The 72,089-nt window shown below is 42.5% G+C and overlaps 1 protein-coding gene, 1 long non-coding RNA gene and 1 pseudogene across 2 annotated transcripts; 1 reads left to right on the top strand and 2 right to left on the bottom strand.

The window, feature by feature from the left end:
• Positions 1 to 17,435: 17,435 nt before the first annotated feature.
• LOC125622523 (olfactory receptor 6C4-like) lies at positions 17,436 to 18,493 on the bottom strand (annotated as a pseudogene).
• A 4,662-nt stretch (positions 18,494 to 23,155) lies between these two features.
• LOC125622521 (olfactory receptor 6N1-like) lies at positions 23,156 to 24,112 on the bottom strand. Its single transcript, XM_048820607.2, has one exon. The coding sequence runs from the start codon at positions 24,110 to 24,112 to the stop codon at positions 23,156 to 23,158; it is 957 nt and encodes a 318-aa protein (XP_048676564.2).
• Positions 24,113 to 47,141: 23,029 nt separating this feature from the next.
• On the top strand, positions 47,142 to 57,088 carry LOC142068837 (uncharacterized). Its single transcript, XR_012664761.1, has 2 exons — positions 47,142 to 48,158; positions 50,951 to 57,088. It is a non-coding gene; the product is annotated as an uncharacterized LOC142068837 (long non-coding RNA).
• The last annotated feature ends 15,001 nt before the right edge of the window (positions 57,089 to 72,089 follow it).

The raw sequence follows: 72,089 nt of genomic DNA, 5'->3' as shown, positions 1-72,089 counted from the left end.
GATGATCTAGTCTGACCTTGCATCTCATAAGATATATCTACAGTGCACTGTAAACCCAGGTCTCAGTGTTTCCATGCCTGCACTTGAGCATCCAGACTGCACTGCTTACAATGCCTGGGCCTGAAATTATGTGCAGTCTGGACATACAGGCATAGGACTTTCCTGAATTCATTCCTCTTTGAACTAGAGGAGATCTTTTAGAAAACCGAGACAAATATATGTTAGCCCTTTTCTACTTTTTCCCTTTACAGTAACTCCTCGCTTAACTTTGTAGTTTTGTTCTTGAAAAATGCTACTTTAAGCGAAACAATGTTAAGCGAATCCAATTTCCCCATAAGAATTAATGAAAATAGGGGCGATTAGGTTCCAGGGATTTTTTTGTGTGCCTATATATGTACATATTTTTGTGCATATATATATGTACACACACACACACATATATACAGTATAAGTTTTAAACAAACAATTTAATACTGTACACAGCCATGCTGATTGTGAAGCTTGGTTGAGGTGGTGAAGTAAGAGGGTGGAAGAGGGTGGGATATTTCCCAGGGGATGTCTTGCTGCTAAATGATGAACTAGCACTCGGCTGAGCCCTCAAGAGTTAACACTTTGTTGTTAATGTAGCCTCACACTCTACAAGGCAGCAGGAATGGAAGGAGGAGAGTCAGCATGTCAGAGAAAGACAGAGACACACACCCTGTGTGTGAGAGAGAGACGTATTTCCCCTTAAAGTACGCTGACCCCACGCGAAGTACATAGCCTTTTTAAGTAGATAAGCAAATTGAGACAGCAAGCTCCCTCCGTCCTGAGTCCTCCCCTCTCCTCCCCCCCTCCCCCCCGCTGTGTGGAGATAAGGTACAGGAGCTGGGGGAGCAGGAGTGAAGGGAGGGGGACACCCTGACATTAGCACCCCTCTTCCCTCCACCCTCTGCACGGCAGCAGGAGGCTCCGGGGAGCAGCTCCAAGGCAGAGGGCAGGAGCAGCACAGGACAGTGGGGGGTGGGACACCTGAACTGCCGGCAATTGGTAGCCTGCTGGGCGGCTGCCGCGCAGGGAACTTAGGGGAGCTGATAGGGTGGCTGCCGGCCCACCCTGGCTCCGAACCTCCACCACCTCCAATGGCTGCTCTCCCTGCAAGCGGTGGACAATGGAGGCAGCTGCCAAACAATGTTATAAGGGAGCATTGCGCAACTTTAAACCAGCATGTTCCATAATAGATCATCAATGTAACAATGAAACAATGTTAACCAGGAAGACAATAAGTGAGGAGTTACTGTATCTCTTTTTCTTTTTTCTGTAGAAATTCAGGGTTGTGTCTCCATACCATGGTCAAGATATCCAGAAGGGACCAGAGAATTTGGGTGTTCTGCCTGAAATATGTTAAGGGCACCTGGTTTTCAGAATGTGCATCTTCAAGTTGTCTCAGTTCAATCTCCTTAAAACTTAGGTACCACAAAATGGTTAGAAAATTTTGAAATTCTTGGCCACTGCCCTGAGAACGTGATTACTTCCAGTGTGAATGCAAGCAGAAATGAGTCACTCCTGATTCATACTGATTTAAATGAGAGAACCTCACATATTGATTTATATGGGATTACACCAAGTCTGCTATTACAGCTAGAGTTTTCAGCTCAATGTTCTGGATTTAAAATATATATATATATATATATATATATATATATATATATATATATATAGACTCTGCAGGGAGTCTATAGTGATGAGAGAAATAAAGACAGACAGACAGACAGAGAAAAATGGGGGAGGAGAGAGGTGTATGAAAATTGTTAGATAGATAGATAGATAGATAGATAGATAGATAGATAGATAGATAGATAGAGCGGGTGTATGGGGAAAGAAAGAAAGAAAGAAAGAAAGAAAGAAAGAAAGAAAGAAAGAAAGAAAGAAAGAAAGAAAGAAAGAAAGAAAGAAAGAAAGAAAGAAAGAAAGAATCTAGCCCCATACACATCTATCTTTATATCTGTCTATCTATCTATCTCTGAACCCTTCTGTATTTTTTTCTGACCTTCTTGATATGTGTATCTTCTTTTAATTCAATTTCATATAATAATAGAATTATTCCTCATTTTAGTCTGGTCTATGGAATTATTCAGATCAGTCAATTATTCACATTCATCAACATTCCCAGTGATTCTGGAAAAGAAGAAGCATGATAAGACATAGTTTTGACACAGCACATTGAATATACCTAGCCTGTTTAAGATCATTTTCCCCACCACCTCAGTGAAGTGGCTGGAGTAGCGTTTAGGGAAGCCTTAGCTCACATTTGCTACTTCAAAATCCCATGATTTAAATAAAACAGAAATGGTGGAAATGGTTTACCTTTAAATCTGTTTCACGCGAGGCTGATTTTCGGCTGCTGCCCCTTTCCCTAGTGATTCAGAGACCAGGAAACTGGTTCTGCAATTTATCTTCTACCATCATCTGCTTCACGTTCTTTAACAGTGCCAGGAAAGAGATCTACTCTAATTGTTCTGTATGGTGCTGTTTTCCTCGTGCCCAGTTCCTACAAGAGAGACCCTCTCAAGATTTCGCTTTTATCCTGTGGGATAGGCGACATCTCCCTTGATGCTTACATTGATTAATGAGAAGGAAAACTCAATAACATGCTAGCACTGTCGACGGTACAAACACCAGAGAGAATGGAGACAAATTTCTATCCTCCAAGGAAATGGCCTTCCTTACTACATGCAGGTGATGAGGTCACTGGTCACCTCCAATTATGGTGCCACAGTCCAAGAAGAGATGCTTACAAGAAACCTATTGCAGATTTTCCCACCCAATCGCTGTTTAGGAGACTCTTTAAAAAAACAGAGTGGAGTCCCTCACCCATGTCTTCAGGATGGCCAGAGAAAGGGAGGGTGTGACACCTGGTTATGTACTCAGTGTAAGATACCAGTGAATGGTTGGGATTTTGTGAGATGCTGCTGACTTTCAAATGGACCTGTGCTCTTAAATCACGTAGAAACTCATGAAAATCCCACACATTGTATCTTCTGTTCCACCCTGGGAAGGATGAGAGAGGACATTCAGGCTGGAAGTTTTTAGTAAAACCATAGTGTATTTGATTCCATTTACAATTTACCTCTATGACTTTAATTACCCTCTCTTTCAATATTTGTTCTAAGAGCTTACAAACAATTGAGATCAAACTAACAGGCCGGTAGTTTCCTGAATTATCCCCCCCCCCCTTTTCTTAAATATAGGTTCTATATTTACAGTTCTCCAGTCATAGGGTAAGATGCCTGAGTATCTCAAGTCTCACTGTCTTGATTTAAACTGAGAACCATCCACTCTTCATTTTGACTGAGGGTTTCTGCACTCCAGTTTGATCTGAGTTCACAGTATGGTGGTGTGCGGGAGGAATGGAGGGCATCTAGCTGGTTTCATGTGTGATTTTAAGGTCCCTAAAGAACTGCCTTGACCAATGTGGGTCTCACTATCTGCATCCAGTGGGAAAGTTGTAAGTTGACTTCTCAACTTTGTCATGTCTCTCTTACCTCCAGACTGGCCAAGTGCAGTATATTCTTGGTGTGCTAAGAGCCCCTCGGTGCCAACTTGCAGAGGACCCACTGTGCAGCGACTCATATTAGTCATACTCACTACATCTAACACTTTGCTGTCATTATTACCTCTTCGCATAACACGAGACCCAGGGTCACCCAATGAAAATAGTAGGCAGCCAGTTTAAAACAAACATAAGGAAGTAGTTCCTCGCACAATGCAGTCAACCTGTGGAACTCATTGCCAGGGGATGTTGTGAAGGCCAAAAATATAACTGGGATTAGATAAGCAGATGGAGGATAGGTCATCAATGGCTATTAGCCAGGATGGTCTGGAACACAACCCCATGCTCTTTGTGTCTCTAGCCTCCAATTGCCAGAAACTGGGATGGATCACTCGATAATTATCCTGTTCTGTTCATTCCCTCTGAAGCATCTGGCACCAGTCACTGTTGGAAGACAGAATACTGGGCTAGATAGACCATTATTCTCCCCCAGTATGGCTGTTTTTATGTTCTTATGTGATAATATTTATGTATAAAGAAAGTCATGTGAAGTATCAAATGAAAGATGGTGACATGTTGGCCATTAATATCATTGCATTATGGATGGATGGTGTGTAAAGAATAATCAATGTGTGCTGGAAATATGTTCCTGTAATGTGTTTTGGAGGAAGAGTTGGGAAACATGCTTGTCCTGGACAAAGGAATGTTGATTTGCCTGCGTCTCGATCGTAAATCAAGCAGGATGCGCTAGAGACAATGGGCATTTCATTTGTAAACCCCAGTTATCAGGAGGTTAAGGAAACTGCATGGCACTAAAACACCAGAGGACACACCACAGTCAGAACCCAGGGGGTCATCCTAACTCTTGAGACAAAGAAAATTAACTTTGGTGAATATAAGGAGAAACAAAAGGGCATCTTGTTATCCGTCACTGAGGGGGAAAAGAGGTCAGCGCTCTTTGCGTCTAGGAAAAGCCGTTCCTCAGCCATGTGGGTTGGTGACGCTATGAAGCAGCTGTAGGTGAGAAAAATGTCTTTGACAAGCATTATAACCTGTTGAGTTACATTTTAGTCATGAGAAGGCATGATTATATGTTTTGTTTTATTTGTAACCATTTTCTGTGTCTATGATCTCAGGATCCCTGAAATGTCTGTTCTTTGTTAATACACTTAATCTGGTTTTATTATACATTCATCTCAGTGCTGTTCTACTAAAGTGAGGTGGGCATGGTTGAGATACCCTCTGGGCCATAGATGCCAACTTCCTCTCTACCTCGGGGGAGCTCAATTTCTCCCCAAGCCCCCATCCCCTCCCCACCTCTTCTCCTCCTCTTTCCACCCCCTTCCCCAAGCATGCCCCATCCCCGCTCCTCCTCCTACCTCCCAGCACCTCCTGCATGCCATGGAACAGATTGTCATGGTGGACGTCTCCCATTCCCAGCTTCTGCTAAATCTCATTGCATTGATTATAAATTGCATTACACATTTTTGGATTGGCTTGGTTACTTTGCAGGAAAGAATTCCTGTGCAACATATATGAGTAACCCATAGATCAGTGGCTGGAGCACTCTGCAATACTGTGAGCCATCAAAGTTCAAATCCTTTCTCCCCAGGCATAGGGGGTATTGAACCTTGGTCTCCCACATGCCAGGTGAGTGCCCTCACCACTGGGCTAAAAGCTCTAAAGAGTGCAGTGTCACCACTGCCAACTGTATTGTGAAAGGCATCCTTCATTTCCTTTCCTTTGTGTTAAAAAGATCCCAGAAATGAAATGAAACGAAAGACACATTATGTTTGACACAAAACTAAATTACTATTGACATTTTCTATGCAACATTTTCTGGCATTTTTGATGCCCTTTGACCAAAACTGATTTTTAAAAATTATTTCTGAGAAATGAAAAATCAGTTATTCGCCCAGATCTAGTTTTAGCAACATTTCAGAATATCTTTTTGTCACAGTGGCATTCATTCACTGGACAGGTGACTTTTGCTGTGGGGCCCTATGATGGTTTCTATCGTCTTTCATATTATCATTGACCATATGGCCCGTATGATTCTGTGGTCATGCCTGCAAGTTCCTGGTCTCATTTCAGAGGGGTCAAGGGATTAGATAAGTATATGGAAAAGAAGAAGTTTGAAGTGCTGGAGAAAATGCCTAGAAGTGAGAGACTTAAGGAGAATAGTCTGTTTAGCTAATAAAATAGAAGACTGCGAGATGACTTGAATACCATATATAAGTACATTTCTGGGGAGACAACAAGAGTTACTAAGGGGCTCATTAATATAGTGGAGACAGACAGAACAAGACTAATGGTTAGAAGCTGAAGCCAGACAAATTCAAATGAAAAATAAGGCACAATTTCTAGCAATGAAGGACATTAACCATTGCAAAAAGAAAAAAAAAAAAAAAACAAGGAAAGTACTGGATTTTCCATCCCTTAACGTTTTGGATGCATTTTTGGAAGATATGACTTAGTTAAACACAAGTTATGCTTTAGTCAAATGCAAAAAATTTAAAGAAAATTAAAAAATCAGAGAAAATCCATGAGAATGATTAAACATTTTGAAAACCTGCCTTGTCGTGGTAGACTCAAGGAGTTCAATCCATTTAGATGAACAAAGAGAAGGTTAAGGAGACACTTGGTTATAGTCTGTAAGTATCTACATAGGGAACAAATATGTAATAGTTAGCTCTTCAATCTAGCAGAGAAAGTTCTAACACGATCCAATGGCTGGAAGTTGAAGCTAGACAAATTCAGACAGGAAATAAGTTACACATTTTTAACAGTGAGATTAACTAACCATTGGATAAATTTGCCAACCGTGGTTTTGGATTCCCCATCACAATTTTAAATCAAGATTGCATGTTTGTTTGTTTTTCTAAAAGATCTGCTCTAGAAATTATTTTGAGGATGTTCTCTGACCTGGGCTATATAAGAAGTCAGACTAGATGATCGCAACAGTCCTTTCTGGCCTTGGAATCTATAAATTATAAATTATTGGGCTCAACACAGGGGTAACTGGGTGAAATTTAATGGCCTGTTATTTCCCGGTTCTTTAGAAAGTCTTCCTAGTTGCTTTGGAAATCTCAGTCACAGTGGATTGTGGAGCTGTTGTCATTCCAGTGAACACACTGCCGGGGAGGTGCACATCACCTAGGGTAAAGGAGTCAGTAATCTGCATGCACATGGAAGCGTTTGCCTGGCACTGCAGGGGTCCGTATATATATTGGGATGCAGCAGTGCTAAAACACCACTGAGTGGTGGATACTTGCACAGCAGCTTCAGCATCTATAAGAGGAAGGATGATAGAAGTGGATGACGTTAAAGGACGGAGAGTAGAACAGGAACACATGATATAGTTATCCATCTCTATGCAGCAGACCGATGTTGTCATTAGTGTGGTATTATGGGGAGATGGTGCCAGGTATCCAGACAGTCCTACTCCGTACACTGTATTGTTAGTTACGTATCCAATACACTTGAAACAGAAAGAAGAAGGAAACACATGAGTAGGAATAACAGAGGGATACACAAGGAGGAAATTAAAGGAGAAGGGTGAGTCTGGAGGAAGTAAAGAGGCCACAATGAGTTGAGTGGAAATGCTTGCAATGTGGGCAAGGGTAGGGGAAGAAAGGGTATGGGAAGGGGGGAAACCCAGGCATACATCTAGCATGCCTTCTTTTGCAATATTAAATAGGTCATGAGCTAACATATCACAAGCACAGCCTTTAGCTTGTGACTTGGCCAGGATGACTATAGAGTCTGAGGTCTTTTCAATGATTTGGTAAAAATCCTTTATTGCTACATCAATTTCAGTAAGAGCATAGGATAAACCTGTGTTTGTATATCTAAGGGCTTGGGTGGTTTGACTTTTGACCCAAGAATTGTATGACCTTTCAGAGTTTAGGTTAAGTGTATTTAGTATAGAATTGGTGCTTCTAAAGAATCCTCCAATATCACCTAAGATGCTACATTTTTGTCTTTTGGCTGTGTGGGCCCGAATAACATACTGGTGCATTAGAAACTGTAGCTGATCCTGCAGCCATTGCAGGGAGCTGTGGTGCTCTGAGCATACATTTTGCAAGGGTGCCAAAAAATTGGATAAAACATATTTAAACTGAACAGAGACCATAAGGGCATCATCCAAAAGTGTTTTGTTGTGGTGTAAAGGCTGGGACTCACCCGGCGGTGCCTCCTGCTGGTCGTCGTCAGGAATTAGCTCGTCCAGCCACCGGAGCGCCCTCTGTACGTCCATCCAGGAGGAGGTCTCTGGAGGGTCCCGGGCTTCTTGTCGGTCTTGGACAGTTAGTTTTAGGGGGTGCAAGACTTCATTTAGGCCTTTGATATATTCCTGTGCAGTGTCAGAGATCAGGAGAGGGGAGCCGGGACTATACTTCCTTCCCCCAGTGACATAGTCATAACAGTGATGAGGTCAAAGTGAAACTCCTGTACTAGCTGGTTTCAGAGTAACAGCCGTGTTAGTCTGTATTCGCAAAAAGAAAAGGAGTACTTGTGGCACCTTAGAGATTAACCAATTTATTTGAGCATAAGCTTTCGTGAGCTACAGCTCACTTCATCAGAGGCATACTGTGGAAAGGGTAGAAGATCTTTTTATATACACACAAAGCATGAAAAAATACCTCCTCCCACCCCACTCTCCTGCTGGTAATAACAATGTGTATGATAATCAAGTTGGGCCATTTCCAGCACAAATCCAGGTTTTCTCACCCCCACCCCCCCCCACACACAAACCCAGTCTCCTGCTGGTAATAGCTTATCTAAAGTGACCACTCTCCTTACAATGTGTATGATAATCAAGGTGGACGATAAGAATGAGCTTTCAAAAATGGATACTCTCATAAAAAACAACCTTCCACACAAACTTCCTCGTGGCTGGACTTTACTAAAACTAGACAAGCCATTTACAATGCACACTTTGCTTCTCTACAAAAGAAAAAGGACACTAAACTTTCTAAACTACTACATGCCACAAGGGGCCACAGCAATGGTTCCCTCAACCCACCCAGCAATATTGTTAACCTATTCAACTATACTCTCAGCCCAGCAGAAGCAGCTGTCCTATCTCGGGGCCTCTCCTTCCGCCCCTCCACCCCCACGAACATGATACAGTTCTGTGGTGACCTAGAATCGTATTTTCGACCTCTCCAACTCAAGGAATATTTCCAACATACCTCTGAACAACATACTAATCCACAGAAACCTCCCTACCAACACAACAAAAAGAAGGACTTCTAGGTGGACTCCTCCTGAAGGTCGAAACAGCAGACTGGACTTCTACATAGAGTGCTTCCACCGACGTGCATGGGCTGAAATTGTGGAAAAGCAGCATCACTTGCCCCATAACCTCAGCCGTGTGGAACACAATGCCATCCACAGTCTCAGAAACAACTCTGACATCATAATCAAAAAGGCTGACAAAGGAGGTGCTGTTGTCATCATGAATAGGTCAGAATAGAATCATAGAATCATAGAATATAAGGGTTGGAAGGGACCCCAGAAGGTCATCTAGTCCAATCCCCTGCTCGAAGCAGGACCAATTCCCAGTTAAATCATCCCAGCCAGGGCTTTGTCAAGCCTGACCTTAAAAACCTCTAAGGAAGGAGATTCTACCACCTCCCTAGGTAACGCATTCCAGTGTTTCACCACCCTCTTAGTGAAAAAGTTTTTCCTAATATCCAACCTAAACCTCCCCCACTGCAACTTGAGACCATTACTCCTCGTTCTGTCATCTGCTACCATTGAGAACAGTCTAGAGCCATCCTCTTTGGAACCCCCTTTCAGGTAGTTGAAAGCAGCTATCAAATCCCCCCTCATTCTTCTCTTCTGCAGGCTAAACAATCCCAGCTCCCTCAGCCTCTCCTCATAACTCATGTGTTCCAGACCCCTAATCATTTTTGTTGCCCTTTGCTGGACTCTCTCCAATTTATCCACATCCTTCTTGAAGTGTGGGGCCCAAAACTGGACACAGTACTCCAGATGAGGCCTCACCAATGTCGAATAGAGGGGAACGATCACGTCCCTTGATCTGCTCGCTATGGCCCTACTTATACATCCCAAAATGCGATTGGCCTTCTTGGCAACAAGGGCACACTGCTGATTCATATCCAGCTTCTCGTCCACTGTCACCCCTAGGTCCTTTTCCGCAGAACTGCTGCCTAGCCATTCGGTCCCTAGTCTGTAGCTGTGCATTGGGTTCTTCCGTCCTAAGTGCAGGACCCTGCACTTATCCTTATTGAACCTCATCAGATTTCTTTTGGCCCAATCCTCCAATTTGTCTAGGTCCTTCTGTATCCTATCCCTCCCCTCCAGCGTATCTACCACTCCTCCCAGTTTAGTATCATCTGCAAATTTGCTGAGAGTGCAATCCACACCATCCTCCAGATCATTTATGAAGATATTGAACAAAACCGGCCCCAGGACCGACCCTTGGGGCACTCCACTTGATACCGGCTGCCAACTAGACATGGAGTCATTGATAACTACCCGTTGAGCCCGATAACCTAGCCAGGTTTCTACCCACCTTATAGTGCATTCATCCAGCCCATACTTCCTTAACTTGCTGACAAGAATACTGTGGGAGACCGTGTCAAAAGCTTTGCTAAAGTCAAGAAACAATACATCCACTGCTTTCCTTTCATCCACAGAACCAGTAATCTCATCATAAAAGGCGATTAGATTAGTCAGGCATGACCTTCCCTTGGTGAATCCATGCTGGCTGTTCCTGATCATTTTCCTCTCATGCAAGTGCTTCAGGATTGATTCTTTGAGGACCTGCTCCATGATTTTTCCAGGGACTGAGGTGAGGCTGACTGGCCTGTAGTTCCCAGGATCCTCCTTCTTCCCTTTTTTAAAGATTGGCACTACATTAGCCTTTTTCCAGTCATCCGGGACTTCCCCCATTCGCCACGAGTTTTCAAAGATAATGGCCAATGGCTCTGCAATCACAGCCGCCAATTCCTTCAGCACTCTCGGATGCAACTCGTCCGGCCCCATGGACTTGTGCACGTCTAGCTTTTCTAAATAGTCCCTAACCACCTCTATCTCCACAGAGGGCTGGCCATCTCTTCCCCATTTTGCGATGCCCAGCGCAGCAGTCTGGGAGCTGACCTTGTTAGTGAAAACAGAGGCAAAAAAAGCATTGAGTACATTAGCTTTTTCCACATCCTCTGTCACTAGGTTGCCTCCCTCATTCAGTAAGGGGCCCACACTTTCCTTGGCTTTCTTCTTGTTGCCAACATACCTGAAGAAACCCTTCTTGTTACTCTTGACATCTCTGGCTAGCTGCAGCTCTAGGTGCGATTTGGCCCTCCTGATATCATTCCTACATGCCCTAGCAATATTTTTATACTCTTCCCTGGTCATATGTCCAACCTTCCACTTCTTGTAAGCCTCTTTTTTATGTTTAAGGTCTGCTAGGATTTCACCATTAAGCCAAGCTGGTCTCCTGCCATATTTACTATTCTTTCGACTCATCGGGATGGTTTGTCCCTGTAACCTCAACAGGGATTCCTTGAAATACAGCCAGCTCTCCTGGACTCCTTTCCCCTTCAAGTTTGTCCCCCAGGGGATCCTGGCCATCCGTTCCCTGAGGGAGTCGAAGTCTGCTTTCCTGAAGTCCAGGGTTCGTATCCTGCTGCTTACCTTTCTTCCCTGCGTCAGGATCCTGAACTCAACCAACTCATGGTCACTGCCTCCCAGATTCCCATCCGCTTTTGCTTCCCCCACTAATTCTACCCGGATATGAACAAGAAGCTGCTCGGCAGCTCTCCAACACCACTTTCTACAAGCCGTTACCCTCTGATCCCACTGAGAGTTACCAAAAGAAACTACAGCATTTGCTCAAGAAACTCCCTGAAAAAACACAAGATCAAATCCGCACAGACACACCCCTGGAACCCCAACCTGGGATATTCTATCTACTACCATAAACCTGGAAATCCTGGGCGCCCCATCATCTCAGGCATTGGCACCCTGACAGCAGGATTGTCGGCTATGTAGACTCCTTCCTCAGGCCCTACGCTACCAGCACTCCCAGATACCTTCGAGACACCACTGACTTCCTGAGGAAACTACAATCCATCGGTGATCTTCCTGATAACACCATCCTGGCCACTATGGATGTAGAAGCCCTCTACACAAACATTCCACACAAAGATGGACTACAAGCCGTCAAGAACACTATCCCCGACAATGTCACGGCTAACCTGGTGGCTGAACTTTGTGACTTTGTCCTTACCCATAACTATTTTACATTTGGGGACAATGTATACCTTCAAATCAGCGGCACTGCTATGGGATCCCGCATGGCCCCACAGTATGCCAACATTTTTATGGCTGACTTAGAACAACGCTTCCTCAGCTCTCGTCCCCTAACGCCGCTACTCTACTTGTGCTATATTGATGACATCTTCATCATCTGGACCCATGGAAAAGAAGCCCTTGAGGAATTCCACCATGATTTCAACAATTTCCATCCCACCATCAACCTCAGCCTGGTCCAGTCCACACAAGAGATCCACTTCCTGGACACTACAGTGCTAATAAACGATGGTCACATAAACACCACCCTATACCAGAAACCTACTGACCGCTATTCCTACCTACATGCCTCCAGCTTTCACCCTGACCACACCACACGATCCATCGTCTACAGCCAAGCTCTGCGATACAACCGCATTTGCTCCAACCCCTCAGACAGAGACAAACACCTACAAGATCTCTATCAAGCATTCTTACAACTACAATACCCACCTGCGGAAGTGAAGAAACAGATTGATAGAGCCAGAAGAGTTCCCAGAAGTCATCTACTACAGGACAGGCCTAACAAAGAAAATAACAGAACGCCACTAGCCGTCACCTTCAGCCCCCAACTAAAACCCCTCCAACGCATTATTAAGGATCTACAACCTATCCTGAAGGATGACCCAACACTCTCACAAATCTTGGGAGACAGGCCAGTCCTTGCCTTCAGACAGCCCCCCAACCTGAAGCAAATACTCACCAGCAACCACATACCACACAACAGAACCACTAACCCAGGAACCTATCCTTGTAACAAAGCCCATTGCCAACTGTGCCCACATATCTATTCAGGGGACACCATCACAGGGCCTAATAACATCAGCCACACTATCAGAGGCTCGTTCACCTGCACATCCACCAGTGTGATATATGCCATCATGTGCCAGCAATGCCCCTCTGCCATGTACATTGGTCAAACTGGACAGTCTCTACGTAAAAGAATAAATGGACACAAATCAGATGTCAAGAATTATAACATTCATAAACCGGTCGGAGAACACTCAATCTCTCTGGTCACGCAATTACAGACATGAAAGTTGCCATATTACAACAAAAAAACTTCAAATCCAGACTCCAGCGAGAAACTGTTGAATTGGAATTCATTTGCAAATTGGATACAATTAACTTAGGCTTGAATAGAGACTGGGAGTGGCTAAGTCATAATGCAAGGTAACCTATTTCCCCTTGTTTTTTCCTACCCCCGCCCCGTCCTCAGACGTTCTTGTTAAACCCTGGATTTGTGCTGGAAATGGCCCACCTTGATTATCATACACATTTTAAGGAGAGTGATCACTTTAGATAAGCTATTACCAGCAGGAGAGTGGGGTGGGAGGAGGTATTTTTTCATGTTTTGTGTGTATATAAAAAGATCTTCTACACTTTCCACAGTATGCATCCGATGAAGTGAGCTGTAGCTCACGAAAGCTTAAGATCAAATAAATTGGCTAGTCTCTAAGGTGCCACAAGTCCTCCTTTTCTTCTTGTACTAGCGAGAGGGGTTGCCCTTATGGGAAGAAGGGCAGCAGGTGGTTGTGCTACCCAGTTGGTTCCTTAACAATAGTATCCTCAGAAAGAGGGCACTGATGAGGTTCTCCTTAGTCGGCATCAAAGTAGCAGGATTAAGAAGATTAAAGTGTGCAATTGTAATGTGCGGGCTTACGAGGGTGCACTCCCACAAGGAACCAATATACCTTGCTGAAGTAAAGAGTGAACAATGTCACCTACCATGTCCACAGCCTCAGGTTTGAGAGGGTATTGCTTGGTAGGCGGAGGGAGTTGACTGGTAACCTGTATGGGTGGGCAGAGATGAGCTGGCACCAAAATGCAAGACAGTTTAGTCTCTGCCCAAACAGAGGGGAACCTGGAACATAATTCTTGAAAAGCGTTAGAGGTGTCCCAAGTGAGAGCCATGGAATTGGCAGCTGCAACAGAAGTGAGAGAGTTATCATTATGGAGAGGAACCGTATGAGTATGCAGAAGTTTATCAGCAAAGGCACCTGTACTCTGAGAAAGGTTAAGAGTCACTGCATTGCAGAGGGCGTCCGTGCCCAAAATAGTCCCCTCTGCATCTGGAGCTACATAAAAAGACTGAGTCCAGAAGATTAGATTCTACAAGAACAGTCTATAAGACATAAGTTGTGCACCTCCTACCCCTGAAATAGTAAAATACTGTTTAGTAGTGGGGAGGGGGAGGTCAGTAATGGAAACAGATGCTCCCATGTCCACAAGAATTGTGCATGACTGGCCCCTTATCCAGGCTTGTAAGTGTGGCCTCAAGAGATTTATATCTGCATCAGCAGTACTGATGAGCAAGGTGGCTGCTGGATCCTAGCAGGTCATGGAATTTAAAAGCCTGGCCATTTGTTCTTTGCTTAGGTGTTAGTAAGGGTTAGCAGCTGGTTGAGATACCTGTTGGGGCTGGTTGCCCAGGGCTACTCGGCTTGGGCATCCAGCTGCCCAGTGTCTGGTCTCCCCACATACAAAACACTGTAAGGTAGGGGAGGCGGTGGGGGCAGGATCAGGACCAGATTGAAAGGGCAGTGAGGTACTGCGGGGATTCAGCTGACCATGATTCTGTCCTTGACTGGACTTTTGGATCTTGCACCTGCAGTTCTGTTGGGTATGCACGAGAAACCCACAATTATAACAGGATAGTTCACTTTTTGCTGTTACCACAGGAATGCGAGTAGCCTTGCTCTTTATATATTTAGCTTGACTGGCTTCACATTCAGAGGCCCACATACAGATGGATTCATAATCAGAGCCTGGATTCACTCCCAACTTAGGGCTATTTGCAGGTGGGAGTTAAAACCTTCCTTTAACATTTTTAGAAATGCCTGATCAGTTTTCTTTGGATTGCCAGTGCCTGCATTACTTAAATACATTTCCCATTTCCGCTCACAATATTGAGCAGCAGGTTCGTACTTGCCTTGTACGCATCCCACGATTAGTCCCCAATAACTGGCTCCATTCCCCAAGGCATTTTGGATGGCTTCCTTAAAATCAGTGCAGGCACGAGTCATGTCACTTTCTGATACAAATTTGACAGAGGCTCAAGTACCATTCCAGTGCTCTTCTGAGGGGACCTTGACCCATGAAAGGTGAGGGCATTTAGCCTTAGTTAGGATCTGAAGATCCCAGGGATGTAATGTATACGTGGTAACCATCTAACTTTTTTTTTTCCAAAATACTAAATTTGGATCTTTGGGCTTTAAATCAGGGAGATCTTTCAGTAAGCCCCTCATTTTCTCTTTGCTGAGAGGAGTGTACTTATAAGTACTATGAGCTACTCTGTTATCTTCTGGCCCTGACCACCGCGTGGTTACTTGAAGAGGGGCCAGGGGAGTGCTGTCACTTAAGTCTGGGTTAAAAGGAGGCCAATTATCCCAGTTTTTCCCCGTGTGTGCCAGGTTCCAATACTGGATTTGTTTTTCAAGGTGTTTCCAATTGATTTAATTTTGGTCTTTATCAGTCTCACTGCTTGAACCAGGGTCAGTAAAATTACCCTTCTGTTGTATGTTAGCAGCTATCTGGCATGCAGAGGAGCTGCTTTCTTTTATTTTTGCTTTTAGAACGTTGTTCTCTGCTTGAAGCTCACTTAATCTGTGGTTTAAATCTGTCTTTTTGTTCAGCTCTGATGTAAGAGTCTTTTGGAGCGTTTCCAATTCCCGTAACTTTCTTTCATATTCACAGTACAGTATCACAATTCCTTTCTCTAACTTTCCTTTCATCTGACCAGACCACTACAACATGCTATCCTTCACATTCATACCCTCATTCCATCCATCCTTTGCCATAGTCTTTTGAATCGTCCCATGTTTTATAAAATCAAAGATTCTCCCTCCTTTAGAGGGTATCATTGATACACCCTGGGGCCAGTCATACAACATTATTACCCAGCTTCCTGAAACCCACTCAAGCGGCATTTCAGGGGAACTGACTGAGCACACTCTTGTACGCAGCACTACTAAAGAACACTCTGGTGCTCAGTACTTGTATTGCAGCCTTCACTTAAAGTGATCCCTGCAACCCGAAAACCCTGGCCACAAACAAAATCCTGTTCCATCCTCTTCTCTGTGCATCCTATATGTGGTTCATATTAAAAAAAAAAGGTGCTAAGGGGTGTCTCGGGGAGTCCCAAACCAAGGTGTGCACTAGAGGTGATAAGTAAAAGGATACTCACCTCTATCCCTGGTTGTGAGAAACTCTCTGAGGATTCCCGATCACACCCTGCTCGCTATGCCAAACTGTGAAGCAAGGAGATTCTTTTCCCCAGGAATCAGGCAGGCACAGACAATACTGAAGGGGTTTATTCACGGTACCAGGAAGACTGACAGAACAGCTTCAAAAGTGTAGTACCACAGTGACCAATTATATACCTTTTCTTATCACTCCATTTGCACATATCTTATACTTACAGAGACAAACATTGTTTCAGAGAGAAAGAAAACATTTAACATGGCATTGACAGGAGCAGAACATACGCATAAAACTATTTTGATTACATCAATTATCTATGACTACCTTAAAGTGAAGGGATGGGGTGGGGGGGTGAGTGTTTACAGATATCCGGAGGGCTGTGAAGGCAGAGTTTGTTCTGTTCTAAGAGCCAAGTAACTGGGCAGACATTTGACCATACAAGTTTATCAAGTGTTTACAGCTGCCAGTGTCCTTGGGCTTCCAGTTTTCCTGTTTGTTAGTTATGTGGGTTTCTGTCTCAGCTGCTAACTGAATTTGAACTCTTGCCTAACAGGGTCTATCTATAAGCTGCTGGAAAGAATTTCCCCTATCAGAAGGCTTTGATTCTAATGTAAAATAGCATATATAGAGACTAACTAACCCAGTGTTGAATCAGGCCCACAATGTTGAAATATGCCTTAAAAGAAAGAGTCCAGAGCCCCAGTTTCTGTGAATCAGTGTATCTCCATTGGCCAGCTCAGTAAATCTAGGGTAATCAGAGACACTGAAAAGTCCAGATAGAAGGGAGTGGGAAACATAGATGGCGGGTCAAGTTCTTTGGCCTGTGTCATGCAGACTAGATGAGAGTCCCTTCTGACCTTAAAATATGACTCAAAGACCAAAAAAATATTGACACAAACTTTTATGCAGTTGCTCTATTTTATTATTATTTATTATTAGATTTGCAAAGGGAAAAAAAAATATGTAATCTCACAGGCATATACAACAGTTAACATTGCATTTGAATTCAGAGTTATTTTTCTCACTCATGCAATCATTGTTTCCCCCTGCCTGCTCCCCTCTCCCCAAATTATCCTCCATCACCTGGAAAAGAAAAATATCAGCCAAAACATATCACACAAACATTGCTCCCTAAAGGAAGCAGCAGCAAGTATCAGTCCTAAAATTCAGTGAAATCTGTGTCTGCCAAAGTTTTAGGCCAGGATTTTCAAAGAAACGTGAAGGAATTAGGTGACACAACTTCCAGTGAAGTTTAGGTGTTTAACTCACTTCAACTGCTTTGAAATATCACTCTAAGTAACCCTCCAAAGTTTCTGGAAAATTCAAGCATGGAATACAGTGCTCCTAGCCCCTAAAGTCCCTTTTAAAAATCTCAACCTTATTTTACAACTGCAAAGATCAAAATTAGCTGATTGGGGAGAGGTGCCAGTCTTCCAGAATCTCCTGCTGTAGGTGACTGATAGAGATCTGTTAATTTTACAGCCTGAAGTCTTGCAAAAGCCAGAAACTTACTGAGAGCCTTTCTCAGGGCCCCATTGACCTCTGTGTTCCTCAGACTGTAGATGAGGGGGTTGACCGTGGGGGCAGAACAGAGTAGAAGACAGAGAATATCTTGTGTAAGTCCTTTGAACGGTGGGCAGTTGGAACCATGTAGCCAATAATCAGAGTCCCATAAAATGTTGTGACAGTGACAATGTGAGAGGAGCAGGTAGAAAATGCCTTTTGCCTCCCGGTGGTGGAAGGAATTCTCAGGATGGTGTTGAAGATGCAAACGTAGGACGCCAATGTGAATAAAAATGGGACCAGTGACCCGACAGAGGAGAGCGTGAAAATCATGAGTTCTAGAAGCTGGGTATCACTAAAGGACAGTTTTATGGTGGGTGAGGAATCATAAAAGAAATGGTCAATTTCATTGGAGTCACAAAACTTTATTTTAGTCATTAAAATGATTACTATGATGCTGCCCAGAAAGCCACTTGTCCAGGAACAAGCCGCTAGCTGGAAACAAATACTGCCGTTCATCAGAGTGGCATAACGGAGTGGATTGCAGATTGTTAGATACCGATCATAAGACATCACTGCGAGCAGATAGTATTCTGTGGCTGCTAGGATACAAAAACAATAAAATTGTGTCATGCAGCCACTAACAGAAATGGTTCTGTCCCCCGTGAGGAGACTGGCCAGCACCCTGGGCAGGATGGTGGAGGTATAACAGGTCTCCAAGCAGGACAAGTTCACTAGGAAGAAGTACATGGGGGTGTGAAGGTGCTGATCAGCCACATCTAGCACAACAATGAGGATGTTCCCGGCCATGGTCACCATGTAGATTGCTAGAAACAGCAGACAGAGAAGAATCTGAAGTTCAGGGAGATTCCCAAATCCCAGGAGTACAAATTTCTCCATGGACATTTGATTTCTACAGTCAGCATTTGCCATGGGATGTACCTAGGAATGAAGCAAATTCATTAATATATTTTAAAGATAAACTCAGCTATATGCTTTTCACCAAATTTAATCTGAAATCTATAAATCCAAAACTTTTTTTTAAATCAGAACACGTTTTGGTTTTGAGCAGCTTTTGGCTGAAAATATTTAGTGCTTTTAGAAATATGTTTGCATTAAGTTCCTCAAAAAACAAAACACCCACCTCCACCAAAAAACAATTTTCAGGTTGTGACTTTTTCAGTGAAAAGTCAACATTTTCCATGGGGTTATACCAGTCAGCTCTGTTTTTGGGGAACCAGGATGTAGTATGTAGCCTGTCTGACTCATGAAAGACACCCCCCACCACCACCAGTCTCTTGTTAAACCAAAATCGATCAGAGAAAAGGTTTGCAGAGAGCAATGAAGGGTGGATGGGAGACAAACCTAGACCCCTCCTGACAAGGGTGAAAAGATTAAGACATCTCAATTTGCATACAGAATGGAAAACAGAGAACCGCACTGAACTCTGGGATCAGAAAAATTGGGATGCACTGCATCATGGGACTCTCTGCTCCAGATGTTAATGAACCGACACCTGCACACACCCAGCTCAGCAATTATCAGACCAATTCTAGTAATAAATCCTTGACTGATATCCAAAATACTAAAGCAGCCTAATTGCATTGTAAGCTCCCTGGAAGAAAACACCACCCATAGCCAAGACTGATCAGCTTCTATTATCTAGCCTAAAGAAAACCCTTAAGTCATCAGTTTACCCATAAACAAATCTAGTGTTCTCCCTTGAACCATTGTATTTTCTCTACTAAAACCCCTACCTATGCCCAAGTAAGTGTTCTGATGCTTAGATCCAAACTATGCATCACTTCCATGGGACTCCATCTTCTCCTGACTGATCGTGCTGGGGGCTCTGCCTGTCTCCAGTACTCAGGACCCAGAGCTACCACCATCACCTGGAAACCCTGACCAGTTCAAACCTCATGGAATGGGTGAGATCACCCTCTTTCTCTCTGGTTTCAGAGTAGCAGCCATGCTAGTCTATATTCGCAAAAAGAAAAGGAGTACTTGTGGCACCTTAGAGACTAACAAATTTATTTGAGCATAAGCTTTCATGAGCTACAGCTCACATCACTGGATGCATTCAGTGGAAAATACAGTGGGGAGATTTATATACATAGAGAATATGAAACAATGGGTGTTACCATACACACTGTAACGAGGGTGATCACTTAAGGTGAGCTACTACCAGCAGGAGAGGGAGGGGGGGAAACCCTTTTGTAGTGATAATCAAGGTGGGCCATTTCCAGCAGCTGACAAGAACGTCTGAGGAACAGTGTGTGTGTGGGGAGGGGGGGCGGGGGGAATAAACATGGGGAAATAGTTTTACTTTGTGTAATGACCCATTCACTCCCAGTCTCTGTTCAAGCCGAAGTTAATTGTATCCAGGTTGCAAATTAATTCCAATTCAGCAGTCTCTCCTTGGAGTCTGTTTTTGAAGTTTTTTTGTTGAAGAATTGCAACTTTTAGGTCTGTAATCGAGTGACCAAAGATACTGAGGTATTCTCCGACTGGTTTTTGAATGTTATAATTCTTGATATCTGATTTGTGTCCATTTATTCTTTTACGTAGAGACTGTCCAGTCTGACCACTGTACATGGCAGAAGGGCATTGCTGGCACATGATGGCATATATCACATTGGTAGATGTGCAGGTGAATGAGCCTCTGATAGTGTGGCTGATGTTATTAGGCCCTATGATGGTGTCCCCTGTGTAGATATGTGGACACAGTTGGCAACGGGCTTTGTTGCAAGGATAGGTTCCTAGGTTAGTGGTTCTGTTGTGTGGTGTGTGGTTGCTGGTGAGTATTTGCTTCAGGTTGGGGGGCTGTCTGTAAGCAAGGACTCGCCTGTCTCCCAAGATCTGTGAGAGTGATGGGTCGTCCTTCAGGATTGGTTGTAGATCCTTGATGATGCTTTGGAGAGGTTTTAGTTGGGGGCTGAAGGTGATGGCTTGTGGCGTTCTGTTCTTTTGTTTGTTGGGCCTGTCCTGTAGCAGGTGACTTCTGGGTACTCTTCTGTCTCTGTCAATCTGTTTCTTCACTTCAGCAGGTGGGTATTGTAGTTGTAAGAATGCTTGATAGAGATCATGTAGGTGTTTGTCTCTGTCTGAGGGGTTGGAGCAAATGCGGTTGTATCGTAGAGCTTGACTGTAGACAATGGATCATGTGGTGTGGTCTGGATGAAAGCTGGAGGCATGTAGGTAGGAATAGCGGTCAGTAGGTTTCTGGTATAAGGTAGTGTTTATGTGACCATCGCTTATTAGCACTGTAGTATCCAGGAAGTGGATCTCTTGTGTGGACTGCTCCAGGCTGAGGTTGATGGTGGGATGGAAATTGTTGAAATCATGGTGGAATTCCCCAAGGGCTTCTTTTCCATGGGTCCAGATGGGTAGAAAGTTGGCTAAATTGTCAGGCTCAACGGGTAGTGATCAATGGCTTCATGTCTAGTTGGCAGCCGGTGTCAAGTGGATTGCCCCAGGGGTCGGTCCTGGGGCTGGTTTTGTTCAATATCTTCATAAATGATCTGGAGGATGGTGTGGATTGCACTCTTAGCAAATTTGCAGATGATACTAAACTGGGAGGAGTGGTAGATACGCTGGAGGGCAGGGATAGGATACAGAGGGACCTAGACAAATCGGAGGATTGGGCCAAAAGAAATCTGATAAGGTTCAATAAGGATAAGTGCAGGGTCCTGCACTTAGGACGGAAGAACCCAATGCACAGCTACAGACTAGGGACCAAATGGCTAGGCAGCAGTTCTGCAGAAAAGGACCTAGGGGTGACAGTGGACGAGAAGCTGGATATGAGCCAGCAGTGTGCCCTTGTTGCCAAGAAGGCCAATGGCATTTTGGGATGTATAAGTAGGGCCATAGCGAGCAGATCGAGGGACGTGATCGTCCCCCTCTATTTGACATTGGTGAGGCCTCATCTGGAGTACTGTGTCCAGTTTTGGGCCCCACACTACAAGAAGGATGTGGATAAATTGGAGAGAGTCCAGCGAAGGGCAACAAAAATGATTAGGGGTCTGGAACACATGAGTTATGAGGAGAGGCTGAGGGAACTGGGATTGTTTAGTCTGCAGAAGAGAAGAATGAGGGGGGATTTGATAGCTGCTTTCAACTACCTGAGAGGTAGTTCCAGAGAGGATGGTTCTAGACTATTCTCAGTGGTGGAAGAGGACAGGACAAGAAGTAATGGTCTCAAGTTGCAGTGGGGGAGGTTTAGGTTGGATATTAGGAAAAACTTTTCACTAGGAGGGTGGTGAAACACTGGAATGCGTTGCCTAGGGAGGTGGTGGAATCTCCTTCCTTAGAAGTTTTTAAGGTCAGGCTTGACAAAGCCCTGGCTGGGATGATTTAATTGGGTATGGGTCCTGCTTTTGAGCAGGGGGTTGGACTAGATGACCTCCTGAGGTCCCTTCCAACCCTGATATTCTATGATTCTATGATTCTATGAAGATGTCATCAATATAGCGCAAGTAGAGTAGGGGCATTAGGGGATGAGAGCTGAGGAAGCGTTGTTCTAAGTCAGCCATAAAAATGTTGGCATACTGTGGGGCCATGCGGGATCCCATAGCAGTGCCGCTGATTTGAAGGTATACATTGTCCCCAAATGTGAAATAGTTATGGGTGAGGACAAAGTCACAAAGTTCAGCCACCAAGTTTGCTGTGACATTATTGGGGATACTGTTCCTGACGGCTTGTAGTCCATCTTTGTGTGGAATGTAGGTGTGGAGGGCTTCTACATCCATAGTGGCCAGGATGATGTTTTCAGGAAGATCACCAATGGATTGTAGTTTCCTCAGGAAGTCAGTGGTGTCTCAAAGATAGCTGGGAGTGCTGGTAGCGTAGGGCCTGAGGAGGGAGTCTACATATCCAGACAATCCTGCTGTCAGGGTGCCAATGCCTGAGATGATGGGGCATCTTAAGTAATCACTCTCGTTACAGTGTGTATGGTAACACCCATTGTTTCATATTCTCTATGTATATAAATCTCCCCACTATATTTTCCACTGAATGCATCCGATGAAGTGAGCTGTAGATCATGAAAGCTTATGCTCAAATAAATTTGTTAGTCTCTAAGGTGCCACAAGTACTCTTTCTCTCTGTTTTCCTTTCTACCTCAGGTATTAACCTTTAATAATGTATGTTATGTTGGTTTAGCCCTCCTTGTGTAGTTATCACTATTGTTCAATAAATAACTTTTATGGTAAAGCTGGTTGCTTCTCTCTCTCTCTCTCTGAACTTTACTCTTTTGTGTTTTTATCTTCCCACACTTACTCTGAGAATACAGACTAACACGGTTGCTACTCTGAAACCTGTCATTATGCAAGGCACTGAATTTAGCCGTATGGAGCGGAAATCTATCAACTTCATGAGAAAACTCGTATAGAAACTACAATCCATCGGTGATCTTCCTGAAAACACCATCCTGAAAGCCGCAGACAGAGATGGTGCTTATTTCAGTGGTTTCTTAAGAGTGAACCAAAATTGCCAAGACTATGATAGGGAACAAGACATTGATTGATTGCCTTTCAGATTCAAAAACACAGCTCAGGGTATCACGTTTTAGTGTTACCTAAATGAGTTAGCTCAGTGTCACCAAATTCTCACAAAAGCCACAAATCGATTGAGAGATTTCCTCAAAGCCTCCTTGACCTCTTTGTTTCTCAGGCTGTAGATGAGGGGGTTGAGCATTGGAGTCAGGACTGTGTAGAAGACAGAGAACACTTTGTTCAGGTTTCTCAGTGTATGTGTTTTTGGTACGACATACACCATGATTAGGGTCCCGTAGAAGGTTGTAACTACAATCAAGTGAGAGGAGCAGGTGGAAAATGCCCTTTGCTTCCCAGTAGTGGATGGGATTCTTACGACAGTGGCTATGATACAGATATAGGATGTCAGGGTTAATAGAAATGGGGGAAAGATATCTATGGAAGCAAAACAGAAAGCAACAAGTTCTATCAAGTAGGTATCACTGCAGGACAGTTGGACCACTGGGGTAAAGTCACAGAAGAAATGGTCAATTTTACTGGGGCCACAAAAAGTTAATTGTGACATCAAACATATGAATATGGTGACAACCACAAAGGCAATGATGCAAGACCCTGCTGCTAACTGGAGGCAAAACTTGCCATTCATAACAGTTCCATAATGCAGTGGTTTACATATAGCTAAATACCGATCATAAGACATCACAGATAAGAGGTAACATTCTGTAGCTGCCAGGCCACCAAAGAAATAATACTGTACAAAACAACCACTAACAGAAATGGTTCTGTCCCCAGTCAGGAGACTGGCCAGCACCCTGGGCAGGATGGTGGAGGTGTAGCAGGTCTCCAAGCAAGACAAAATCCCCAGGAAGAAGTACATGGGGGTGTGAAGGCACTGATTAACCATAACTAATGCTGCAATGAGGATGTTCCCAGCCAGGGTCACAATGTAGATCAGTAGAAAGAGCAGGAAGAGAAAGCTCTTCAGTTCAGAGAGTTTTCCAAATCCCAGGAGGATGAATTCCTTGACAGCCGTTTTGTTTCCTAGTTCTGTGTCTGCCATGGGTTCTACCTTGGAAGAGAAAACAAACTGAACTGGCAGTTGAAGAACATCAGGGTACTTTTCAATGTACTGTTTCTATTTCATTGCACAAATGCTGAGTCCTCTACTTCCCCTTCTGGTGATGTGTCCATATCGCTGGTGCATCTCTGACCTTCTGTTTTGGATCATGCACATTCTAGTTTCCCACCTTCTCCAAGAGATCAACAAATTCTCTACCAATCCATACCCCTGACAGAACTCTGAAAGTTTAATTTTATAAATCCTCAGTGGTACCCTAAACTCCAAATATTTTACAGCAGAAATAATCTCCTAGGCTGAGGCTTCACTACTTATCATGTTTTTTTTTCTTGTTTCATAAGATAGACATTTACCATTATGAACTAATAACCCCTAATGTCACCCATTCTTTAAAGGAGGGTCAGACACAATTCTTCTAAGAGTTGTCCTCTCAATCCTTATTTCTTTCTTTATCTCCCTATCTCTCCCTTTTAATATATTTGTTTTTCTCTTCACCATTTTTGAAGTGTTGAACATCATTATATTTAGGCATTATAAAATGGAACACACTGAAGAAGATCAGAGGAGTGTTTTGTTCAGTGTCCCATCCCTCACAATGTCAACAGACATTTTCTCCCAAGGAAATGCTGGTTTTTAGTTGAAAAAAAAGTTAAAACCTCAAAACATTTTTAAAAAAATATTTGTCAGTTATTTTTGCCTTGGCCACTGAATTGGCTGAAAATTACTGAACATTTTTCAACACCAAACAAAAACATTTCCTGTTTTTGCCTGAAAGTGTTCTCTCTTATTTTGTATTCTTGGCATTTCATGTAAAAATGAAAGAATTTTGCAGGAAAGCAGAGCCTTTTGGTGAAAGCCGTTGTTTTATCAAAATCTCAATTTTACAGAAAACTTTGGATGGAAAGTTTTGGACCAGTCTTAATATCAACACAAGACTTGGATTTTGATTTGAATAATCAGAATATGTCCAGGTACATTACATAATCTATAGTTTCATAAGCAAAATAAATACCTTTGTTTCAGGGCATAAAGCAATGAATATCTGTCTGGGATAATAAAGAAATGTGTTATATAATTCCTTTGCTTCCTCAGAAGCATTTGATACTGACCACTGTCAAACAGAGGCTATTGATTATATGGACCACTGAACTCCTCCATTCTGGATCCATTCCTATATTCCTGTCCAACTATAGGATCTTCCTCTTACTATGGTGGGAGAATTTTAGGATTTTGATTTGGTTGTGTCTCCGTACCATGGTCAAGAAGGGACCATAGATTTTGGATGTTCTGCCTGAAATATGTTCAAGGCATCCGGTTTTCAGAAAGTGCATCTTTGAGTTGTCTCAGTTCAGCCTTCTTAATATTTAGGTACCACAAAATGGTTAGACAATTTTGAAATTCTTGGCCACTGCCCTGAGAATAACTCCATTACTTCCAGTGTGAATGCAAGGAGAAATGAGTCACCCCTGATTCACACTGATTTAAATGAGAGAACCTCATGTATTGATTTAAATGGGATTACACCAAGTCTGCTATGATAGCTACAGTTTTCAGCTCAATGTTCTGGATTAAAAAAAATATTTGGACTCTGCAGTAAGTCTATAGTGACGACAGAAAGAGAGAGAAAAAGGGGGGAGGAGAAAGGTATATGGAAATGGTTAGATAGATAGATAGATAGATAGATAGATAGATAGATAGATAGATAGATAGATAGAGCGGGTGTATGGGGAAAGAAAGAAAGAAAGAAAGACCTGTCCCCATACACATCTATCTATCTATCCATCTATCTATCTATCTATCTATCTATCTATCTTTGAACCCTTCTGTATTTTTTCAGACCTTCTGGACATGTGTATCTTCTTTTAATTCTGTTTAATATAATAATGGAATTACTCCTCATTTTAATCTGGTCTATGGAATTATTCAGATCAGTCAATTATTCACATTCATCAACATTCCCAGTGATTCTGGAGAAGAAGAAGCATGATAAGACATAGTTTTGACACAGCACATTGAATATTCCTAGCCCGTTAAAGACCATTCTTCCCCACCACCCCGGTGAGGTGGCTGGAGTACGGTGCAGAGAAGCTCATGTTTGCCACTTCAAAATCCCATGATTTAATTGAAACAGAAATGGTGGAAATGTTTTACCTTTAAATCTGTTCTAAGTGAGGCTGATTTTCAGATACTGCCCCTTTTCCCAGTGATTCAGAGACCAGGATACTGGTTCTGCAGTTTATCTTCTGCCATCATCTGCTTCACGTTCTTTAACAGAGCCAGGAAAGAGATCTACTCCGAGTGTTCTATATGGTGCTATTTGCCTTGTGCCCAGTTCCTACGAGAGAGACCCTCTCAAGATTTCGCTTTTATCCTTTCCGTGGGAAGGCGACATCTCCCTTGATGCTTACATTGATTAATGAGAAGGAAAACTCAATAACATGCTAGCACTGTCGACGGTACAAACACCAGAGTGAATGGAGGCAAATTTCTATCCTCCAAGGAAATGGCCTTCCTTACTACATGCAGGTGATGAGGTCACTGGTCACCTCCAATTATGGTGCCACAGTCCAAGAAGAGATGCTTACAAGAAACCTTTTGCAGATTTTCCCACCCAATCGCTGTTTAGGAGACTCTTTAAAAAAACAGAGTGGAGTCCCTCACCCATGTCTTCAGGGTGGCCAGAGAAAGGGAGGGTGTGTCACCTGTTCATGTACTCAGTGTACAGTTCATGGTTGGGATTTTCCGAGATGCCGCTGACTTTCAAGTGGACCTGTGCTCTTAAATCATGTAGACACTCGTGAAAAGCCTAGCCTCAGGTCCCAGACTGCTATGGAGACACAAATGTCTACACACACACATCTTAGTGACTTCACATTTTTCGTTACCTAGGCTCTAATATGCCCATCAATGTGGCATCAGGGAGTGTCACACACATTCATGGATTTATTCTCCCAGCTTCCAAGTGCATCATTATGCACAAGGGAAACTGAGGCAAGGGGAGATTCAACAGCATCTCCAAGACACACAGTGAATGTGTGAGAGAGCCAAGTAGAGTCTTAGACTCACAGACTTTAAGGCCAGAAGAGATCATCATGATCATCTAGTCTGACCTCCTGCACATCACAGACCAGAGAAGCTCAGCAGCCCACTCCTGTAAGAGGCCCATAACCTCTGGCTAAGTTACTAAAGTCTTCAAATCATGATTTAAAGATTTCAAGTTACACAGAATCCACCATTTACTCCAGTTAAAACCAGCAAGTGACTGACAAAAAGTCAGAGTAGATGATCACAACCGTCCTTCCTAGCGCCGGAATCTATAAATTTATAAGTATCAGAGGGGTGGGCTGTGTTAGTCTGGATCTGTAAAAGCAGCAAAGAGTCCTGTGACACCTTATAGACTAACAGATGTATTGGAGCATAAGCTTTCGTGGGTGAATACCCACTTCATCGGTAAATTTATACATTTATAAATTGGTAAGTTATAAATCTATAAGTTATTGGTCTCAACACAGGGGTAAGTGGGTGAAATTTAGTGGCCTGTTATTTACCGGTTCTTTAGAAAGTCTTCCTAGTTTCTTTGGAAATCTATCTATAAACTGCTGGAAAGAATTTCCCCTACCAGAAGGCTTTGATTCAAATGAAAAGTAGCATATATAGAGACTAAGTAAGCCAGTGTTGAATCAGGCCCACAATGTTGAAATATGCCTTAAAAGAAAGAGTCCAGAGTTTCTGCGAATCAGTGCATCTCCATTGGCCAGCTCAGTAAATCTAGGGTAATCAGAGACTCTGAAAAGTCCAGATAGGAGGGAGTGGGAAACATAGATGGCTGGTCACGTTCTTTGGCCTGTGTCATGAAGACTAGATCAGAGTCCCTTCTGACCTTAAAATATGACTCAAAGACCAAAAAAATATTGACCCAAACTTTTATGCAGTTGCCCTGTTTTATTATTAGATTTGCAAAGGGAAGCATGATGTAATTCCACAGGCATCGACAACAGTTAACATTGCATTTGAATTCAGATTTATTTTTCTCACTCATGCAATCATTGTTTCCCCCTTCCTTCTCCCCTCTCCCCAAATTATCCTCCATCACCTGGAAAAGAAAAATATCAGCCAAAGCATACCATACGAATACTGCTCCCTAAAGGCGGCAGCAGCAAGTATCAGTCCTAAAATTCAGTGAAATCCATGTCTGCCAAAGTTTTAGGGCAGGATTTCCAAAGAAATGTGAAGGAATTAGGTGACTCAACTTCCAATTTAGGTGATTAAATCCCTTTGGTGATTAACTCCAATGTAGGTGTTTAACTCCCTTCAACTCCTTTGAGATATCACCCTAAGTAACCCTCCAAAAGTTTCTGGAAAATCAAAGCATGGAATACAGTGCTCCTAGCCCCTAAAGTCCCTTTTAAAAATCTCAATCTTATTTTACAACTGCAAAGATCAAAATTAGCTGATTGGGGAGAGGTGCCAGTCTTCCAGAATCTCCTGCTGTAGGTGACTGATAGAGATCTGTTAATTTTACAGCCTGAAGTCTTGCAAAAGCCAGAAACTTACTGACAGCCCTTCTCGGGGCCTCTTTGACCTCTTTGTTCCTCAGAGGGTAGATGAGGGGGTTGACCATGTGGGTCAGGACTGTTTAGAAGACAGAAAATACCTTGTATAAGTCCTTTGAATGGTGGGCAATTGGAACCATGCAGCCAATAATCAGAGTCCCATAAAATGTTGTGACAGTGACAATGTGAGAGGAGCAGGTAGAAAATGCCTTTTGCCTCCCGGTGGTGGAAGGAATTCTTAGGATGGTGTTGATGATGCAAACTTAGGATGCCAATGTGAATAGAAATGGGACTAGTCACCTGACGGAGGAGACCATGAAAATCGTGAGTTCTAGAAACTGGGTAACAGTAGAGGGTAGTTTTATGATGGGTGAGGAATCACAAAAGAAATAGTCAATTTCATTGGAGCCACAAAACTTTATTTTAGTCATTAAAATGATTACTATGGTACTGCTCAGAAAGCCACTTGTCCAGGAACAAGCCGCTAGCTGGAAACAAACACTGCCGTTCATCAGAGTGGCATAACAGAGTGGATTGCAGATCACTAGATACCAATCGTAAGACATCACTGCTAGCAGATAGTATTCTGTGGCTGCTAGGATACCAAAACAATAAAATTGTGTCATGCAGCCACTAACAGAAATGGTTCTGTCCCCCGTGAGGAGACTGGCCAGCACCCAGGGCAGGATGCTGGAGGTGTAGCAGATCTCCAAGCAGGACAAGTTCCCCAGGAGGAAGTACATAGGGGTGTGAAGGTGCTGATCAGCCACATCTAGCACAACAATGAGGATATTTCCAGCCATGGTCACCATGTAGATCACTAGAAACAGGAAGCAGAGAAGAATCTGAAGTTCAGGGAGATTCCCAAATCCCAGGAGGACAAATTCCTCAATGGACGTTTGATTTCTACAGTTAGCATTTGCCCTGGGATGTATCTAGGGGAAATTAAGCAAATTTGTTAATATATTTTAAAGATAAACTCAACTTTTAAGTCAATTCATCATCGAACTAGATGAAAACTAACAATATAAGTTGAATATCGCAGTGAACTGAAATGTCATCAGTTTAATTGCAGAAATGTTCAAAAATCTATGCCCTCTCTTCATAGAATCCCCATCATTAGAGATGGTTAAGAAAAGGTTAGACAAATAGCTCTCAGGGATGGTCCAGGTTTCCTTGGTTTCCAGGTGGCCCGGACTTGAAAACTTCTTGAGCTCCCTTCCAGCCCTACAATTCTATAATTTTCTGTTACTTGATCAAGCCTCCAGGAAATTGTCCAGGTTGCTTGCTATCAGGACTACTGTGATATGTTATTTAAGATGTGAGTACCTATCTTCTTCACTAACAGAGCAAAGAAAAACTGTGTGTCTCTGGAAACTCCACTACACTTCAAAAAATCAGAAAACGGCTTCATTTCCCTTTGGATTAGGACTGATTAAGATTTTGTAATGGAATACTGGGGTTTGGAGTAACTGAAAGTCTTCATGGAAAGTATATGATTTTCACCAAATTTCGTCTGAAATCTGTAAACCCCAAACGTTTTGTTTTTTTTAAATATGAACATGTTTCAGTTTTGAGCAGCCTTTGGCTGAAACTATTTAGTACATTGACAAATATGCTTGCATTCAGTTGCTGAAAATCCCAGAACATCCACCCTCCACCAAAGAAACAATTTTCAGGTTTTGGCTTTTTCAATGAAAAATCAAAAATTTCCATGGGGATGGAGGATTAAACCCATCCAATGGGAGTCCTGATATATTAGAGAACAAAGGGGCTGCTAAAATGAGATTACACTTCTGATGCCAGGAATTAATATCACAGCACAGCCCAAGTAAAATAAAATAAAATACAGTCTAATCTGGTTCGCTGATGTTTCACTTTTTAACCTGACAAGGAAGTGTTCTTCAAATGCAGGGTTTCCACAGGATACATCGCTATCAGAGGCACAGCTGGAATTGCAGAAAATATTATAACAGATCATACAAATGTTCTGTTCTTTCTAAAATTCAGCCACAGAATTAGCTCTGATGGGGATACCTGATGTGAACACCATGAAACACAAATATATGTTTGGTTGCACTGGTGGGAAAAATATTGTTGTTTATTTTATTCATTGTCCAGATCATCTTGTGTTTACAAAAATTTCTTAAAGCAGCTGATCTCTCTCTCTCTCTCTCTCTCTCTCTCTCTCTCTCAGTTTCAATACGCACAACATTTTATTAGCCCAGCACAAATGCATATTAGTAAAAATAATATCAATGGCATCTAATTTGCTTTCAAGACTGAAATTGTATCAGTCTAAAATAATATTTTGACAGTCCTTCCAGTCAAAACATCCAGACGGAAAGCACTGAATGGGTATATGAGCCTTGCTCTCTCCTTCCTTTGCAAAGGGATTTAAAAGTTGTGGGGGGAAATTCCAGACTGGATGTTTCTATTCTCCAGCAGCAATGGTAATATTTTTGCATCTACTTTACACTCAAATTTTTAAATAGCCCAATGGACTTAGGAACCTTAGTACTATTGACTGTCAATAAGACTTAGGCTAAGGGCCAGAGTTTTAAAGGTATTGAGGTATTATAAAGGTATTTTAAATCAATAGATGTTAGGGATATAGGTGCTTTTGAAAACCACACTAGGCACCCTACATACCCTTAAAATGTGTGTCTAAGTGCCTAGGTGACTTTTGAAAATGGGATTTAGAATGTTAAGCTGCTTAGGGGTGCTTTTGAAAATTTTACCCCTAATTCCCATTTAATTTCTGTAGCAGTAGTGAGCCTAAATTTTTTAGGGCCCCATTTGAGAATCCCATTTTACGGCTTATAATGAAATTTCCTCTGCATCTTAATAATTATAAATGATTCCGTAACGAGCAATCACTAATAAAATAAATAAAAAGCCCCTGAACATTTAAACTAAAAGCCTAGAGATAACACTAGTAAAGTTTCTCTTAAAAAACAAAACTCTAAAAGCCTATAGAATTCAATAGAGAACAAAATAATTGCTTTAAAGTTTTTAAACCAACCTAAACAATATAAAATCTTTGCTAGGCTGGTTTAAAAATTACTCAGAGAAGTTATCAATGTCTATTCAGTGTCTTTAGCATTATCCCGTTAGGAGAAGAAAATAAGATAATTAGCATAAAGTACATAGATCCTGATTTAAAAAAAAGTCATGATTACATTCAAGACACAACTTACTGTGGACTTGACTTTAATCATGTTCTGAAGTCCTGTTGGAGTTAATGGGTGAAATCTTAGCAAAACTCCTCTTGATTTAAATAGTCACTGAATTTGCTTAGAAAGGACTTAAAGCACATATTTAAAGTTAAGCACATCCTTAAAGTCTATCCTGAGTTGGAGCCATAAAACATTCCTTTTTCCCTCAAAATGATTTATTAAAATCAACAATTAATTCATTTTCTCAGCAATCATATATGACAGACATTTTACTGTAGCAAGCACTGGATGAAAAATGTTGAAAGGGAAACATCAAAATTGTCCATGAAAATATGGAATTTTGGAAAACTGGATAACCAAAATGTTTTCATTTTTGGGTATTCAGTGAAAGAATGAAAGAAAACCCCAAACTTAAACACACTGAAAAATACTTTTTGTTAAACAAATTTGGGGGGAAAATTAAAAAAAAAAACAATTTTAGTGAAATTTTCATTTTTGAAAAAAAGTAATTTGAAATGAAACAAATGTTGAGCAAGGATATAATGTATTCAAAACACTGAGTGAAGGCCATGTAAAAGTGGTGATATTTTATTTTGGTTTATTTTATCATATTATGTATACATATTATTATACATTAATTTTTATTTTATACCAATTATTTTTATTTAAAAAGTTAAACTGACATATATACACACATAGCAAAGTTCTGATTTCAGTTAACAAAAAATAGCCATTTTTAAAGGTATTTATCTGTATAGAGGGATTTTCAGAAACACCCTAAGGCACCAAAAACTAAAGAAAAACTAGAGAATGCTGTTGAAAAATCCAACTAGGCTCCCGATACCTTTTTAAAATCACTCCCAAAATGACCTCAAAAGTAATCACATCGGTTTCCATCTCCAGATCTGATGAACAGACATTAACAGACATTAAACTTTAGAAAATGACAAAGGAAGTTTTCCACCTCTAAGATGAGGCACCAGTCGGGGGGATGAGGGGGGCAGCTTGAATTTCAGACATCAACCTTTGGACTCTGGATTCTTGCATCAGGATATGGTCCAACGAGACTATTTTCTATCCTGATTCCTTTAACCTCCCTAACTCAGAATCTATATATGGAAGGAGACCCTACCCATAATGCCTGGTTTTACTGCCTTAATTGTATCATTTTGTCCTGCATCCATTCCCACACAATGTTAATGTCTCTTTTGATGCATTGTCCATCCCCCATACGAGAAGGGTAGCAAGTACCATTGGCCCGCGTTGGGCACTTGAGATGAGAGGGAAGGGAAAGGGACTAGCTCATTTATGATCCCAGACGGAATAACACCCGTGTTCCTTCCATGTGACGAAACTGCTGCTACTTCCCTCCGTGGTCGTTCCACCCCCCCATGGAGCAGCAATCGACAACGCAACACATGTCGCCCTCAGAGGAAAACTAGACACCTATTCTGAATCTCAAAGGAAAAGAAATGAAGAGAGGTAAATAAATAAATAAATAAAAAGATGTGAACTTTGAAACTGAAATGTGGTGGGTGAGAGACCATGGGACCTGACCCGTGCGCCCAATCACAGCTGAGGAGCTTCTCAGCAGTCCTTTCAGCAGTCCTTTCCAGATGCCTGACTGGGCCTTGTTCACCTGCTGAGGGTGAGACTGATCACCAGGTTTAGGTTCAGGAAGGAATTTTCCAGAGGCCAGACTTTCTCAGGACCCCCTGCTGTTATCATATGGGCATGTCTCAGCTGCTCCTCCTATATGAGGGATGTATGATCGCTATAAGGGTGACCAGATAGCAAGTGTGAAAAATCGGGAGGGGTGGGGGGTAATAGGAGCCTCTATATAAGAAAAAGACACAAAAATCGGGACTGTCCCTATAAAATCAGGCCATCTGGTCAACCCCAATCACAGGGGCAGGGGCTTCTTCAGCAAACCCCCCTCTCTCTGTGCCCCATGCGGACGGGGCTGGACAGCAGTCTCAACTCCGGCCATGCGGCCACCCCAGTCTGGGAGTGAGGGGCGGCGCCCACCCGTGGCTTCTGGACCCACAGACAAAGCTCGGGGGGAACCAGTCCCATTTATACTTGCTGGACACAAGGCTCTTGCTCTTGTTGTACAGGAGGCTATATGCGACCCCCCTGTTATACACTGAGCAATGAGGGCTCCCCTCCGTGTGGGCAGAGGCGAGACCCTGCGCTCCAGGGACGAGGTAGCTGGTGTACAGACCCCGCCGGAGCGGGGAGTGTCGGCAGGCGCCACTCTGCCTTGGACGGGGGTCATCTCCGCTTGAGCAAGCGAGACTCCCCGCAACCTCCAGGCACCTCTTCCGTCAGTGGACGGTGACCCTGACTCCGGGAGAGACCCCCGGGAGAGCGAGAGAGAGACGGGGTGTCCCTCGGCTGGGCCCCCTGGGGCGAGATTCAGCCCAGCCGCAGCGGGGTACACAAGGTAATAGGTGGAGAGGGGAGGGAGGGAGCGAGCCAGGCTGGAGGGCCTCCGGGCTCCGCTCCCCTCTCTGCACCTGCCTGAGTCCCCCCACTCAGGGCTTTTCCCAGCGTGTACCCAGCTCACACAACCTTGTGTCACGGCTCCGGGCCAAGCCTTCGGAATGAGCCAAGTGAAAAGGGCAACGCGGCCCCTGGCCGGGCTGGGCGGGGAATCGCCCCGCCCTCCTGGAACTGCCTCCGGGGACGCCGCGCGGATCGCAGCTCATGGAGACTTCCAGAGCCGGGCCCCGTTGCGCTCGCAGCAGGAAGGGGACAGAAACACCTGCCTTTAACGTTCCGTTTCATCTGACTGGTGACCACAGAGACTGAAACACCATCGCCACACGGGGCTGGTTACCGGAGGGCCTCTGACACCGACGCTATGCTCGCACTTCTGTCCGCAAAACCTGGCTACGGGAGCGCTCCGCTCAGCGGCGGGCTCCGCTACGCTGCTGTCAACTCGTCAGTGCGGACACGGCCTCAGGTTTGTTTCAGAGAGACAAGGCGGGTCCGGGCATATCTGTTACTGGTCCCACTGCCCTTGGTGAGAGAGACAAACTTCCAGCTTACACAGAGCCCTTCAAGTTTTATTTCGACATTTTAAAAACTACGCCTTTCAAAAACCTTATTTATAAACCTTAACTATCCTCTGTGCACCTATCGCTAAAAATCGCTAAAAATCCACCCAAAATATTTCTTTTTTTCAGATTGTATTAAACTGTTTTTCATTTCAGTAAGAAAACATACGTAATTGTTGTTTTGAGTCAATCCTGATTAGATTTAAGGATCGTTTCGTTTAGATTTAACGCTGGTCGGTTGCCTAACTGGACATTTCTTACTGGAACAAACGTGGCTTTCTTTTCAATGTAATCTTAGCTCAGCTTTTCAGTGTCTGCAGTGCTTGGTTTTAGGTTAATTACAATGTCCCTCTACTGTTTTCGACTCTTATGAACTGCCCGAGAAATTACAAGTAAATACAGTAATGTGTTACAGTTGATTTTTAATGAGTACTTTAAAGAAATGTAGCATCTGTATCAGAGAACCTCCGATACCCATCCGAGTGTGATGATGGTGTTTTAGCGTCTGAGGTTCCCGCCGGGCTTTGCCTGTGGGTTCGGAAGCCGGGGCGGGCGCCGCCCCTCACTCCCAGGGCTGGGGTGGCCCCCATGGCCGGAGTCAGACTGCTGTCTAGCCCCGTTCCTGAGGGGTAGAGCGAGATGAATGGGGAGGGGGCCCAGAAGCTCCTAAAGTGTAACTGGGAGCACAGGTCTCATTGACTCATACCAGCACATTTCCTTTCCATTTTTATTTTTAAATCACACTTTTAAACTTCTGTGGTTACATTTTTTAAAAAAAATATTACAAATTCTCTACTTTTACGTTATTTTTGTTTGTATTATTTTATTTTTAATTTTTATTTAAGTAGTTTTTGTTTCATGTTCTTTTGGTTTATTTTGTAATATATGCATACACATTATTCTACATTTTTTATTTTATATCGATTCTTTTTATTTAATAAAATGAAATTGACATATACACATGGCAAGTTCTGATTTCAATCAACATTATTTTCTGTAATAAAAATGTTCCAAATGGAAATTTTTAATCTGCTTTAATTTCCATTAATATCTGAATCAATGTGATTACATAGGTTCTGGATTCAGGGGTGCGTGAGGCAGTGACCTTGTGGTTAGGGTTTAGAGGGATCGATTAGGGGCTGTGGTGTTCTTGGGGGCTGGAGGTTTAGAGGATCAGAGAGCATCCTTTACCTGGACCACCAAATGGGTAGGCCTGAATGCTAGTGAACATCAGGCTTCTGGTAACTTTTTCTGGTAACTAGTACCTCCTCCCCATCTCCCTTCCCAGCCCCTCTCAGACAGTTCTACCCAACACAAACAATAGGGTGTAGCTGTCTAGGGTAAAGGATCTAAGGTAATACAGTGGCAGATAGATTAGATTAGATTAGATTAATGACAAATAATACCTAGCACTGGAGGACCAAATTTCATCAAAAGTTGGGAAAAATTCCAGAGACCAAAACAGTAAGTTTGCTATTTAAATTAAATATGTTAGGGTATTAATATAGAGAGCAAATTTAAGCATATAATTGTTAGGCTATAGATATTCAGGCCTGTCGGTAAAGGCCTGTACTCGAAGAATTTAGGTGTATTCTTATCACTTGGCTAGTTATACAGGTATACAAGAAAGAATCAAAATCACTGTCTGCCGGTGCAAGGTCCTTCTCTTACTGTGACAGTCTGAGGCCCTGTTCTTAGGCCAAGGCCTTTGGCTAAGCAGCAGAGCCAGCCATAAGCTGGGAAGCGAACGGTCACAGCCTCACATTCCAAACTAGTCACACTGAAAGAAGGTGCTTTTGGTCTGTTAGGAATACAATCCTGTCCTGATAGTGCCCATCGCCTCCAGAGAAAGGGAAGTGCCTAGAAAATGTAAAAGGAAACTTAGTTTGATAGCATCCTGTCTGGCAAGAACTCACTTCTCAATAGCTGGGATATGAAATCCTCACTTCTGTATTGTTTTGTCATTATAGTTCCCACTTTGCTATTGTTTGCCTGTATAATCTCTGTCTGGTTCTGTGATTGTTCCTGTCTGCTGTATAATTAATTTTGCTGGGTGTAAACTAATTAAGGTGGTGGGATATAATTGGTTACATAATCATGTTACAATATGTTAGGATTGGTTAGTTAAATTTCAGGAAAATGATTGGTTAAGGTATAGCAAAGCCGAACTCAAGTTTTACTATATAGTCTGCAGTCAATCAGGAAGTGAGGGGGTGGGTGTATGGGTGGGGGAAGATGGGAACAGGGAATGCGGGTAAGGAAATTGGAATCATGTTTTGCTAAAGGGGGAAATGGGAACAGGGAATGGGGGTAAGGAAATTGGAATCATATTTTGCTGAAGGGGGAAATGGGAACAGGGAATGGGGGTGGGGAAATTGAAATCATGTTTGGCTAAGGGTAGGAATGGGAACAGGGACACAGGTGTAAGGCTCTGTGGTGTCAGAGTTGGGAAGGGGGACACTAAGGAAGGAAACTGGATTCATGCTTGCTGGAAGTTCACCCCAATAAACATCGAATTGTTTGCACCTTTGGACTTTGGGTATTGTTGCTCTCTGTTCATGCGAGAAGGACCAGAGAAGTAAGTGGGTGAAGGAATAAGTCCCCTAACAATAATTATGAATTACAATTGCAACATTTGCTATCTATTCAATCAGCATCTAGAGCCTGGCAGGTTTTTTTTTTTTTTTTAGCAGAAAAAATGACTGTACAGAGAAGTCCACAAAAAATCCCATATATTTTGGTTTTGGCAACAAAGAACCAAACATTTTTAGCTAAAAACTGCTGAAAACTTAACATTTTCAGCTGAAATTCTCCACAAAAGAAGGAAACAAACAAACAATAAAACATTTCTCTTTTCCAAGAGAAAGAGAGATGCTAGTGGTGATGATGATGGCCTCCACTACAGCCGGGATTGACGCCGTGGCGATCGATCCACCGGGGGTTGATTTAGCGGGTCTACTGAAGACCCACTGAATCAATTGCCGATCGCTCAGACATCAACTCCGGTACTCCACCGGAATGAGTAAGGGCAGGTCTACACTACGGCAGGGACTGAAGCTCTGAGACTGATCCACTGGTGGTCGATTTAGCGAGTCTAGTAAAGACCTGCCAAATCAAGTGCAGATTGCTCTCCAGTCGATCCCTGTACTCTACCCCCGATGAGAAGAGTAAGGTAAGTCGACTGGAGATTTTCAGTCAGTAGCTGGAGTTGCGTAGCGTAGGTCGACTTACCGCAGTAGTGTAGACATAACCTAAGAGGATTTGATGGGACAGTTTCTCCCATCAACCCAGGGCAGTGTGGATCCTGTGGTAAGTAGATCTAAGCTATGTTGACTTGAGTTATGCTACTAATGTAACTCAAATTGCGTCGCTTGGATCAGCTTTTCCCCCTCGTGCCGATCTGCCCTGAGACTTACTATGAAAAAAGTACCAGGAAAAAGAGTCAGGAAGACTCCGTGAGAATTTATTCTTTAATTCAGTTTTTTGGTCAAACCTTGGTGGTAAATATTTATATGTGTATAGGGTGTTACCGTGTGTGGCAAGGGAGGCCCATGTGACACTATTTAGGCTGAGATTGGTAAAGTTGCCTAGTGCTTTTGGGTGCTCATTTCCCGTTCGTTTTAATTCATTCATTTCTTTTTATTTGGGTGGGGGAGGGAAATCAGGTCTTATGAGCTTTGAAAATTTTGGCCAGACATTTTCTGTTAGCATTTTATATATATGTATCGATGTCTATATTGGTGTCCGTATCAATATAGAAATAGATATGTTAATGTTGCCTTCACCATGCAAAGATGGATGAATAGGCAGGACATTTTACATGACAGGACACTGAGACTCCCAACCCTCCACAGACTTTCATGTTTTGTTTACCCAGCTACAGATCTGCAGAGAATACTACCTAATCAAAGCTCTTAAGTCACAGCAGCGGCAACATTGTTTACCTACTTTTCAGAGGCATAATTGACAAGAGATGATCCTAATCACTGGAGAATTAATGTCATTGGCATCAGTGGTGTGTGGAAGAGACCCAGAAGCACTCAAAAGATATTAAGCTCCTTGCAGAATTTGAGCCCTAGTGTTCTTGTACGGATGACTGAAGCAGAGTGCTCTACTGAAACGTTTGTCTTTTCAAAAAGAATGTCTCTTACAGTATCAAGTTTTGTATAAAGAAACGTGCATTAATTGTATGAAAGATGAATGCTCAAAATGTAGCAGAGTCACAGAAAGAAAGAAAGAAAGAAAGAAAGAAAGAAAGAAAGAAAGAAAGAAAGAAAGAAAGAAAGACCTGTCCCCATACACATCTATCTATCTATCTATCCATCTATCTATCTATCTATCTATCTATCTTTGAACCCTTCTGTATTTTTTCAGACCTTCTGGACATGTGTATCTTCTTTTAATTCTGTTTCATATAATAATGGAATTACTCCTCATTTTAATCTGGTCTATGGAATTATTCAGATCAGTCAATTATTCACATTCATCAACATTCCCAGTGATTCTGGAGAAGAAGAAGCATGATAAGACATAGTTTTGACACAGCACATTGAATATTCCTAGCCCGTTAAAGACCATTCTTCCCCACCACCCCGGTGAGGTGGCTGGAGTACGGTGCAGAGAAGCTCATGTTTGCCACTTCAAAATCCCATGATTTAATTGAAACAGAAATGGTGGAAATGTTTTACCTTTAAATCTGTTCTAAGTGAGGCTGATTTTCAGATACTGCCCCTTTTCCCAGTGATTCAGAGACCAGGATACTGGTTCTGCAGTTTATCTTCTGCCATCATCTGCTTCACGTTCTTTAACAGAGCCAGGAAAGAGATCTACTCCGAGTGTTCTATATGGTGCTATTTGCCTTGTGCCCAGTTCCTACGAGAGAGACCCTCTCAAGATTTCGCTTTTATCCTTTCCGTGGGAAGGCGACATCTCCCTTGATGCTTACATTGATTAATGAGAAGGAAAACTCAATAACATGCTAGCACTGTCGACGGTACAAACACCAGAGTGAATGGAGGCAAATTTCTATCCTCCAAGGAAATGGCCTTCCTTACTACATGCAGGTGATGAGGTCACTGGTCACCTCCAATTATGGTGCCACAGTCCAAGAAGAGATGCTTACAAGAAACCTTTTGCAGATTTTCCCACCCAATCGCTGTTTAGGAGACTCTTTAAAAAAACAGAGTGGAGTCCCTCACCCATGTCTTCAGGGTGGCCAGAGAAAGGGAGGGTGTGTCACCTGTTCATGTACTCAGTGTACAGTTCATGGTTGGGATTTTCCGAGATGCCGCTGACTTTCAAGTGGACCTGTGCTCTTAAATCATGTAGACACTCGTGAAAAGCCTAGCCTCAGGTCCCAGACTGCTATGGAGACACAAATGTCTACACACACACATCTTAGTGACTTCACATTTTTCGTTACCTAGGCTCTAATATGCCCATCAATGTGGCATCAGGGAGTGTCACACACATTCATGGATTTATTCTCCCAGCTTCCAAGTGCATCATTATGCACAAGGGAAACTGAGGCAAGGGGAGATTCAACAGCATCTCCAAGACACACAGTGAATGTGTGAGAGAGCCAAGTAGAGTCTTAGACTCACAGACTTTAAGGCCAGAAGAGATCATCATGATCATCTAGTCTGACCTCCTGCACATCACAGACCAGAGAAGCTCAGCAGCCCACTCCTGTAAGAGGCCCATAACCTCTGGCTAAGTTACTAAAGTCTTCAAATCATGATTTAAAGATTTCAAGTTACACAGAATCCACCATTTACTCCAGTTAAAACCAGCAAGTGACTGACAAAAAGTCAGAGTAGATGATCACAACCGTCCTTCCTAGCGCCGGAATCTATAAATTTATAAGTATCAGAGGGGTGGGCTGTGTTAGTCTGGATCTGTAAAAGCAGCAAAGAGTCCTGTGACACCTTATAGACTAACAGATGTATTGGAGCATAAGCTTTCGTGGGTGAATACCCACTTCATCGGTAAATTTATACATTTATAAATTGGTAAGTTATAAATCTATAAGTTATTGGTCTCAACACAGGGGTAAGTGGGTGAAATTTAGTGGCCTGTTATTTACCGGTTCTTTAGAAAGTCTTCCTAGTTTCTTTGGAAATCTATCTATAAACTGCTGGAAAGAATTTCCCCTACCAGAAGGCTTTGATTCAAATGAAAAGTAGCATATATAGAGACTAAGTAAGCCAGTGTTGAATCAGGCCCACAATGTTGAAATATGCCTTAAAAGAAAGAGTCCAGAGTTTCTGCGAATCAGTGCATCTCCATTGGCCAGCTCAGTAAATCTAGGGTAATCAGAGACTCTGAAAAGTCCAGATAGGAGGGAGTGGGAAACATAGATGGCTGGTCACGTTCTTTGGCCTGTGTCATGAAGACTAGATCAGAGTCCCTTCTGACCTTAAAATATGACTCAAAGACCAAAAAAATATTGACCCAAACTTTTATGCAGTTGCCCTGTTTTATTATTAGATTTGCAAAGGGAAGCATGATGTAATTCCACAGGCATCGACAACAGTTAACATTGCATTTGAATTCAGATTTATTTTTCTCACTCATGCAATCATTGTTTCCCCCTTCCTTCTCCCCTCTCCCCAAATTATCCTCCATCACCTGGAAAAGAAAAATATCAGCCAAAGCATACCATACGAATACTGCTCCCTAAAGGCGGCAGCAGCAAGTATCAGTCCTAAAATTCAGTGAAATCCATGTCTGCCAAAGTTTTAGGGCAGGATTTCCAAAGAAATGTGAAGGAATTAGGTGACTCAACTTCCAATTTAGGTGATTAAATCCCTTTGGTGATTAACTCCAATGTAGGTGTTTAACTCCCTTCAACTCCTTTGAGATATCACCCTAAGTAACCCTCCAAAAGTTTCTGGAAAATCAAAGCATGGAATACAGTGCTCCTAGCCCCTAAAGTCCCTTTTAAAAATCTCAATCTTATTTTACAACTGCAAAGATCAAAATTAGCTGATTGGGGAGAGGTGCCAGTCTTCCAGAATCTCCTGCTGTAGGTGACTGATAGAGATCTGTTAATTTTACAGCCTGAAGTCTTGCAAAAGCCAGAAACTTACTGACAGCCCTTCTCGGGGCCTCTTTGACCTCTTTGTTCCTCAGAGGGTAGATGAGGGGGTTGACCATGTGGGTCAGGACTGTTTAGAAGACAGAAAATACCTTGTATAAGTCCTTTGAATGGTGGGCAATTGGAACCATGCAGCCAATAATCAGAGTCCCATAAAATGTTGTGACAGTGACAATGTGAGAGGAGCAGGTAGAAAATGCCTTTTGCCTCCCGGTGGTGGAAGGAATTCTTAGGATGGTGTTGATGATGCAAACTTAGGATGCCAATGTGAATAGAAATGGGACTAGTCACCTGACGGAGGAGACCATGAAAATCGTGAGTTCTAGAAACTGGGTAACAGTAGAGGGTAGTTTTATGATGGGTGAGGAATCACAAAAGAAATAGTCAATTTCATTGGAGCCACAAAACTTTATTTTAGTCATTAAAATGATTACTATGGTACTGCTCAGAAAGCCACTTGTCCAGGAACAAGCCGCTAGCTGGAAACAAACACTGCCGTTCATCAGAGTGGCATAACAGAGTGGATTGCAGATCACTAGATACCAATCGTAAGACATCACTGCTAGCAGATAGTATTCTGTGGCTGCTAGGATACCAAAACAATAAAATTGTGTCATGCAGCCACTAACAGAAATGGTTCTGTCCCCCGTGAGGAGACTGGCCAGCACCCAGGGCAGGATGCTGGAGGTGTAGCAGATCTCCAAGCAGGACAAGTTCCCCAGGAGGAAGTACATAGGGGTGTGAAGGTGCTGATCAGCCACATCTAGCACAACAATGAGGATATTTCCAGCCATGGTCACCATGTAGATCACTAGAAACAGGAAGCAGAGAAGAATCTGAAGTTCAGGGAGATTCCCAAATCCCAGGAGGACAAATTCCTCAATGGACGTTTGATTTCTACAGTTAGCATTTGCCCTGGGATGTATCTAGGGGAAATTAAGCAAATTTGTTAATATATTTTAAAGATAAACTCAACTTTTAAGTCAATTCATCATCGAACTAGATGAAAACTAACAATATAAGTTGAATATCGCAGTGAACTGAAATGTCATCAGTTTAATTGCAGAAATGTTCAAAAATCTATGCCCTCTCTTCATAGAATCCCCATCATTAGAGATGGTTAAGAAAAGGTTAGACAAATAGCTCTCAGGGATGGTCCAGGTTTCCTTGGTTTCCAGGTGGCCCGGACTTGAAAACTTCTTGAGCTCCCTTCCAGCCCTACAATTCTATAATTTTCTGTTACTTGATCAAGCCTCCAGGAAATTGTCCAGGTTGCTTGCTATCAGGACTACTGTGATATGTTATTTAAGATGTGAGTACCTATCTTCTTCACTAACAGAGCAAAGAAAAACTGTGTGTCTCTGGAAACTCCACTACACTTCAAAAAATCAGAAAACGGCTTCATTTCCCTTTGGATTAGGACTGATTAAGATTTTGTAATGGAATACTGGGGTTTGGAGTAACTGAAAGTCTTCATGGAAAGTATATGATTTTCACCAAATTTCGTCTGAAATCTGTAAACCCCAAACGTTTTGTTTTTTTTAAATATGAACATGTTTCAGTTTTGAGCAGCCTTTGGCTGAAACTATTTAGTACATTGACAAATATGCTTGCATTCAGTTGCTGAAAATCCCAGAACATCCACCCTCCACCAAAGAAACAATTTTCAGGTTTTGGCTTTTTCAATGAAAAATCAAAAATTTCCATGGGGATGGAGGATTAAACCCATCCAATGGGAGTCCTGATATATTAGAGAACAAAGGGGCTGCTAAAATGAGATTACACTTCTGATGCCAGGAATTAATATCACAGCACAGCCCAAGTAAAATAAAATAAAATACAGTCTAATCTGGTTCGCTGATGTTTCACTTTTTAACCTGACAAGGAAGTGTTCTTCAAATGCAGGGTTTCCACAGGATACATCGCTATCAGAGGCACAGCTGGAATTGCAGAAAATATTATAACAGATCATACAAATGTTCTGTTCTTTCTAAAATTCAGCCACAGAATTAGCTCTGATGGGGATACCTGATGTGAACACCATGAAACACAAATATATGTTTGGTTGCACTGGTGGGAAAAATATTGTTGTTTATTTTATTCATTGTCCAGATCATCTTGTGTTTACAAAAATTTCTTAAAGCAGCTGATCTCTCTCTCTCTCTCTCTCTCTCTCTCTCTCTCAGTTTCAATACGCACAACATTTTATTAGCCCAGCACAAATGCATATTAGTAAAAATAATATCAATGGCATCTAATTTGCTTTCAAGACTGAAATTGTATCAGTCTAAAATAATATTTTGACAGTCCTTCCAGTCAAAACATCCAGACGGAAAGCACTGAATGGGTATATGAGCCTTGCTCTCTCCTTCCTTTGCAAAGGGATTTAAAAGTTGTGGGGGGAAATTCCAGACTGGATGTTTCTATTCTCCAGCAGCAATGGTAATATTTTTGCATCTACTTTACACTCAAATTTTTAAATAGCCCAATGGACTTAGGAACCTTAGTACTATTGACTGTCAATAAGACTTAGGCTAAGGGCCAGAGTTTTAAAGGTATTGAGGTATTATAAAGGTATTTTAAATCAATAGATGTTAGGGATATAGGTGCTTTTGAAAACCACACTAGGCACCCTACATACCCTTAAAATGTGTGTCTAAGTGCCTAGGTGACTTTTGAAAATGGGATTTAGAATGTTAAGCTGCTTAGGGGTGCTTTTGAAAATTTTACCCCTAATTCCCATTTAATTTCTGTAGCAGTAGTGAGCCTAAATTTTTTAGGGCCCCATTTGAGAATCCCATTTTACGGCTTATAATGAAATTTCCTCTGCATCTTAATAATTATAAATGATTCCGTAACGAGCAATCACTAATAAAATAAATAAAAAGCCCCTGAACATTTAAACTAAAAGCCTAGAGATAACACTAGTAAAGTTTCTCTTAAAAAACAAAACTCTAAAAGCCTATAGAATTCAATAGAGAACAAAATAATTGCTTTAAAGTTTTTAAACCAACCTAAACAATATAAAATCTTTGCTAGGCTGGTTTAAAAATTACTCAGAGAAGTTATCAATGTCTATTCAGTGTCTTTAGCATTATCCCGTTAGGAGAAGAAAATAAGATAATTAGCATAAAGTACATAGATCCTGATTTAAAAAAAAGTCATGATTACATTCAAGACACAACTTACTGTGGACTTGACTTTAATCATGTTCTGAAGTCCTGTTGGAGTTAATGGGTGAAATCTTAGCAAAACTCCTCTTGATTTAAATAGTCACTGAATTTGCTTAGAAAGGACTTAAAGCACATATTTAAAGTTAAGCACATCCTTAAAGTCTATCCTGAGTTGGAGCCATAAAACATTCCTTTTTCCCTCAAAATGATTTATTAAAATCAACAATTAATTCATTTTCTCAGCAATCATATATGACAGACATTTTACTGTAGCAAGCACTGGATGAAAAATGTTGAAAGGGAAACATCAAAATTGTCCATGAAAATATGGAATTTTGGAAAACTGGATAACCAAAATGTTTTCATTTTTGGGTATTCAGTGAAAGAATGAAAGAAAACCCCAAACTTAAACACACTGAAAAATACTTTTTGTTAAACAAATTTGGGGGGAAAATTAAAAAAAAAAACAATTTTAGTGAAATTTTCATTTTTGAAAAAAAGTAATTTGAAATGAAACAAATGTTGAGCAAGGATATAATGTATTCAAAACACTGAGTGAAGGCCATGTAAAAGTGGTGATATTTTATTTTGGTTTATTTTATCATATTATGTATACATATTATTATACATTAATTTTTATTTTATACCAATTATTTTTATTTAAAAAGTTAAACTGACATATATACACACATAGCAAAGTTCTGATTTCAGTTAACAAAAAATAGCCATTTTTAAAGGTATTTATCTGTATAGAGGGATTTTCAGAAACACCCTAAGGCACCAAAAACTAAAGAAAAACTAGAGAATGCTGTTGAAAAATCCAACTAGGCTCCCGATACCTTTTTAAAATCACTCCCAAAATGACCTCAAAAGTAATCACATCGGTTTCCATCTCCAGATCTGATGAACAGACATTAACAGACATTAAACTTTAGAAAATGACAAAGGAAGTTTTCCACCTCTAAGATGAGGCACCAGTCGGGGGGATGAGGGGGGCAGCTTGAATTTCAGACATCAACCTTTGGACTCTGGATTCTTGCATCAGGATATGGTCCAACGAGACTATTTTCTATCCTGATTCCTTTAACCTCCCTAACTCAGAATCTATATATGGAAGGAGACCCTACCCATAATGCCTGGTTTTACTGCCTTAATTGTATCATTTTGTCCTGCATCCATTCCCACACAATGTTAATGTCTCTTTTGATGCATTGTCCATCCCCCATACGAGAAGGGTAGCAAGTACCATTGGCCCGCGTTGGGCACTTGAGATGAGAGGGAAGGGAAAGGGACTAGCTCATTTATGATCCCAGACGGAATAACACCCGTGTTCCTTCCATGTGACGAAACTGCTGCTACTTCCCTCCGTGGTCGTTCCACCCCCCCATGGAGCAGCAACCGACAACGCAACACATGTCGCCCTCAGAGGAAAACTAGACACCTATTCTGAATCTCAAAGGAAAAGAAATGAAGAGAGGTAAATAAATAAATAAATAAAAAGATGTGAACTTTGAAACTGAAATGTGGTGGGTGAGAGACCATGGGACCTGACCCGTGCGCCCAATCACAGCTGAGGAGCTTCTCAGCAGTCCTTTCAGCAGTCCTTTCCAGATGCCTGACTGGGCCTTGTTCACCTGCTGAGGGTGAGACTGATCACCAGGTTTAGGTTCAGGAAGGAATTTTCCAGAGGCCAGACTTTCTCAGGACCCCCTGCTGTTATCATATGGGCATGTCTCAGCTGCTCCTCCTATATGAGGGATGTATGATCGCTATAAGGGTGACCAGATAGCAAGTGTGAAAAATCGGGAGGGGTGGGGGGTAATAGGAGCCTCTATATAAGAAAAAGACACAAAAATCGGGACTGTCCCTATAAAATCAGGCCATCTGGTCAACCCCAATCACAGGGGCAGGGGCTTCTTCAGCAAACCCCCCTCTCTCTGTGCCCCATGCGGACGGGGCTGGACAGCAGTCTCACTCCGGCCATGCGGCCACCCCAGTCTGGGAGTGAGGGGCGGCGCCCACCCGTGGCTTCTGGACCCACAGACAAAGCTCGGGGGGAACCAGTCCCATTTATACTTGCTGGACACAAGGCTCTTGCTCTTGTTGTACAGGAGGCTATATGCGACCCCCCTGTTATACACTGAGCAATGAGGGCTCCCCTCCGTGTGGGCAGAGGCGAGACCCTGCGCTCCAGGGACGAGGTAGCTGGTGTACAGACCCCGCCGGAGCGGGGAGTGTCGGCAGGCGCCACTCTGCCTTGGACGGGGGTCATCTCCGCTTGAGCAAGCGAGACTCCCCGCAACCTCCAGGCACCTCTTCCGTCAGTGGACGGTGACCCTGACTCCGGGAGAGACCCCCGGGAGAGCGAGAGAGAGACGGGGTGTCCCTCGGCTGGGCCCCCTGGGGCGAGATTCAGCCCAGCCGCAGCGGGGTACACAAGGTAATAGGTGGAGAGGGGAGGGAGGGAGCGAGCCAGGCTGGAGGGCCTCCGGGCTCCGCTCCCCTCTCTGCACCTGCCTGAGTCCCCCCACTCAGGGCTTTTCCCAGCGTGTACCCAGCTCACACAACCTTGTGTCACGGCTCCGGGCCAAGCCTTCGGAATGAGCCAAGTGAAAAGGGCAACGCGGCCCCTGGCCGGGCTGGGCGGGGAATCGCCCCGCCCTCCTGGAACTGCCTCCGGGGACGCCGCGCGGATCGCAGCTCATGGAGACTTCCAGAGCCGGGCCCCGTTGCGCTCGCAGCAGGAAGGGGACAGAAACACCTGCCTTTAACGTTCCGTTTCATCTGACTGGTGACCACAGAGACTGAAACACCATCGCCACACGGGGCTGGTTACCGGAGGGCCTCTGACACCGACGCTATGCTCGCACTTCTGTCCGCAAAACCTGGCTACGGGAGCGCTCCGCTCAGCGGCGGGCTCCGCTACGCTGCTGTCAACTCGTCAGTGCGGACACGGCCTCAGGTTTGTTTCAGAGAGACAAGGCGGGTCCGGGCATATCTGTTACTGGTCCCACTGCCCTTGGTGAGAGAGACAAACTTCCAGCTTACACAGAGCCCTTCAAGTTTTATTTCGACATTTTAAAAACTACGCCTTTCAAAAACCTTATTTATAAACCTTAACTATCCTCTGTGCACCTATCGCTAAAAATCGCTAAAAATCCACCCAAAATATTTCTTTTTTTCAGATTGTATTAAACTGTTTTTCATTTCAGTAAGAAAACATACGTAATTGTTGTTTTGAGTCAATCCTGATTAGATTTAAGGATCGTTTCGTTTAGATTTAACGCTGGTCGGTTGCCTAACTGGACATTTCTTACTGGAACAAACGTGGCTTTCTTTTCAATGTAATCTTAGCTCAGCTTTTCAGTGTCTGCAGTGCTTGGTTTTAGGTTAATTACAATGTCCCTCTACTGTTTTCGACTCTTATGAACTGCCCGAGAAATTACAAGTAAATACAGTAATGTGTTACAGTTGATTTTTAATGAGTACTTTAAAGAAATGTAGCATCTGTATCAGAGAACCTCCGATACCCATCCGAGTGTGATGATGGTGTTTTAGCGTCTGAGGTTCCCGCCGGGCTTTGCCTGTGGGTTCGGAAGCCGGGGCGGGCGCCGCCCCTCACTCCCAGGGCTGGGGTGGCCCCCATGGCCGGAGTCAGACTGCTGTCTAGCCCCGTTCCTGAGGGGTAGAGCGAGATGAATGGGGAGGGGGCCCAGAAGCTCCTAAAGTGTAACTGGGAGCACAGGTCTCATTGACTCATACCAGCACATTTCCTTTCCATTTTTATTTTTAAATCACACTTTTAAACTTCTGTGGTTACATTTTTTAAAAAAAATATTACAAATTCTCTACTTTTACGTTATTTTTGTTTGTATTATTTTATTTTTAATTTTTATTTAAGTAGTTTTTGTTTCATGTTCTTTTGGTTTATTTTGTAATATATGCATACACATTATTCTACATTTTTTATTTTATATCGATTCTTTTTATTTAATAAAATGAAATTGACATATACACATGGCAAGTTCTGATTTCAATCAACATTATTTTCTGTAATAAAAATGTTCCAAATGGAAATTTTTAATCTGCTTTAATTTCCATTAATATCTGAATCAATGTGATTACATAGGTTCTGGATTCAGGGGTGCGTGAGGCAGTGACCGCCATTTTTCACTGCAACTTGAGACCATTGCTCCTTGTTCTGTCAGCTGCCACCACTGAGAACAGCCGAGCTCCATCCACTTTGAAACCCCCTTCAGGTAGTTGAAGGCTGCTATCAAATCCCCCCTCACTCCTCTCTTCTGCAGACTAAACAAGCCCAGTTCCCTCAGCCTCTCCTTGTAAGTCATGTGCCCCAGCCCCCTGATCATTTTCGTTGCCCTCCGCTGGACTCTCCAATTTGTCCACATCCTTTCTGTAGTGGGGGGCCCAAAACTGGACGCAATACTCCAAATGTGGCCTTCTTGGTATATATTAATATATCAATTCTTAATATATCCTAGCTTCTGATCTCTTCATCCACTGATTCATGATGCACCCATATGCACTATGTCTACGGCAATGGTACATTGACCCTGGTACAACATAAGTGCATGACAGAAAAATGGAAATGCAGAGAAACACACATGCACAGAGAAGTGAGACTATATTTTTGTTTCAAAATTTTAACAAGCAAATTTAAAAAAATTTTAACTCATGTGGTGAAAAATACACACAAAAGGAGCCAATAAACTAGAAAAATTCCTGAAGGATAGATCCATCAATGGCTGTTAGCTAGGATGGACAGAGATGGTGTCCCTAGTTTCTGTTTGCCAAAAGCTGGAAATAGGTGAGAGGGATTGGGTCACTTGATGATCAACTGTTCTGTTCATTCCCTGTGAAGCACCTGGCATTGGCCACTGTTGGAAGACATGATATTGGGGTAGATGGACCTTTGGTCTGACCCAGCATGGCCATTTTTCTGTTCTAAATCTGAGAGCCATTCATTGCTCTTTCTTAGGCATGTTTTGCTATGACTCATCTACCTTTATTTACTTCCCTCCTGGATTGAACAAGCAAAATCCTATTCTTCCCTATATGGGGGGGCCTGAGCAGGTATTTTTCTTTTCTAAATCAGATTCTTTCATTTTTACTGTGCTGCTTTACCTGTCACACTGATGATCTATTGCCAGCTGCACCCTGACCCTAACCCTTCCTTCAGATTTTCTGAGATAAGATTGTAGTCTGTGCATTTACTTTTCCACTCTCTTCTACTATTCATATTCTTCAATTATCTCAGTAAACTGAGCATTGGGTTCCTATCTGGATGCCGGATCTTACAGTGCTTCTTGGTGTATTTTGTTATTATTCCCTTTCACAGCAATTAATGTCTCTTCTGGGTGGTAATTTCTCCTTCCTATGAGATGATGTAATCTCCCCTGATACTTCTGCTGCTGGGAATCTGAAATTATTGCATAGAGGAAAGTTAATATTTGTTTTTCGAAAGGAAAAACAACAGCAGAAAGACAGTCCTATTACTAACCTCAAAGGGGAAGTCATGGAAAACAAGTGATTCCAAAGGGAAAATAATGGAGACAGGAGAACTGTTGACCCAAAAGACAAAGCAATAGAAAAAAGGGAATGTCTCATTTCAAAGGAAATTAATGCAGACAGAACTTCTGATCTCAATGGAAATCTCTGTTCATCGGATATATGAGAGGAGTAGATCTGCTAGAATACTAGAAAAAAGTAACCAATATCAATTCTGTTTTCTAGGAAGAAGAAAATTAAATGCTGCCAAGTTAAAAAATTCTTGGATAAAGCTCCCAGGACAGTCTGATCTCTGGACCTGGAACTTGAAATGCAGGCCAAGAAGTCCCCGAAGCTGCCACACGAACAACGCAGAGCAGCGTAGGGTGGCGTGTGTTCAGGTGCCCCTCCCTCCCCTGCTTTGCTGCCATGTTGTTCCTGACCTCTGCCTGGGAGCCCCTGGCCAGCAGCCCCTGGGAAATTCCCGCTTGCTATGCAGAGCGGGGGCGGGGAGGGAACATGGCTCAGGAGCAAGAGAGCTCAGCTGCTGTGGTGTGAGCCGATTGGTGGGAGTGCTTTAAAGAGACAGCGCATAGTCTCTCATAGACTTCCCCAGCAGCCAGCACACACACATTTTGTCTCTCTCTCACACACATACACACTCTGTCTTATACATACACACACAAACACACGATCTCTGACTCGCACATATACACACTCTGTCTCACACACACACTGTCTCTGTCACATGCACACACTCACACACATACACACGCACACTCTGTCTCTTTCACACTCACCTCCCAGCACGTGTTGTTGTTGTTACATTCTGCATTGCATGTATATTTTCTTAAATTTTATCCTTTCAAAGTGCAGTTGTTGTACTTTTTGAATGGTCTATGCATTTCATAATTTTATTTCACTACTATTCTTAAATTGAATTCTTTAAGCAGTGAGTTCTAAAATGCCTAACCTGTCCTGAATGGAGTGATTATCCCTATGGTAACTATTTAAAAATTATACCTAGGTTTTTTGTTTCTACTGGTGGCGTACATCCACACATTAACTCGATATTGGTACACTAACAAAATTTGTTCCATACATGGATGGAAGAAATTAAAGGGAATATTGGTGTGAGGGAATATGCTGTATATGTTGTATGGGAAAGGTGGAGGTGGATTGCTGTATTGTAAACAGGAATGTAGTCTGCGACTGTTTATTTTGAGAGTGGGCAATGGAGACATGAATCCTAGCCCATATCAGACGTGGAGAAAATAACTGTTCCCTTTGCCCCGTTTGGAGACTGAAACAAAACCCCTTGTAGTCAATAACTGAGAGTCTTTCCCTTAAGTACAAAGGAGTTTGGATCTGGCTCATTATTATAAGATACAAGATGTTGGAGCATTGGAGCTATAATAAGACAAAGAATGGTCTGGCCTCTCTTTTGAATCTACTAACAGGATGACAACTTATACAGTAGGAGGCTGGGTGGTGATGGGAAGTTGACTCTTGAGGAAGAATTGATCTGATGATGTGCACAAAACAGTCCAACAGATACCATTCTCTCTCTAATTATATTACAACCAATGCAATGTTACTTAGTGTTGATGAATTGTATAGTAAATTGCTTCACCCACTTTGGTTCATTATAAAATATATTCAAGAGACCAAATAACCAATAGCAGTCAAGTTTATTGCTATAAACCAGTAATAATATGATACAGGAAAAAGGGAATGGGTGACAGGGCACGAATCACTTGATGATTACTTGTTCCGTTCATTCCCTCTGAAGCACTTGGCATTGGCCACCACCAGAAGACAGGATACTGGGCTAGATGGACCTTTAGTCTGACCTAGTATGGCCATACTTATATTTTAAATCTGAGAGCCATTCATTGCTCTTTCTTAGGCATGTTTTGTTATAACCCATCTGTGATGGGTTCCCCCTGGGGTGCTACTTGGAACTGGAGTTCCACTGAGAACTCTGACCCACCAGTCTGGGCACCCTCTCACACTGTGCTGCTGTGGCAAGCTTCAGACTCACTCATAGTCCTACATTTCCTCCAGCATTAACACAGGTAGGGACACACCCAGCTGCAGTTACATGCAGGCTCTCTGACCAGCCTATGCATAAACCAACAATAGAGAAGCTACAGTCAAGATAACCACCAGTTCCCCAGCCTAAGATCCCAGAGCTGTACCGCCCTGCCCTGGTCAAAACAGTTCACTTCTCAGTTCAGTGTGGAGAGAAATATGCACACTTGTGCTAACCAAGCTGAGATTTCCCCCCAGACACTTCACTTAAAGGCACACTGGTTTAGGTGAAACTACAAACATGTTTATAAAGTACAAAAGATAGACTGTAAGTGATTATAAGGGATATCAAACAGACCAAAGCAGATTACCAACAAATAAAGAAAAACTCAAACTAAGTATAATAGACTGGTTAGATTGACTATGAAAGAGCAGTTTCTCACCCTGACTGATAATACCAGCAGTCTGGCAGATTCTCATGGCACAAGCTGCATTTGCTGTGCTGCTTCAGTTTCTCAGGTTTCCATACATAGGCTAGAAATTGCTCTAGCCTGGCTCCAGCACTTCGCCCAGTTCAGTCTTTGTACCTCAGGTCTTTCCAGCAGTCCTCTTGTGTGGGGAGCGAAGAAGAACCAATGATATCACTCCCTGTGTTATATCGCTTTAGCACAGGGTGGGAACCCTTTGTTTCAAAATTTGGTTCCCAGAACAGTTTGTGGAAAAATACAGACAGCCCAAGGTGGTGTCCAGAGTCATGTGGCCTGGTCACCTGTCCTTGTAGAGTCCTAGAAACCATTAATTACAGGCTCTCTGGAGTGTTCTCAGGAAGGCTCACCAGGTGGGAGATAAGCTTCTCTTAAGGCTTATTGTTTTCCCTAATGGCTCATTACCCTGAATAGGACCTTCCCAACCAACTGTCTAGACCATTAGCATCTTACCTAGTGGGAGTTTCCCACTACATTTTAAATAGATACATAGTCCATATTTATAATTTCAGATACAAAAATGACACATGCAGACAAATAGGAAAATCATATTCAGGAAATCATAACTTTCCCAATGACAGTTTAAATGACCCGTCTTGCACAAAAGACACACTGTTTATGCTCTAAGCACATTATAGCAATATCACTTTGAAGAATATGGTGGGCAGTGCCACAACATCTACCTTCATTTACTTTCCCTCCTGGATTGAACAAGCAAAACCCTATTCTTCCTTATATGGGGGGGCCTGAGCAGGTATTTTTCTTTTCTAAATCAGATTCTTTCATTTTTACTGTGCTGCTTTACCTGTCACACTGTTGACCTATTGCCAGCTGCACCCTGACCCTAACCCTTCCTTCAGATTTTCTGAGGTAAGATTGTAGTCTTTTCCACTCTCTTCTACTATTGATATGCTTCAATTATCTCAGTAAACTGAGCTTTGGGTTCCTATCTGGATGCCGGATCTTACATTGCTTCTTGGTATATTTTGTTATTATTCCCTTTCACAGCAATTAATGTCTCTCCTGGGTGGTAATTTCTCCTTCCTATGAGATGATGTAATCTCCCCTGATATTTCTGCTGCTGGGAATCTGAAATTATTGCATAGAGGAAAGTTAATATTTGTTTTTGGAAAGGAAAAACAATGGTACAAGGACAGTCTTATTACTAACCTCAAAGGGGAAGTCATGGAAAACAAGTGATTCCAAAGAGAAAATAATGGAGACAGGAGAACTGTTGACCTAAAAGGCAAAGCATTAGAAAAAAAGGGATGTCTCATTTCAAAGGAAATTAATGCAGACAGAACTTCTGATCTCAATGGAAATCTGTGTTCATCTTATATATTAGATAGGTAGATCTGCTAGAATAATAGGGGGAAAAAGGAACCAATATCAATTCATTTTTACAGGAAGAAGAAAATTAAATGCTCCCAAGTAAAAAATAAAATTTTGGATAAAGCTCCCAGGTCAGTCTGATCTCTGGACCTGGAATTCCAAATAGCAGGGCAAGAAGACCCCTAAGCTGCCACCTGAACAAAGTTTTAATTCCTTGTTGACATTGGCTGTGGTTTTTGTAGGAACCTAAGGGCGCTAGGCACCACACTGCCTTTGAATGTCAAAGGGAGTTGGGCACCTAACTTTTCTATGCTGTTTTGAAAATCCCCACTTTGATGCGTGATGGCCTAACTTGCACCCATCCTTCTGGTCTTTGCTGAAAGAGTGGGGGGCTCCTTCTCCCACAGTGTGAGGGAATATACTGTGGATGTGGGATGGGAAAGGTGGAGGTGGATTACTGTACTGTAAAACATTAATGTAGCCCTTATCAGACATGGAGAAAATAACTGTTGCCTTTGCCCTGTACGGGGCTTGACATAAAACCCTTTGTAGTAAATGACAGAGGCCTTGGTTACACGGCCACTTTACAGCGCTGCAACTTTCTCGCTTAGGGGTGTGAAAAAACAGTGTTGATAACTGTGACATTCTATCCCTTGGAGGAGCATAGTGTAATCCCCATATTCCTAATTTTCATATAATCGTGATCTTACTTATAAAGCATGCCTTGTAAGGTATCAGGGGAAAGGTTATGATCTGCTGAAAGTCATTTCTCTTTCTGTATATGTATATCATTAATGCACATGAAGTTACGAGAATTGCATTGTATGGTTGTCACTAAAACATGTAAATTGAAGAATCAGCCAGATATTAGCTCCCCAGAGGCATCAACAAGGAAAGTAACCAATGCCTGGGCGGGGTGTCAAGCAACCCATCAATAGCCATTGTCCAGCAAGGGAGCTACAATACAATGACTCACCTGAATGAGGCCACACCAGGGGAATTGCTCAACCTTACTGGGTGACTCAGCAATGCCCCCAGATATGCCTGGACTTGTGATCTCCAAGCACATGGACTGAGGATATAAAATAGACAAAGTGGACACATACTGCGCCCTTCTCCTGCCCCCACCTATGCTGCAAGCAACCAAGACACTGAGAAGAAGACATAAGAACATAAGAATGGCCATACTGGGTCAGGCCAAAGATCCATCCAGCCCAGTATCCTGTCTACCGACAGTGGCCAATGCCAGGTGCCCCAGAGGGAGTGAACCTAACAGGTAATGATCAAGTGACTGTGCGCTGTGTGAAGAAGAACTTCCTTTTATTTGTTTTAAACCTGCTACCCATTAATTTCATTTGGTGGCCCCTAGTTCTTATATTATGGGAACAAGTAAATAACTTTTCCTTATTCACTTTCTCCACACCACTCATGATTTTATAGACCTCTCTCATATCCCCCCTTAGTCTCCTCTTTTCCAAGCTGAAAAGTCCTGGCCTCTTTAATCTCTCCTCATATGGGACCCATTCCAAACCCCTAATCATTTTAGTTGCCCTTCTCTGAATCTTTTCTAATGCCAGTATAACTTTTTTGAGATGAGGAGACCACATCTGTACACAGTATTCAAGAAGTGGGCGGACCATGGATTTATGTAAGGGCAATAAGATATTCTCCGTCTTGTTCTCTATTCTTTTTTTAATGATTCCTAACATCCCATTTGCTTTTTTGACTGCCACTACACACTTCATGGACATCTTCAGAGAACTATCCACGATGACTCCAAGATTTTTCCTGATTAGCTGTAGCTAAATTAGCCCCCATCATATTGTATGTATAGTAGAGGTTATTTTTTTCCAATGTGCATTACTTTACATTCATCCACATTACATTTCATTTGCCCATTTTGTTGTTATTTTGAATCTAATTACCCTGTAAGGTATTTACCATCCTGATTTTACAGAGGTGATTCTTTTACTTTTTCTTCTATGAAAATTCTTCTTTTAAGAACCTGATTGCTTTTTCATTGTTCTTAAGATCCAAGGGTTTGGGTCTGTGCTCACCTATGCAAATTGGTGAGGATTTTTATCAAGCCTTCCCCAGGAAAGGGGGTGTAGGGCTTGGGAGGATTTTAGGAGGAAAGACGTTTCCAAGCGGACTCTTTCCCTGTTATATTTGTTAGATGTTTGGTGGTGGCAGCAATAAAGTCCAGGGACAAAAGGTAAAATAGTTTGTACTTTGGGGAAGTTTTAACCTAAGCTGGTAAAAATAAGCTTAGGGGTTTTTTCATGCAGGTCCCCTCATCTGTACCCTAGAGTTCAGAGTGGGGAAGGAACCTTGACAGAAGGACTGCAATATTCTGTGGAGTGAGAGAAACTGCTTAATCTAGTTGCTGCCCAGTGTAGGAGAGTTGAGAGTTTAGACTGTGTGCTTCTATTTTCCTTCTTTTGGAAACTAACTCTGATTTTTTGCCTATCACTTAATATCACTGAAAATCAACCTTTTATAGTCAATAAATTTTGTTAATTGTTTATCTTTACCAGTGAGTTTGTATGAAGTGTGGGGCATTGATGAAGCGGTGAACCAATTAATAAATGTGCACTGCCCATCTTGAGCAGTACAAGATGGTATATTGCTGGGGTACAGTGCTGGGAGCTGGGGGGATGTGGCTCTGGTGCCTTTCTCTGTGAGATTCATGAGTAGCTCCGGGAGCATTCATGCAATCTGGCTGGGTGTGGGGCTCCACAGGCTGTTGTGCTGAGTGATCACAGCGCCTGGAGGGGATTGCTGTTGATCACTAGTGAGGCATTGTGAGAGACAGCCCAGGCTAGAGAGAATTCAGGGGGCACGGCGGTCCCACAGTTCCAGGCTGCACCCCAGGGGGATCCCGTCACAACACTGCACCAGCGCTGGTAGCTACTCCCCTGGTGGGGATGGTTTTTTTACAGTGCTGGGAGAGCTCTCTCCCAGCATTGGTGCCATGACTTCACAGCCACATTACAGTGCTGCCACGATAGCGCTGCCCCGGCAAAGCTTTCACATTACGAGTGAAGACGTGCCCTGAGAGTCTTTCCCCAGCGACAAATGACTTTGGACCTGGCTCTTTATTGTAAGGTGCAAGATGTTGGTGCATATGAGCCATAGTGAGAGAAAGAATGGTTTGGCCTCTATTTTGTATCTACTAACAGGATGACAACTTACACAGTAGGAGGCTGGTTCATGATGGGAAGTTGACTCATGGGGCGGTATTGATCTGATGACTTGCACAAACCAGTCCAACTTGGTACCATTTGCTCTTTTATTATATTGCAACCAATACAACATTACTTAGTGTTTATTTGTCATATAGTAAATTGCGTCACCCACTTTGGTTCATTAAAAGAGACCAAGTAATCAATTTCAGTCAAGTTTATTGCTATAAACCAGTAATAATATATTACAGGAAAAAGGTTCTGTATGATACCAATCTCCAGGAAGCCATCTCATGTTGTCATGTTACATTCACCTGACGCAGAAGGTGAGCCCCCAAATTTATACTGCTATGCCCATCTTTTTATACCTGTCCTGTTTACAAGTAAAAGATGCTGTGTTCATCATTTGAAACTAATCAGAGTTATACCTTGTTTTTCTGGTACCATGCTGTACCTCCTATCTCCTTGGTCTGAACAGACGCATTTCAAGTACCAAAGGGCATGAAAGCACCTGCTAGGCCTCTACTAGGGCAGTACAATCATATGTTTTGTCCTCTTTGGGTTATTCCAGTACAGGCCTGTGAAAACAATTTCCTACCTGTTGCTATAATAAAATAATTATATATCCTGATTTGGACAACTATCTGATCTACTTCAGCCAAAGCTGACTTAAGATAATGCAAGGAGTTGTGGGATACTAATCATAAGAGGATAGGAGTAGAGTTAAGGTGTAGGCCAGTTTAAGCTATATAACTGCTATACTATTTGTGCCTAATGTACACTAATGTACAGATGGTGTGGATAATACATATTTTTACCTAAATCATCAAAGTGCCAGTTGGTGTTGTACTCATAAGCCATGTATGGCCAGGGCTTTAGAGATATTAGGTGCCTGATGATTAGAACTGAGCAAAAAAATCATTTTTTTTGGTTCAGTGGCTAAATAAAAAAATCCAGGAAAAAAATGGTTCATTCTGGGTATTCGCCAGGCTGCTGTGTTGGGTCCCAGTTCTCTAGACATGTGTTTTCTGGATCTCAGCATGCTGCAGTATGGTTTCTCCTTTCTAACCTTCATGGAAATGAATGATGTGGCCCAGTTGCCTTATGCCCCCAGGACCAGTGCTGATGCCCCAGATGCCCTAGTAGATCAAGCATACCCCATCCCAGAACTCCACCCATATAGCAGCTCTGAGTTTACGGATACCTCCAAGGGCAGGTGACAGGTGAAGCAAAGAGGTGCACAGGCTTTGCAAAAGTCTCTAAACACAATTATTCTTTACTTACATTGCATGAGAAATACACTGTGGTGGAGGAAACAATAGAACACTTACATGCATTTCCCTGCCTCAGTTTCCTCACCCATCTGAGGCATTCTTAGAACTTGGGCAGGAGTCCTTTAGGGTACCCAGGATTCCCATTCCTGCAGTTCATGGCTCCTTCTCTGAATCATGGAATCTCTATCTCTGACCCCTGCAGTCAGTGTCATTCTACTTTCTTTCTTAAATAACTGGTGAGAGACTCTCTCTTTTATAACCTCCAATTTCCTTTGTCAGGTGACCCCTTCCAAATGCAGACTGATCATGTGATCAAAGCCTTGGTCTACCCTTAACCACAACCCCAAAGCAATACAACTAAGCCAACGAAACCTCTGGCGTAGACAAAGCTATGTAGACACATGGCAGGGCCGTTGTGCAAGGAGGATTGTGGAAGTGTGGCTCACCAGCATGCATCCCCCTTATGCAGGGATTCTCAAACTGGGGGTCAGGACCCCTCAGGGGGTTGCGAGGTTTTACATGGGGGGGGGGGTCGTGAGCTGTCAGCCTCCACCCCAAGCCCCCCTTTGCTTCCAGCATTTATAATGGTGTTAAATATATTAAAAAGTGTTTTTAATTTATCGGGGGGGGGGGTCGCACTCAGAGGCTTGCTCTGTGAAAGGGGTTACCAGTACAAAAGTTTGAGAACCACTGCCCTTATGGCTTGTGTGTCAAGGTCCCATAGATAGCTGTAACCACCAGGAGGTGAGACCAGCAGGTGGAAAAGGCATTTTGATTCTCCGTGGCGGACGAGATTCTCCAGATGGCGCCTATAATAGCAACATAGGCTATAACCGTGAACAGAAATGGGGGAGAGTGAAAATCGAAGCGAACATGAACACTGTAAGTTGCATCAGATAGTTGTCTGTTCTGGAGAATTTTAACACAGGGGTGAGATCACAGAAGAAATTGTCAATTTCATTGGGGGCCACAGAAAGTTAATTGTGACACCAATAATATTATTATGCTAAGAGATAGGTGCTAGCAGGAGACAGAACCTGCTATTCTGTAGCAAGTCTCCAAGCACGACAAGTTCCCCAGGAAGAAGTACATTGGGGTGTGAAGTTGTTGATCACCCACAACTAGAGCAAAGATGAGGATGTTCGCAGCCATCGTCACAAGGTAGCTAACTAAAAACAGCAGGAAGAGAAGGATCTGCCGTTCAGAAAGATTTCCAAATCCCAGGAGGATGAATTTGGTGATGAATTTGGTTTGATTTCCCCACTCCATGTTTTCTATTGATTGCATCTAAGGGAGAGAAAATGTGGCAATTTTAACTGAAGAAAATAAATTACATTTTTAACTAATCCCTCTACCTTAATTCCAGAGGTATTGAGATTCCGCTGTCCCTGCTATTTAGTTGCCCAACAGTTGGGTCAAGAATCTTGACCGGGAAAATGATTTGCCTGGCATTTCAACTGTATAGCCAACATCATTTCTATATTTATCTAGCATTTTATTTGGCCCTCATTAGTCTGAATATCTGATTTTCCTTGTGTACAAATTCATTTTTAACCTAACCCCTCTTTTTATGAGAGCTGACCCAAGTATTCTGTTTATCCACAGATCCAGCTGCTGCCATGAGAAGTTTTTTTCATCTTATCGGGTGTCCTACCTCCTCCCACTCAGTGGAATATGGGCATTTTACTGGCTTAGACACTTTTTTACTAGAGCCATAGATTTCAAAGCTCGAAGGGAACACTGTGATCAGTCAGTCTGATCTTCCGTATAACGCTGGGCAGAGAACTTCCCCAAAATAATTCATCGAGCAGGTTAATTACACTCACTGTGAAAAATGTACACCTTATTTCCAATCTGAATGTGTCTAGCTTCAACTTCCAGCCATTGGATGGTGTTAGACCTCTGTCTGCTAGAGTAATCATTTGTGTGGCTCTTCTCTGAATCCTCTCCAATTTGTCAATATTCTTCTTGAATTGTGGGCATCAAAACTTGATACAGTATTCCAGCAGCAGTCACACCAAGGCCATATACAGAGGTAAAATAACCACTCTACTCTAACTTGACATTCTCCTGTTCATGAATCCCAATTCTGAATTTTGACCTGACCACCACAAGTCACCAAAAGATGGTCAGTTTTTTTCATTACATCTGACTCACTCAAGTGAAGCTACTTAGTTAATAATGGTAAAAAATTAACATTAAATTTCACCATGCTGGGAATCAGCCTCACTTTACAACTGATCTTAGCAAAGATAATTGCTGAATAGACTGATCAGCACTTGGAGCCAGATGTTTACAAATATTTTTAAGTGTCAGGTATAAGTTTAAGTGACAAAGCATAGAGGTTCAAGTGAGAGCAAGTAGACATCTCGGAAATGAATGATTACATTATGTAAAATAAAATTATAGCCCACATTCTAGAGCCTAGAGCTAATTGACTAGATACTCTCGTGTCTTGTAGAGTATTTCTCTCCCCCAAATCCTTGCAGTGCTTTACACAACGGTTGGTGGTGACCCTCCTTTCATGGCACAAGCCCGCTGTTAGTTGACTCCTAGATGAAGAATCCAGCATGTCACTTTTCTCTCCAGGATAGACCAGAACAATCATAGAATCATAGAATCATAGAATATAAGGGTTGGAAGGGACCCCAGAAGGTCATCTAGTCCAACCCCCTGCTCGAAGCAGGACCAAATCCCAGTTAAATCATCCCAGCCAGGGCTTTGTCAAGCCTGACCTTAAAAACCTCTAAGGAAGGAGATTCTACCACCTCCCTAGGTAACGCATTCCAGTGTTTCACCACCCTCTTAGTGAAAAAGTTTTTCCTAATATCCAATCTAAACCTCCCCCACTGCAACTTGAGACCATTACTCCTCGTTCTGTCATCTGCTACCATTGAGAACAGTCTAGAGCCATCCTCTTTGGAACCCCCTTTCAGGTAGTTGAAAGCAGCTATCAAATCCCCCCTCATTCTTCTCTTCTGCAGGCTAAACAATCCCAGCTCCCTCAGCCTCTCCTCATAAGTCATGTGTTCCAGACCCCTAATCATTTTTGTTGCCCTTCGCTGGACTCTCTCCAATTTATCCACATCCTTCTTGAAGTGTGGGGCCCAAAACTGGACACAGTACTCCAGATGAGGCCTCACCAATCTTTTTGTTAAAAAGAAAAGGAGTACTTGTGGCACCTTAGAGACTAACCAATTTATTTGAGCATGAGCTTTCGTGAGCTACAGCTCACTTCATCACTGTAGCTCACGAAAGCTCATGCTCAAATAAATTGGTTAGTCTCTAAGGTGCCACAAGTACTCCTTATTTTTTTGCGAATACAGACTAACACGGCTGTTACTCTGAAACCAATCTTTTTGTTTTTACTCATGAACAGGACACCCTCTGCTGTTCATTTATTCCTGTAGATTTCTTTCCTCTCTTGCAGATTTTGCAATCTCTGCTTTGTCTGTGGCTCAGTATGCACGTAGGCCTCTGTTGTGAGGCAGACAATACGCAATACACAAAAGACCAGACAGGGAGATATGTGTCTTTTACCTCCTGTCTGAAAGGGACATTTCTGATGTATGTTGCCTCCTGGTAACCTGCCTCAGCTCCAAGACCTTAGAAATAATTTTCAGTATAGATACATAACTCTAAATATTCTCCATACATACATTTTGCAATAGTTATGACAACCAGTGAGCTACTGTCTCGTAGCAATCTCACGTGTCACCCTTTGCTGAACTATTCTGTATATATCTGACCCAGGGGATCTCTGTAAAATCCTATGCACCCCCTTTGCCCCTGCCCATTGGCACTAAGGGGTCCTGGAGTCAGAAAGAGTCTGATCCAAAGCCCGTTGATCAATGTCATTTGAAAGACTCTTGCTGACTACATTTGGCTTTGGATTAGTCCCTGAGTGACTCTCAGATAAGAATAAGGCTATGTCTACACTACCACTTTTGTCGATATAATTTATGTCGCTCAGGGGTGTGGAAAAAACAACCCCTTGAGCGACATAAGTTACACTGCCAGAAGCAGCGATGTTGACAGTGCTATGTCAGTGGGAAAGCATCTCCCACCAACATAGCTACCACCACCCAGTGCAGCTATGCCACTGTAAACTCACTGTTGTATACATGGCCTAAACCAGATTTGTCCCCAGGTGAAGGTTCCAAAAGAATTGGTGGGGCATCCACATTTTTCCAAACTTTTTTTGATGCAAAATTGCATTTTCCCGGTCTGTCTCGTCTTGCCTCAAAAATATTTGATTTTTTATTGGAAAATAAAAAAAACATCTGAAAACCATTTTTTCCAATTTTGGGCAGTTTTTTTGTGTTGATAGAGAGGCACGATTAACTCAAAAGCATCAGGTCCAGCCACAGTTAAAGGGTGTGGGTGCTGATAACCCTTACCATAGCTGGTAGAATCTTTTACTATTTAAAGGACTGTATAAACATGGGGGCTAGATTGTAGCTACCTTCTTACCCCTAGAGGACCTCCCACCAGCCTGGTGTTCGTGGAATATACCCTGTCCCAGATAACAAGTCTCCCATTTTCACTGGGGGAATTTCTTCTTTCACACTCTTCACAAAAAATGAATAGAGCTGACTGAAAAATGGGGAAACTTTCTTGAGAAACATGTCCCTCTTTCTCCTCAACATTCAAAACTTCGGCAGTCAGCTCACTGAATAAAAAAATAACACTGCTCAGCTACTCTCGCCTCTTGAGTGTTTTCATGTTTGTTAGTTCTGCTCAATATTTTCCCCTTGTGTCAATGGAGCACATCGCTCACCACCAGAATGGCACCTCCTCCTGGTCGCTCTGGGGATAAGCTCAAGGCCGAAGCCCCCATCCGACCATCACTCCATCTCTGCATCTGCCTGTAGCCCCTCTCGCAGCTTCAGGAACCACAGCACCATCTTCAAAAGTAGGTATTTCACACTTTTCTGACAGTTCAAAACAGCCATGCATCATCATCATCATCATCATCATCATCAGTGGTAGTATTTTCCTAGCATCTAGGATCACCATTCACCAAGACCCCATTGTACTAGGCACTATACAAACAGAGAACAACAAGACAGTTCCTGCCCCACGCATATTACAATCTAAGTAATGTCAGGTTCAGCGTAACAGTCGTGTTAGTCTGTATTCGCAAAAAGAAAAGGAGTACTTGTGGCACCTTAGAGACTAACCAATTTATTTGAGCATAAGTTTTCGTGAGCTACAGCTCACTTCATCGGATGCATACTGTGGAAACTGCAGAAGACATTATATACACAGAGACCATGAAACAATACCTCCTCGCATCCCACTCTCCTGCTGGTAATAGCTTATCTAAAGTGATCACTCTCCTTACAATGTGTATGATAATCAAGTTGGGCCATTTCCAGCACAAATCCAGGTTTTCTCACCCTCTGCCCCCCCCCCCCCCCCAACTCACTCTCCTGCTGGTAATAGCTTATCCAAAGTGACCACTCTCCTTACAATGTGTATGATAATCAAGGTGGCCATTTCCAGCATAAATCCAAGTTTAACCAGAATGTCTGGGGGGAGGTAGGAAAAAACAAGGGGAAATAGGCTACCTTGCATAATGAATGACTTAGCCACTCCCAGCTATTACCAGCAGGAGAGTGAGTTTGTGTGTGTATGGGGCTGGGGGGGTGAGAAAACCTGGATTTGTGCTGGAAATGGCCCACCTTGATTATCATACACATTGTAAAGAGAGTGGTCACTTTGGATGGGCTATTACCAGCAGGAGAGTGAGTTTGTGTGTGTATGGGGGTGGGGGGGTGAGAAAACCTGGATTTGTGCTGGAAATGGCCCACTTTGATTATCATACACACTGTAAGGAGAGTGATCACTTTAGATAAGCTATTTCCAGCAGGAGAGTGGGGTGGGAGGAGGTATTGTTTCATGGTCTCTGTGTATATAATGTCTTCTGCAGTTTCCACAGTATGCATCCGATGAAGTGAGCTGTAGCTCACGAAAACTTATGCTCAAATAAATTGGTTAGTCTCTAAGGTGCCACAAGTACTCCTTTTTTTTTAAGTAATGTCAGTTTCACTGGGCAGTCTGCTCTGGCTGCTTTGCATCACTCAGGAGCAGCCCAGGAGTAGCCCAAAGCAACTAGGGGATTACCAGGGAATTAGGACCTAAACATTTTTTAAAATAATACAATGTCTATGGGGGCCCTGGTTGCAAGTCTGTATTTAAACAAATTCAACCTCTGTGTCATTCCAAGACAATATAACCTGTGCAACCTTGAGAGTATTACCAGTTACACACAACATATGCAGTAAAGGTTGATAGTGTGTATTAGTAATTTAGAGTAAACTATATTAGAAGGAATTTGTAATTACCCCAAAAGGAAGCATTGGAAACCAGGAAATTGACAGTTAAAGTGAAACTAGAAAGGAATATAAGGGCCTAGGACATTTCTTGACATTTTGGAATTGATTGGATGTGATTTTCAAAAGTTGCCATGTTAGATAAATACAGACAGACAGATTGTCAGGGCTGATTCCCCAGTGTGGCACTTCAAATGTAGAAGGTGGGGGCCTGCAAAGACTCTAAAAATTAATACTTGCCACTCCAGGCTTGTATTAAACTCCTAAGGTTACAGGTTTTTTCTGACCTTGGATTGGTAAATGCTGCCACCACCCAAGTGCAAAACCCCTCTGAGAATCCAGGAAGGCACGCTTGGGAATTCTTCCCTGTGGGGTACCCTCAAGCTCTTTCACCCCCCGCTCCGGGGAAGAGCTGAGAAAGAAACCAAAGGAAATCAGCTGTTGCCACGAGCTAATTAAATAATGTGCAGAAACCTTTTAGGACACAAAAGCCCAATCCTGTTCTTAAAAAAGGTAAATTTTATTAAAAACAAAAAGAAAGAAAACATCTGGAAATTCAGGCTATTTCTAGATCTTTTTAAAAAACCACTTACAAGGATTAATCATCAAGAATAACTTTCTTGAGGTCCAGCTTAAAGGTTACAAGCAAAACAAAAGCATTTGGGGTTTGCACAGAGAAGTCCATAAAGAAATAAAAGGGATAAACCTAATCGCGTCTTCCTAGACATTTCCTGATCTACTTTCATATCAGGGGTTTTAAATGAGTATGATCCTTCGAGATATGATCCTGATGATTTTTTCATATCTGGCCCTAAGCTTCTTACAGCATAGTTTTTTCCTGTTCCCTCGCTCTGGAAGAACCACCACAGACAGACAAAAGGGGAGTATTGTTTCAATTTTTAAAAGTTCTAGCCTTCCCATTGGCTCTTCTGGCCAGGTGCCCACTCACTTCTTTTAACCCTTTACAGGTAAAGCAAGTAGAGAACAGCTACTAAGAGGGATTTTATAGCTAACTGGCTGGCTGGGTCCATAAAAGGGAGCTACCCTGCCCCTTTCATTTATCACACAGACAGAGAAATGCCATCACCCCCCACTGAGTGCAGGGCCTCGCTTCCCTTGGCCAGCTAGATAATGTGAGGGTTATCATATGGCTGGGGTTTCCCAGACATGACCTCTCTTTTGATTCTCCGCCCTCTGTCCAGGTGGATTTTTCAAATAAGAGGAAATGTCTGGGAAAACTGTACCCCAATTGGTCTGTCCCCTGCATCCACAGGAAATGTTGCTATTCTTATTGTCTGAGTAAAGGACAGTAGAACTGTACTGAGGGCATCGAGAGAGAGGGTGGGGACAGGTATTTTGCTTGATGGTCTGCCTCAGTCACAAGTACTATTTGACCTGCCCCTCTCCACTATTTAAAGGCAGAGCTGATTAGGCTCCATAGATAGTCTTTTGTTCTGTTAAGTGATCACTACAGCTGAAATCACGGATAATCATGTCTACGTGCTTAGAACCTGCTGGGGGATGGCCCAGTCTGCACTAGCAGCAAGGTTCCCACACTGAGACCGCACCTGAAATCACTGAGACCTGGGTGGAACCTCAAGAGACCAACTCACAGAGGTCACAGTGGCAGGTGGCAGCAGAAGGTGACGGTGCAGGGCCATTGGCAACAGAGCAATGGAGTGAACAGTGGCATGACGAACAACAGTGGCGAGAGTGAACACTGAGCAGCTGGAGGAACGAGCAAGGTGCCTTCTTGTCCCGCACGTGGGAGGTGAATTCATGAACTCTGAGCTCTGAGTCTCCACTGACCAAGGACAACACTGGTGAGTGTTAATGAGGCTGTTAAGCATGCTGGAGACACAACACAGTTCATGCAAACAAACATGGCTGTGGCATCATACTTTCCATTTAAGCGCGAGATACCACACACTACAAACTGGAGACCAATGTTAAGTGCATTGTCAATTGTTCATCCTGAAGTTGGACACTGGTTCTGAACAAGATCAGCAAATTGCTCACTATCTTTCTGCAAGAAACTCAACGGACTGGCTAGAAGCATGTGATACAACAGTGAAAGATTCAACAGTTGAAAACGTGAAGAACTCTCTCACCACAAAAAAAATTTGCATACATGGCTGATGAATGCACCGATGCAAATGGGCATCAAGTATTAAGTCATCATATACGTTATCTTGATGTCCGTGGTAGGCCAGTAGATGCATTTCTAGATGTTCAAGTTATAGAAGACACATTGGCTGCATCTGTGACAACCCACATCTTAAAACAGTTAAATGCTTGTCAATTGGACCCCAAACAGATGGCTGCCTGTGCATTTGATGGAGCTGCAAACTTCTTTAGAAAACATGGTGGAGTACAAGCTTTGCTCAGAGAAAAGTGTAACCCTAATCTCTCCTAAACACACTGCAGAGGCCATCTACTCCAACTAGCACTAGCATGAGCTGCAGACTATTCAAAAGATATTTAAAAAGCTATAAATTTAATGTCTTCATTATATTGTTTTTTCAGCAAGAATCCAAAAAGACTGAATATCTTGGAAAATATAGAAGATACACTGGGACGGAAGTTCAAATTAGTCCAACCTGGGAAAACCCTCTGGCTTTCTCATGAGTGATCCTTGGCTGTTGTCTTAAAATTATGCCAGTCATTATTACTGGCTTTGGAAAGTATCTACGAAGATGGGATGGATCTAAGTAGTGAGGCTGGTGGATTACTTTTGCTACTACATTCAGAGAATACTATTGCCATTCTCCCCCTTGTAAGTCTACTGTTGAAACAACTTGGGTCATTAAACAATGCCATCCAGGCATCTGCTACAACAGTAGTAGATCTTTGTCCAGCAATAGAAGCTACATTTGGATCAATCAGAGATCTATCCATTGAAAAAGTACTGGAAGAAGCAAAGACTTCAGTCCAGAAGTTGAGTAATGAAGGCATTTATATTGAATCCTTAAGTGAAGAGGACAAGAAGTGTTTAAGACAACTGAAAAAGTACACAGACTTGATTCTTAAAAAACTACAATGGCGACTTATAGATTCTACTCAACCTCTGCATAGCTTTTACAGATCCCTGTCCTATAAAACATCAACAGTTGAGTGGAGTGAGGCACTACCAGCAATGGGGCTGCCATGTGCTCAGGATAGAATAGAGAATTTGAACTCACAGTGGAATATTGTATGACAAATGAATGAAGACTTGATTTCAGCTTCTTTTTTGTCATCACTAGTGTCTTAACCCAATTTTTGTGCTATGTTTTCTGGGATGAAAGAAGTAGGAATTCATCTCTTGCTACTCCCAGTCACAACAGCTACAGTTGAGCATTCTTTTGCCTCATTGAATAGAATTTTGTGTTCTGAAAGAAGTCGCCTTCTGCCTGATCATGTGAATGATCTAATGAGCATATCAATTGAAGGAATGGAAGTAGTGGACACATGAGAAGCCACAAAAGATGAACGCACTGCATTCAAGAAGTTTATTAACAGAGTTGTGCAAATTTATAACAAGAAACCAAGAAGGATGAAGATGTAGTGCTTCATAGAAGGTTTGAGTAGCCAACTTTAATTTTTGTGATGATTTCAAAACATGAGTTAAATCTAATAAAATGGTCATGAAACATTTTTCAGTTTTTACTACAGTGCCATAGAGCCACCTTCACATTAACGGTCTCACCCCTCATCGGCCCTGACTCCCCCCCCCGTAAATTCAACCCCCCCCATTTCAATTCCTGGGGAAAACACTGGTCTGGAAGGCTGGGGGGGGGCGCTGCCCCTCACTCCCAGCCTGGGGTGGCCGCATGGCCGGATTGAGATTGCTGTCCAGCCCTGTCGACATTGGAGGACAGAGAGAGAGAGAGATGGGGACACGGGAGCACACACCAAAGCTCTCCTCACCTATGATATAGGCGCACAAGTCCCATGGACTCTCGCCCTCAGTTTTAAAATTTTACTTCTTTTTTTTTACTTTCTTTTTTCTTTTCTTTTTTTGTGTGTTTTTTCTTAATATTTATATTTTTTACCTTTTTAATATATTTTACTTATTTTTCCTGTTTTTATTTTATTGTCGTTTATATATAGTTTAATTTTTATTTTATTTCTCTTTTTATTGTTTTTTGTATTTTACCATTTTTTATTACTTTATTTTTTTTCTGTTTTTATTGTTTTACTTTTTAAGTCTGTTAATATTTTTGTATTTTATTTATTACTATTTTAAATTTATTTGCACTTTTTATAAATGTATTCTTTTTTTCTATTTTTTATTCTACTTTATGAGAATCGTATACGCTTGTTGTCCAGTCATTTGGGCTCCTATCTTCTCTCACTCCAGTGAGGATCTTCAGCTGAAGTAGAGAAATCACTTCCCATGGAAGTGTAAGCCATTGAAAATAAAATTAAGAAATGACTTTAAAGGGAGAGAAGAGGAAGTGTTTGAGAAAGAAAGAAAGAAAGAAAGAAAGAAAGAAAGAAAGAAAGAAAGAAAGAAAGAAAGAAAGAAAGAAAAGCAAGGGACTGTTGCTTTTGTGTTTAGAGAAAGGACTACATCTTCTGCTTTGATAAGTCTCCATAACTCCACTGAAGTCTTTGTGCCTACCTCAGCTTATATCAGGTGAGAGTTTTTTGGGCCCTAGCCCTGTAAGACAATGCGTGATTTCCCTTCACCTTTGAGGGTTCTCATAGAATCCAGACTTCATTTCTATTGCACAGCTCAGCACAGTGATGTCATCAACTTCATGAGGATACCTGGGACATGAAGGAAGTGTGGGCATGATTAACTACTGTATTACTCCAAATTTACAGACGTGTATCTCCACTGATTTCAATGGAGACGTACCAGGACCAAAGTAAATTAATATAAGGCTACATTAAGGCCAATGACTACAGCACTGTAAGGCTGGGATTCTCAAAGGATAGATAGATAGATAGAAGGAGAGGGTGCGTATATGGATAGATACATAAAGGGACAGTCATCTCCTCAAATAAGTAAGGGCATATTAGTAATTAATAATTATGAAATTATTTTATGTTGTGAGCTTTTTAAACCCATCTGAATCCAGACTCCTGGCTAATAGCCGTTGATGGACCTATCCTCCATGAATTTACCAAGTTCTTTTCTGATATTATATGGACATTATCTGTCAAAATTATTGAACAAATAATAATTTTTGACAAGCCTATGTCTAGAAGTGTGGATCCATTGGAGGCTATAGGTCAGATCTACAGCTAGTGTAAATCGGTGTATCTCCCCTGAAGTGAATGTGCCCTATCTATCTTCTGAGGATCTGGCTCATTGCACTAAATGTCTCTTATTCTAATAAAGAAAGGACCAGATTTTGAAAGATATTTAGGTGAGTGGTGGGATTTTCAAAAACAGTTAGGCATTTAGCCATTGATTAAAATGTATTTTAGCCCTTAGATTCCTTTGAAGATCCCATCAGTTGCCTAAATACCTTTCAAAATCTGGTCCTAAGAGCCACATTATCAGAGGTATTTAGGAACCTAAAGATGTAGACGGGTGCTTAGTAGGATTTTCAAAAGCAAGTAAACAGGGTCAAGCACCTGATCTGAATGGAAGTTAGGCACCTGACTTGCTAAGGAACTTTTGAAAATCTCACTAGGGGCCAGATTTACAAAGGGATTTAGGCACCTAACTGCCATTTTAGCCACATAAATACCAGAATCAGGCCCCACTGGGATTCAAAGAGACCCTCCCAGTCAGGTGCCCCCATACCATGTAGGCACCTAAACTCATTCAGCATCTACATTTCTACAGTTGGAGGTCCCTAGGCATCTATGTCTACCTTTCCACTTCTGTGCATGCAACCCCACACCAGGAGTGAAGACACCTATGCCCCAGTACAGTTCATAAACTGGGGGAAGACTGGTGTTCCTCTGGCTACCGTGGCTGCAGGACCTGATCTGGGGGGAACATCCCTTGTAATTCTTTGCTCAAGGGGTACTCACCCAAAGCTTTTGGTAACTATTATGCTTGGCGAGGTGGTGGCAGGAAATAAATTAATGGAGACACGGCCGTTCGACTGATAGGTGACTGGTGCAAACGGTACAATACAAGAGTGCTTTCACTTAAAGCTGCACTTTATTTTTGTCTCAAGCACTTACAAACATCCGCAACAGGTTAGTAAAAATCAATAATTACCAAAGTCTGGAGTAGTCTTCGAGTGGTATGGCAGCCGCCCAATTGGCCCATCTTTCAGCTGCCGTGGGAGACCCTAAACTGTGTCCCTGAAGAGTCCACCTACCTCATACTTCTTCCCCTTGTTTATTTGGGTTAGTGTAACAATAATATGCCAATAAAAAAACATGTTAAGCAAGCAATTTCAAAGGTTAAGCAAGAAGTTTTTCCTAAACCATCAATTAGACGGAGGTATTTTTTGCAGAGCCCGTGTGTTTTGATGGCCCTCACAAACACGTCCCAAAGGTCAGATATAGATAAGCATCCTGTTTCTCTAAAACACATATCTCAGCAGTTTGAACAAACATCAGGAAGGACAAAGGGTCAGCTCGCCCCTCCCCTCCTGGCTTCTTGCTTAGATATGGTAAGGCTGTTGCGGAGGCCTGCTAAACCAGCTGATTTAGCTCCTTTTGGCCATAAGCATGACAATCGATATTCCAATTATCGATAGTGGTCCAGGTATTTTGCTAGTATGCCAAAATCTCCCTATACAGTGGGAGAATCTGGTTCAAGTCCCCACTTCAGTAGAAGG

This window comes from Caretta caretta, chromosome 13 (genome assembly GCF_965140235.1).
Source record: "Caretta caretta isolate rCarCar2 chromosome 13, rCarCar1.hap1, whole genome shotgun sequence".
NCBI lineage: Eukaryota > Metazoa > Chordata > Testudines > Cheloniidae > Caretta > Caretta caretta.
Note: the sequence above shows the minus strand (reverse complement) of the source record. Positions and strands in the feature narration are given on the sequence as shown.

Excerpts from the sequence above, each read along its gene's own strand:
- LOC125622521 (XM_048820607.2), bottom strand. The coding sequence starts at position 24,112 with ATGGCAGACACAGAACTAGGAAACAAAACGGCTGTCAAGGAATTCATC.